Source organism: Gobius niger (genome assembly GCF_951799975.1).
Source record: "Gobius niger genome assembly, chromosome: 11".
Classification (NCBI taxonomy): Eukaryota; Metazoa; Chordata; class Actinopteri; order Gobiiformes; family Gobiidae; genus Gobius; species Gobius niger.
In genome coordinates, this window is record NC_136862.1 from 34,480,864 (window position 1) to 34,552,952 (window position 72,089).

The 72,089-nt window shown below is 45.4% G+C and overlaps 2 protein-coding genes across 5 annotated transcripts; both read right to left on the minus strand.

Annotated features, from left to right (window-relative positions):
• Positions 1 to 7,551: 7,551 nt before the first annotated feature.
• trappc14 (trafficking protein particle complex subunit 14) lies at positions 7,552 to 39,272 on the minus strand. Of its 4 annotated transcripts, XM_079566331.1 has the most exons (14): positions 39,152 to 39,272; positions 32,716 to 32,949; positions 29,954 to 30,204; positions 28,335 to 28,430; positions 25,551 to 25,680; positions 23,887 to 23,973; positions 23,693 to 23,813; positions 22,674 to 22,821; positions 21,794 to 21,876; positions 19,516 to 19,667; positions 15,744 to 15,880; positions 12,201 to 12,279; positions 11,208 to 11,322; positions 7,552 to 7,772 (listed from the first exon to the last, which is right to left on the minus strand). In XM_079566331.1, exons 2-14 carry the CDS (start codon positions 32,879 to 32,881, stop codon positions 7,616 to 7,618), a joined length of 1,722 nt encoding a protein of 573 aa, XP_079422457.1. In that variant the 5' UTR covers positions 32,882 to 32,949; positions 39,152 to 39,272; the 3' UTR covers positions 7,552 to 7,615. The 4 variants fall into 4 exon arrangements, with proteins under 4 accessions (XP_079422457.1, XP_079422460.1, XP_079422458.1 ...); XM_079566334.1 differs by lacking the exons at positions 29,954 to 30,204; positions 32,716 to 32,949; positions 39,152 to 39,272 and adding an exon at positions 29,299 to 29,324; XM_079566332.1 differs by lacking the exons at positions 29,954 to 30,204; positions 32,716 to 32,949; positions 39,152 to 39,272 and adding an exon at positions 28,696 to 28,721.
• Positions 39,273 to 47,106: 7,834 nt separating this feature from the next.
• LOC306970401 (uncharacterized protein) lies at positions 47,107 to 67,188 on the minus strand (the record flags this gene model as incomplete). The annotated part of the gene is made up of 7 exons (XM_079566375.1): positions 47,107 to 47,314; positions 48,722 to 48,770; positions 48,883 to 49,016; positions 51,259 to 51,393; positions 52,395 to 52,508; positions 57,458 to 57,589; positions 67,081 to 67,188. 7 exons carry the CDS (start codon positions 67,186 to 67,188, stop codon positions 47,162 to 47,164), a joined length of 825 nt encoding a protein of 274 aa, XP_079422501.1. The 3' UTR covers positions 47,107 to 47,161.
• Between the last annotated feature and the right edge of the window lie 4,901 nt (positions 67,189 to 72,089).

Below are 72,089 nucleotides of genomic sequence, written 5' to 3' on the forward strand. Positions count from 1 at the left end.
CTCTACAAAAGCTACTTTTTACGCAGTAACAGGAACCAAACTGCTTATTTATCCACTGTTAATGAAACGCTGTCCTGAGAGAAAGAGCTTAGAGAGATGTTCTCTGTGTGGCGCCGGTATCACAGCCTGACCATGCTGCGCCCGCCCCCCGCACCTGCACCACCTCCCTCCCGGACTCCTCTATTTTATATTGCGTATTGCCACATTTTGTATCCAATAGACTCCGCCTATTGCATAGATTTTTATTAGAGATTATAATGACATTAATAAAAAATAAATAACTTGAGCCCGACCCGACCCGAGCCCGACTCTCATGCGGGAAATCTCGGCCCGGCCCGGCCCGGCCCGAATGTCGGGTCGGGCTCGGGTCGGGCTCGGGTCGGGATCGGGCTCGGGCCTAAAATCTAACCTCTAAACTGCACAGATCTTATGCTGCGTCCACACCAAACTCGTTTTGGGCGTCAAAAACGTGCCTCAAGCGCATCGTTGGACGCTTGTGCTTACTAAAGTCAGACGCTCGTCACAAATGTCACCGAGCATCAAAACGCTCTGGCCGCGTGTCAGCTCAGAGTCTGTTCGTAGCATCTTGGAAGTAGCTGTTGCCTGAAATACACCAGCGCAGATTCAGCCACTGAAATAACCTTTCTTGTCGCCGCTTCTAATCCTGGTGTTTAGATAAAGAAGCACTGATGTGTCTTTGTAAAAGTCCCAGAGCGGCTGTAGCTCCGGTTCACAAAGAAGCTAAACGTCCGTGACTTGTGACTTGTTGACATCTGTGGGGCCGGTGTAGAATCTGCCCCGGTGGCTCAGCTACAACGTACGTCACTATGGGGAGAAAGCTCCTGATTGGTCGACGCTCGCGAATTTCGCCAAAAAGTTCAACATTTCTCAAGCGCGAAAAACCTCAAAACGCGCCGCGGAGGAGGCGCGTGACGCGCTGCGGGACATCTTGACGCCCCCCGGAGGCGCGTCCTCCATGTATTTTGAATGTAAACCTGACGCTTTGGAGGCGCCGGCCGCGTTTGGTGTGGGTGCAGCATAACTGTCGACCCATGAAAGGTTAAGGTGCTAGTTGCTAGTGTTAGTGCTTAGAGGCGACAATTTGATGGTTTCGGACGCAGCCAGAGACTGACCGGTGTGTCACAGTGGAGAGCCGCCCCACGAGAAACACGCACCACACACTTCAGTTCCATGTTTATTTGGAAGAGTCAAAGTTTGAATATGAACAGCTGTACAGTTGTTTAGATGAAAATGAAAGCAGCGTTGAGACCTACTATTATTTCAGTTTGAATAAGCTAAAATATATAATGCAAATATGACAAATCTGAATCTGAGACTTTTGAGGAAATTTATTTTCAGTTGAAAGTGATATCAGTCAAACTTGTGATTGTCGTAACATTAGTGGGCGGGGCTGTCATAGTAAAGGGGCGTGTCCGTGAGAAGGGGGAAAGTCTGTCTGAAAGACTCTCTGGAGGCGCCTTCACAGAGGAATTGAGGAAGAAAAGGGAAGGAGGAAAAGGTTTTGGAAAGAGCCCCGAAAGTGCTCAGTCACAGCCACAACTTCCTGGGGCTCAGGGGAGCTGAGAGGCGCCGAGGTCGCTTGTACACCTCAGATCGTATTGTATATGTTTTATGTAGCAGCCTTTTGCTTATAATTTTGGAACCATAAGAGATATGGAGTGGTTTTGGAATCTGCAGATGCTTTAAACAAGCTCCCTCTGAAGAACCTACTAAACATGACTGCTCCGATTAAATCAGGCCTCTGCCCCTGAACAGCGCCCCCTGCTGTCACTGTTCAACACTGACACATTTTACAGTCTAGATGCATCACACACAGGATTATGGAAAGAAACGATATTGGTTGACCTCTAGTTAACCAATCAGAAAACAGAACCGGACTAGACCCAACTAAACGGAACTAAACAGGACTAAACAAAACTAAAGTCTGGAGCTATGAGGCCCCCTGACCAATGCTGGGGCCCCTCAATCACTTTGTTCAGAAGAATTTGTCATGTTATTTTACATATGAGATGACTAACGACAGTAGGCTAAATGATTGAAAGTAGTAGGGTCTAACAAATAAAGTATTTTGTATGTGTACTTGTTGACCAGCTTTGGAGTCCCCCCTGCAATGCCTCTGAGGACGCCCAGGGGGCCCCTGATCCCACTTTTGGAACTACTGAGCAAGAGTATAATGTCGAAACAGGAGTAAAGCCTTTTTCTCGTTGCAGATTCTCATTGTTTGGAGGAAAACCACTACGTCCCGATGTTCAGAGCCAGAGAGCAAAAAGTACAGTTCCAGCAAGAGACCGGGACCAAGACCCAAAATCAGCCCCAGCCTAAACCCGACTCCGAGGAGGACATTTATGTGTGACCACTCATCTGAAAAACCTTCTTATTCAAATGCTCTGGTTTAGTCCTGGTTTAGAGTTAAAGTGAGAATGAAATTTGAAACTAACAAACTTTCCAAAGTAAACTTCCTCCTAATTGGTCCGGACGGGCCACTTCACAGGAAAGCTCGTCTCATTGGTCAAAGTGAAGAGTGTGCATCTTGATTTATGTCTCACTTTGTGAAATGTTTCTGTAACTGTGAGAAATTGTGGTCATTTTCAAAAATGAAAGACTGTCAAAGCACTTGTATACACATTATATTTTTGCATTCTTTGTTGAATAAACATTTAGAGAACTATTGCTGTTGAACCATAACATCTTTGAGTTCTGTCTCTCCCAGCCTGACCCACAGACACAGAACATATCACCAACACAAGATACAATCTCTACAGACTCTTAAAGCAGTATAATATTGTAATAATGCACACACTCTGTAAATATATGCAACATACAAACATACAAACACAACCTAAAACACTGTCCTCACTGTCCCGGGTCAGGCACGGCACTTCTCACCTCTGATATTATCGATATTTCAGTGCATGATTATCAAATCAGATTGTGTTGCTGCCGGTCACATCTGTCTGTGAGAAGCAGCTTTCAGTTGTTCATCCCAGTAATTCCCAGGGTAAATGTTAATGCTGATCACTTCCGGAACAGTAGTATGAATTGATCTGCATCACATACACTCTGAATGCTTACAAATGAACTGTACGAGTAAAACATACTGTGTGTTGATGGTACACTCAGACTGCACAGCGTCATGACCCGTGTGAGCAGATGTTCCAGGCGAGTGAAGAGCAGAGCTCCACTGGCCACAAAAAGGATGGTGCACTTTTTTCATTGAGGAGAACATTAACTAAATCAGAAATATGTTGTGAATGCCTATTGTAGCTGGAAATGGAAGACCTCCATAGGTGTGCAGAGGTTCTAATGGTACAAAAGGTCTTTGATGATCAGAAAACCCTCGTGCAATGGTGACCTCAAACCTTTGACCGGGAGTGTATGTCCAGTGCAGTGACCGTCCACACACCTTCACACTTGTCACACATTCTGTTACTGCCTCATTCACAAGTGGATTCAATTCAAAACATTTCTCATCAATCTACACACAATACCCCATCATGACAAAGTGAAAAAAGTGCTTTAGAATATTTTGCAAATTGATTGAAAATAAAACTCATCCCTGAGATGTTTCTACAAACTGCAGCCTCTGGAGGGTCCTACACCTTGATGTTCGGGAGACTCCAGAGGCACCAGCAGCTTCAAATACCTGTCTGCTGCTTTGTAGCATCTGTTCTCTTAATCTGATGTGTTTGTCTGGCAGAAACCGTCCATATTGTGCCTTTATCTGCACAAACCCGAGTGTGTCTGAATCATCCACAAATCTCTTATCAGTACGATGATTACACTTAATCTTTCATGAAATATCGAAGGTTTTCATACCTAGACCAAGGCATTCAACTATTTCACGCTTTTCATCAGCAGAAAGACCCTTTTTCTTTCCCTTATTGCTTGAAAATGATGATCTGCATAATTAAGTGGAACATCCTTTTTCAGTAGTTTTTCCCTTAACTGGGCTTAACCTGAAAACTGATCATCCCAGGTCTCTGAGATTAATGTCAGTGATTCAAAGAGCCCGAGACACGATACCATCCATGAGTTTCATTATTATTGTTGTTTTTTTTTACCTTTTTGACACAAAAATCCAATTTGCATAATAATTTGGAACGCAGTGTATAATTGTAAAACATCAAATCTGTGAACAAATAAAACCGTTGTGGATCCACTTGTACCAGCAGAGGGCGCACTATCACGGTCAGAGACACCACCAGGGTCCTGACCGAATCACCGGAGGTCCACATCTGGCCCGCAGACCGGAGTTTGAGAAGGCCATGGTAAACCATCAGAGGATTATGTTTGAAGACAGAATAAAGTGCAAAGAGCACTCGTGTTTCAGTCTGTGGTTTTATTTCAACACATTCACTTCCATTATTTACATGAACATTATTGATATTGATTTATTTTTAAACCCCTGGCATTTGTAACATCTGTCTGTAACAGAAATAAAAAAAATATATATTAAACTTTTCAACAAATAAACATGTAACATTTGTCCAGCAACAGAAGAAAAAAGAAAGGAAAGGAAAGTGAGTCTGCATTCACAATGAGACCCAGGCCGTCATGTGGACACAGCCCAAAGCAGCGTCTGATTGGTCCAAATAAAAGCAAAGGTGCAAAGTGTGGGACCTCCCATGTCATTACCCAATCGGAGTCGCCCTGTTAACCCGGCCAGACGTTTGTTCTATTCCTCAGCAGAAAGTGTTTCAACTTTTCCCCACTAATAATATGAATTTGGATGGTCTTGATCAAAATCCTTTCAGTGTGTGAAATAGAAAACAAATGTACGAGCTCTGGAAGGAGCCGTAATATACTTGAGTCTGGACATGCCCAATGTGCCCATTTTCATGGCTCTTTCCATGTGGAAACACAAGGTCATTTATCATCACCTGCAGTGCCTTGCATGAAGGGCCAGATGGGGTAAAGACGCCCCTGCACTACAGTTCAAGTAACTCATGTGCACGGTCAGTGACTGAGTGGAGCATAAAGGTGCACAAAAAAACACACGTCCAAACTTTTACGGCACAAATTTTTCCTATTTTACCCAAATTGATGCTTTTCATAAAGTACATTCAATGATTCTTCACACAGCCGCTCAAAACAGCCTTAAAGCTGCCCTCATGTCTTTTGGAATAGTAATAACACAGGTGAACCCTGTGTTAGATCTCACTGATCCCTGCAGAAGCTCAGCAGGAAGTGCCCGGTCACTGCCTGGATGGGAGACACCACGAAGCCTGGCAGATGTAGTGAGGGTTGGTTGGTTAAATTAATGAATTAATAATAATTATTATAATAATATATGCTACTTATATGTAGCATATATTATAATAATAATAATTATTATTATTATAATAAATGCTATTTATATGTAGCATATAAGTAACATTTTGATACTTATATTTATTTGCTAAACGGCATGTTTCATATAAAGGCCAGCGCACATCAGAACGCTGTGCACTGTCGTCTGGGCATCCACCTTGTACTGCTATTTAGAACCAGGTTTACAGTGCAGAGGTTTTATTTCCCACAACCCCTCACTGCACTTCCTGGTGCCTGTAACCATAAGGACAATGATTCACAATTATTTCAGCTCTTGGAACATTTCACTTAGATTGTGCTAGCACGCTAATGCTAAACTCTGACTGTGTTAGCACGCTAATGCTAAACTCTGACTGTGTTAACGTGCTAATGCTAAACTTTGACTGTGTTAACGTGCTAATGCTAAACTTTGCCTGTGTTAACGCGCTAATGCTAAACTTTGACTGTGTTAAGCTAATGCTAAACTCTGATTGTGTTAGTGCGCTAATGCTAAACACTGACTGTGTTAGCGCACTAATGCTAAACACTGACTGTGCTAGCCGCTAACTGTTGCGGCGTCCGCTGCTTCAAACGATTGAACATTGAACATTGAACATGTGGAGCTCGTCTCTGCTTCTGTGGGAAACGTTAGCTCGCTGTTTCGAAGGTGCCACATTTAGCAATGCATTGTGGGAATGCAACCATTCTGGGCCAGCAAAATGGAATAACTGAGGGCAGCTTTAAGCTAAAATAAGTCATATATTAAAACAAGTACAATCCAGCAGAATGTGAAATGACAGGTCGGAATGTAAAACTTAAGGCAAAATAAAAACTGTAAAACAATGTAAACAATGACAAAGGGTTGAGTTTAAACAGTGTTAGGGAAATGTGGTGGACTAAAATAAATACACCTTTTTAAATATGTTCCTTCGTTTGGCTGTGTTCTCTGTGGCTGCAGTGAAGGAGCGCTGGGATTTTCACATTGTCATTTTGTATTTTATATAAATTGATTTAGTTTTATGGGTGGGTTTTAAAATGAAGGCATATTACTTTGACATTCAAATATATATAAACTACATCACAATTAAAAGCATCAAGTTGAAATTGAAAAGGGTTTGGTAGATAGCACCCCCCCTCCCCACACGAGGCTGGTGAAAGTGGCGGAGTTAGGTTGAAATAACGTGTTGGACACCTGTTTCCTCTTCAGTCAGCGGACGAGCTTCCCTCTCCGCCTGCGCTCCGGTTTGTTTACTTCCTGCACCTGACTTATCATTTACCCCGGTATGAGACAAAATCAAAAAACTAAAATCCCAAAAGCGGTGTCAGTCCAGGGGAGCTGACTGTCATTGCACCATTTGTAGGTTGTTTTGATCATGTATCTGCAAATCCGCTCAAGTGTCTCTTCACCAACTGGAAATACAACCTCACACCAGTGTAAACTTCCAACATCCTGCCCACACAGCCCACCTTGGACTATTCCGAGAGTTGAGGCCTGTTCTGTGGATTGAAATGGCTTGGATCGACTGGTTTTATTGCAAAACAATTTCCTTTTAGTTAAAATACTGGAAATGACAAAGTGCTCCCTCCACTGCAGCCCGAGCTTCAGTAGTTAATACATTAACATTAAATACATTAAATATTCAAGTTTAAACTGCGCGCCTCCCAAACCAGCAGGTCAGAAGAACGAGTGTAGATACTTCAGGAGCACGAGCAGTTGACGCAGTAGCAGATTCATTTACATTCAGAACTTGTACTAGGTATTTTTTTGTTTTGTTTTTTCTTCCTGTGGATTTGTGTGAACTGGTCAACTGAACCGGGCATCCAGGTGATTTAGACAATCTAACACCCATCAATGTAAACCAAAAACAGCTGGACCTGAAGGACAGCCAACGTTCTGGTGCTTATTTTGGAGCTGGCCGTCACTAAAATGTACTTAATGCCAGTTGGAACCCAATTTAAGGGCTTAATTAGCTCAAATCTAAACACTGATAAAAACAAACAAAACAAAACTGATCAGTACCTAAAATCTGAGAAACACTGGCTTCCTTTCATTCGTGTCCAGCTGTTTTTTGTGTAGACTAATAGATAGGACTCCAATGCCTCATTCTAGCTCCTCTCTCCTTGTCCCCTCTTCGTTTCCTCTCTCCTTGCCCCCTCTTCGTTTCCTCTCTCCTTGCCCCCTCTTCGTTTCCTCTCTCCTTGCCCCCTCTTCGTTTCCTCTCTCTTTGCCCCCTCTTCGTTTCCTCTCTCCTTGTCCCCTAGCCCCTCCCTCCTGGCATCCTCTCTTCTGCCCTCTCATCGCTCACTAGGCGGCGGCGTCGAGCACCAACACCTTGCACTCCCTCTTGGCGATCTTGTCCAGGGAGAGCACAGTTCTGTCCTGGGGGGGCAGGTAGAGGGAGCGGCCGACCGGGGAGCCCACCGGGGGGGTGATGGCGCGACGCTCCATGGCACTGCCCGTCCTGTGGAAGGGAGGACCAGAGTCAGAATGAGCAAGTCCCAGTTTCATCCTGGAAAAGTGGAAATCTGCTTCTGTCTATGTCACAAATTTCCCAACGGGGACAATAAAGTATAAAAACAAACAAAAACTAATGGTGACAAAGACTTTGATAATACAGTGCCTCTCGTTAGTATTCATACACCTTGAACTTTTGCACATTTTGTCATGTTTACAACCCTAAACATAAAGATTTAGTTTGATTTTTTACTGAACGTTCACACACAAGTAACAGACGACTGTGAAGTGAAAGCAAAATGATACATGATTCTGTTATTTTTCAAAAAATAGAAAAGTGAAAAGTGGGGCGTGCATAAGTATTCATACAGCATGAATGAATACTTTGTGAACCCCCTTTTACTGCAATAACAGCAGCAAGTCTTTTGGGGTTTGACTCTACAAGATTTGCACATGTAGAGACTGACATTTTAGCCCATTCTTCTTTACAAAACAACTCAAGCTCTGTCAGATTAGAAGGAGAACGTTTGTGAACAGCAGTTTTCAGATCTTTCCACAGATTTTCAATAGGATTTAGGTCAGGACTTTGACTGGGCCATTCTAACACATTAATATGTGTTTATTGAACCATTCCATTGTAGATTTATCTTTGTGTTTAGGGTCATTGTCCTTCTGAAGGTGAATCTCCGCCCCAGCCTCAGTTCTCTTCTGACTCCAGCAGGTTTTCCTCCAAACTGTCCCTGTATTTGGCTCCATCCATCTTCAAAACTATTCTTACAATCTCCCCAGTCCCCGCTGAGGAAAAGCAGCCCCACATCATGATGCTCCCCCCCGTATATTTGACACTGGGGATGGTGCACTCAGGACCATGAGCAGTGTCAGGTTTGCTCCATACATAACGTTTTGCATTTGGGCCAAAAAGTTCAATTTTTGTCTCATCTGACCAAAGCTCCTTCTTCCACATGGAGCTGTGTCCTCCATATGACTTCTACAAACTTCAAACAGGATTTCTTATGGCCTCCTTTCAATAACGGCTTTCTTCTTCCACTCGTCCATGAAGGCCACATTTGTGTAGATACGACTTATAGTTGTCCCATGTACAGATTCCCCCAGCTCAGCGGCAGGACTTCACAGCTCCTCCAGAGTTATCTTGGGGCACTTGGTTGTATTTCTTACCAGTGTCCTCCTTGTTTGATCTAATATTTTAGATGGGCGACCGTGTCTTGGTAAGTCTGCAGTGGTGCTTTACTCTTTCCATTTCTGAATGATGGATTGAACAGTTGCTCCGGGAGATGTTTAAATCTTGGGAAATCTTTGTATAACTTAATGCTGCTTTAAACTTCTCCACAGCTTTATCCCTGACCTCTCTGGTGCTCCTGGACCTTCATGATGTTGTTCAGTGACCAACACACTCCGACCACAGCTCTGAGGGCCTAAAAGAACAGCTGTAATTATACTGAGAGTAGATCACACACAGGTGCCTCTATTTAACCGTTAGGCCAAGGTGTGAACATTCTGGAGTCATGAGGAATGTTTTAAAGGCAATTTAATGCACTCAGAAAATGCTGTATGATACTTATGCAAGCCCCACTTTTTTCTATTTTTTTAAAAAAAATAACAGAATCATGTATCATTTTGCTTTCACTTCACAGTCGTCTGTTACTTGTGTGTGAACGTTCAGTAAAAAAATCAAAATAAAATCTTTATGTTTAGGGTTGTAAACATGACAAAATGTGCAAAAGTCCAAGGTGTATCAATGCTTTCGAGAGGCACTGTATGTGTTTACGGGTGTAGAACTACTGTACCATATTTAATTCTGAATACTGGCCAATGCTGGTGTGGCCAAGTGTTTGCATGTGTGCTTAGGAAATGAAGAAGAATAACTCATCTAACATACTGCACAAGTTGTAATGATCAGATCACTTCATGCTGTGAGTTGTTGACATTAAAGAGAATATTTAGTATCGAGAACTCCAGCGATTCTTGTTTAAAGATTTTCGATTACACTTGAAGAAAATGATTTGATATTAGACGTCTTGTTTGAAAGATACGACGAGACTTTGTTCATCTCACAAATTGAGAAAATCTCTTCTCACTATCTCACGAGAGCAGCCACTATTGAGGAGGTCGTGTACGTCGCCGGGCGCGGCACTGCCGTCGACCACTGCTCCGTACAGGTCGCCCCAGCGGCATCGCAGGAGAGCTTAAAAGCAGAGGACAAATTTCCCTACGGGGACAATAAAGTAAAATAAACAAACAAAGCATTTCGACCCCAAAGGTCTTTGCCAGTATCGATATCGGAGGCCAAAAAGGCTGGATCGGTGCCTCTCCATGAACAATGGGCCTCATTCACGAATGTTCACAGCACGTTCTTACACACGAATAAGTTCGTAAAGGAACAGGCCACTGTTTTTCGTTCCTGAGATATGTTCTTACCTTAGACGAGTTGATGCGTAACTGTCTGGTGTTTGTGCGCTTAGTCCTCACACACATGCGCTTCCAAGCTGGGATTCACATACTTGAGAACACAGTTGCCAAGGATTTTCCTACTTAAGAACATGTCTTGAATCTGCCGCAGTTTCCTGACACTGCCTTTTTAAGAACAGATTTAAAGACGTTTCTTTAGAAGATGTTCATGAATGAGGCCCAATGCTGGTGAACTTACTTTGTAGGATTGGTGCTACTTCAATATGGAAGGGACAAAATGTATTGCACCCTACATATGAAAAAAGTATCTTTAATACCGAGGGAGCCAGGGCAGAGCCCAGAACCCCAGACACTTAGTACCAGACACACAGACACTTAGTACCAGACAAACAGACACTTAGTACCAGACTCACAGACACTTAGTACCAGACACACAGACACTTAGTACCAGACTCACAGACACTTAGTACCAGACACACAGCCACTTAGTACCAGAACCCCAGACACTTAGTACCAGACTCACAGACACTTAGTACCAGACACACAGACACTTAGTACCAGACACACAGACACTTAGTACCAGACAAACAGACACTTAGTACCAGATTCACAGACACTTAGTACCAGACTCACAGACACTTAGTACCAGACTCACAGACACTTAGTACCAGACACACAGACACTTAGTACCAGACTCACAGACACTTAGTACCAGACTCACAGACACTTAGTACCAGACTCACAGACACTTAGTACCAGACACACAGACACTTAGTACCAGACTCACAGACACTTAGTACCAGACTCACAGACTCACAGACACTTAGTACCAGACTCACAGACACTTAGTACCAGACACACAGACACTTAGTACCAGACACACAGACACTTAGTACCAGACACACAGACACTTAGTACCAGACTCACAGACACTTAGTACCAGACTCACAGACACTTAGTACCAGACTCACAGACACTTAGTACCAGACACACAGACACTTAGTTGTAGCAGTACCTCATGATGTGTGACCTTGAAGGTTGTTGGTGGGAGAAGGACTGGGATCGTCCCAAACTGGCCTGGTGTCGGTCTAACAGGTCCCTGACCGCGGGACTCGACGGACTATTCTTACCTGAACATGAACAAGAGACAGTATAGAAGTGAGAACGGGAGGCTACATTCAGTGATGTACCTGATGTACCTGTACTTCTATTGACGTTAGTTCAATAGGGTGTCAGATTTCTGATATCTGTGATTTAAGATTTAAGATCAGTGAATAGAATTATAAAACCCCGCCGCGTCGTCAGAACTCAGCTGTTAATGGCCCTGGCGAGGGGTCTCCTGGTGGTTCCCAGAGTCAGGACTAAACACGCTGAGACTAAAGCTAAAATCTGGAACCGTCTTTATGAGGATGTGAGGCAGGCCTCAACTCTGACAATGTTCAAATCCAGGCTGAAAACAGTTCTTTTTACCGATGCATATGACTGAAAGTATTTTATCTGCACTCTCGCCTTTTACTGTATTTGATTCATTTTATGTTGATGTTTCATTGCTTTTATCTGCTTTCTTGTAATTTTGTGAAACTGTGAAGCACTTTGAATTGCCTTGTGTATGAATTGTGCTCTACAAATAAACGTGCCTTGATTTCAGTAAATATGACCTCCTAATGCTGCAAATTCAACAAATGACCATTTTCCGTTCATTACAACCTATAAAATATATTGAAACTATGAGCTGCATAAGCATTTGGAACAGTTGATTTGAAGTTGTTTATTATTTTTTATCATTGGAGTTTTTTTCAATCACATTCAAATGATCCTCTAAGAGTTAAAGACTTGAAAATTATGCTGACTCTCATTTGAGTTGACAGTTTAGAAAATCTGAGAAAAATGTCATTTGCATAATCATTTGGAACACAGTGTATTGTTTGTCTTTTACATAAAGTTTCAATTAAATATATTTATGTTTGTGGACCATAGCGTGGCGTGTGTGTGATATCAGCATGCTTACGGGACAGCGGCCGAGCGTCAGGTGGAGGGTTGGACACGGAGGCGGTGAACTGCAGCTTCAGCTTCATGTGCTGACTCAACTGAAACAAACGGCAACAGGGTGGTTTTAGTCAAAATAAATAAATGATGGGGACCATGTACTGAGACACATTGACGTAAATTCACTAGGGCCGGGATGATCCACTTTTGTCACGATCCGATACATATCACGATACCATGATACCAGGGGCCCATCAGATGAGTATAGCGATACAGAAAGTACAGCTGAAACTCAGAACATTAGAATATTGTTCAAAATGTCATTTATTTCTGTAATTCAACTAAAATGTGAACTAGTATATGATATAGACTCATTACATGCAAAGTGACATATGTCAAGCCTTTGTTTGTTATCATTTTGATGATTATGGCTTACAGTCCATTTTCAAAATATTTAATTTTATGAGATTTTTAAATTTGGGGTTTTTACAAACTGAGCCATAATTACATTAGATCATTTCACCAAGTAATACGTTAACCATAAAAGCTTTTCAGTTGGTACCAAGTAGGTACTGTTTAATGGTACCCAGCCCGACCCAGGACAGTGCCTTTCCAAAAGCCTTCACACTGGCCGTCTCAGGGTTCTCAAGGCCCAGAAGGAGAGACTAAGACGGAGCTTGTTCCACAGAGCGGTGAAGGGCCTGTTGGAAGGCGTGCTATTGAGCATCTAATGAGGCCAGTGCATAAATCACTGGTGAGTACTTGAAATGACTTACAGATTTCTTACTGATGTTAGATGTATTTCATGTTGCTAATGTATGAGAGAGAGTGCTCTCAAAGAGAATTTCGTTTTGAATGAGCGAGACATCGACTCACTGATCCAAGAGAGAGAAGGTTGAAGGTTGTGCACTCAGAGGGGATCTCTGCGAGGACAGTTACAAGTACCTCAGAATCCCACAAGCAAATGGCAACCTCGAAGAGGTGACAAGGAAAGTGGCTACGGCCAAATACCTCCAACGAGTAAGGCAGGTCCTAAGAAGCAGCTCAATGGCAAGAACAAGTCCCGGGCAATAAACAGCTACGTCCTGCCAGTAATCAGATACCCTGCAGGAATAATAAGCTGCCAAAGGATGAGACACAGACCACAGATGTTAAGACATCTGTTAACACATTGAGGCCGCGCTGTTTTGGGGATTTAGCTGTTGAGCGCCAACAATCCAGACCATTTTTCATGATATTTGTAGCCGAACAGCTTATTCTATATTATAGCTATGGACACATGCTAAGGCTCGTTTGAAAGACAAAACTCCAAGCTCTCTATTGGTGAAAACAGCTCGGTTCCTGAGAAATCTAGGCTAAACAGAGGCTAAACTTTATCAAAATCACAGATTTTTTTGTAGATTCTGAGATAATTAGTGTTTTGTCAAACACTGCTTTCTGGTTAACTCCTCCCCTCCTCACCTCCTCCTCTATCCTCTCTGGACGGACACTAACATTATGTGAAGAGGCAAATGCCTAAATATTAGAGGTGGGCATACATTATTTTTTTATTAATCTAGATTAATCTAGATTAAAATGGCTCGCTTGAATTCTGCCGAAGCCATTCAGAATATGTGTGCTGCCCAAATAATGACTAAAAGTAAGTCTCCTGTTTCCTAAATGCATCACAAACTGCATGAGAACGTTCTACTATGATAATTGGTGATGAAAATAATTCATGTTCAAGAAGATGCACTTGTGTTTACTAACTGTTTATTCAGTTAAACATTCATTTTGAACTGTAGGTCGACATTAGAGGTCCTGATGAACTGTTTGCAGTCAGTAGCTTTGTGTTAATCAGTCCAAGCTGTTTCTCCTTCTTCCACCGGTCACTCAGGCTGACCAGCTTGTTCACATTTTCTGGTGACAAACTAGATCTCCTCTACTGCACAATATGACCTGCTAAAGAGAAAAGTCTCTCACATGGGACAGTTGTGGCAGGAGTACCCAATTATTTATTTACGGCAGATCATTATTATCCATCCATCCATTTTCTTCCACTTGTCCGTTGCCGGGTCACAATGCACCAGCCCCTTATGGCTCCTCCTGCAGGTGGTGGGTCCACGGAAGGACGGCCTCACGATTTTAACCAGGCCTGTTGGTCTCTCATAAGGGGCTTCTGAACCGCTCTTTGTCTGACTCGTCACCTAGGACCTGTTTGCCATGGGAGACCCTACCAGGGGCACGAAGCCCCCGACAACAGAGCTCCTAGGATCATTCGGGTGCTCAAACCCCTCCACCACGTTAAGGTGATGGTTCCAGGAGGGGAGATCATTATTAATATTTTTTATTTACCAGATCAGAATATAGGCCTCTGTTTGTGAGCGTGGGACACATGTGCGCGTCTCCTGATTGGTTAACAGTGTCACGTGATCACTGTCACAACAACACAGCTCATGCTGCTGCAGCTGCTGCTACTACGAGCTTCAACCTGGAGATAGTTCTGTCAAAATGGAGATAAACAACGACAACACGAAGATGTGGGACGTATTTCTTTGGATTCAATAAGAAAAGGAAACGGGCCTCAGCCGCGAGGCGGAGGAGACAGAGGAGAGCGGAGAAAGAGAAGCTAACGGAGAAAAGGAGCAGGAAAGTCCGTCTCCAAACTCCGTAAGTGCTGCGGTTAAACTCTGCTCACGGTTGAAATTTACCTGGAAAAGGCTCTCGTGAACTTTTGGTGATAAAGTTGCGCTGTTTCTTGTGGGACTGTGGCCATGAAATGAGATGTTTATGTTGCTGTTTTGAAAGAGAAGTGAACACGGAGGCGCTGGGGTGTTTTTCTGTCTATTTTCACTCTGTCATGGCCGCTGCTTCTGTGTGTCGCTTTGGAGACGCTATATTCACTCATGTTTCTCCTGTGCGTCCCAGAATTGGGCATAAAAGTCGTGTAATGTGTGCTGACCATATATTATCACGGTGAAAGTCATCATAGCTTGCAGAGTATAGACCCAGCTCCCAACCCAGCTTTGAGAATAGATTAACGGCGATATTTTTTTTATCGCCCGATAAGAGTCTTGCGTTAACGCAGCACGTTTACGCCGATATCGGCCCACCACTACTAAATATATTAATTTCAAACACCGTGTGTTTCGCTTTTTATCGCGTGTGCATTTCTCAGTTAACCTTGGATAACTTTGAACCATTTAAAAACGAAATGTTAACATCTTTCCATGGGAACGTGCTCCAGAGAGCGAGAGAGAAGTGTTGGGTTTACAGCTGTTCACTACGTAACACCACGCCCCCTCAGACTAAACAAAAAATAGAAAAGAAACGCAATAATATATATAAAATGTTCAGATGTGACTTTTCACAAGGTTTTGATTGTCATTTATTTCACTTCTGTTCATCACAGAGCTGCCAAAAGCACATATAAGGTGTATTAGAGTGGCTAATTTCACAATTTACAAAAAGAGTTTTGCATGGGAGCGAAAAACAAGTTATTCCGTTTTTGGTACTCAATGTGTTAAGATCCTCACCAAGCACGGTGCATGGTTAGGATGCATGCATCCTCGTGATGCCCGCTCACCTCGTACAGCCCCGGGCGCAGGATCTGGAAGCCCACGCTGAAGGACAGAGTGCTGCCTTTTCTGCAGTGACCCAGGTTCGAGAGCGGAGAGTGGCACACGACCGACGAGAGAGAGGGGTCATCGGAGCTACCACGGGCTGAAACGTACAAATATACAGTCAGGTCCAGAAATATTGGGACATCGACTCAATTCTTATGTTTTTGGCTGTTTAAACACCCGGCGACACCCGGCCAGCTCAGAGACATAGTCCCACCAGCGTCCGATACAGCGACCGCATGATCTGTCGATCTCACGCTCCATCCGTCCCTCACTCGTGAACAAGACCCCGAGATACTTGAACTCCTCCACTTGAGGTAAGGACTCCCCACCGACCTGTAGAGGGGAAGCACCTTTTTCCGGTGGAGAACCATGGCCTCAGATTTGGAGGTGCTGATCCTCATCCCGGCCGCTAGAGCAGCTGAAGGTCCTGGCTTGTCGAAGCCAACAGAACAACATCATCTGCAAACAGCAGAGGCTCCCAAACAGGACGCCCTCCGGCCCCTGGCTGTGCCTAGAAATTCTGTCCATAAAGGTAATGAACAGAACCGGTGACAAAGGGCAGCCCATATACAGGGAAAGGACAATCCTTAGTAGAGGGCCCTAGACGAATCTCATCCACCCCCGGAGCCCTGCCACCGAGGAGCTTTCTAATCACCTCAGTGACTTCAGCCCGGATGATGGACGAGCCCCTATCCAAGTCCCCAGCCTCTGCTTCCTCATCGGAAGACGTGATGGTGAGATTGAGGAGATCCTCGAAGTACTCTTTCCACCGCCTGACCACATCCCTAGTCGAGGTCAGCAGCTCCCAACCCGCACTGTAAACAGTGTTGGTGAAGCATTGCTTCCCCCTCCTTCTCCAGCTCAGCCGCCACGTGTTGGAGCTCACCCCGGTGAACGAGAGGGTCATGACCCTACGCCTTCCGGACAGGGACAGGTTTCTCACCGTTGTCTCGGCCTGCGGGCCCAACATCGGTGCAGAGTACCCGGCCTTCTTGGAGTCCCTGGGAGGGGTACTAGATGGTGCTCCGACTGGGGACTCCATTGTTCTACTGGGGGACTTCAACGGCCACGTGGGTAACGACAGTGAGACCTGGGAGGGAGTGATTGGGAGGAACGGCCTCCCCGATCTGAACCCGAGTGGTGTTCTGTTATTGGACTTCTGTGCTAGTCACAGTTTGTCCATAACGAACACCATGTTCGAGCACAAGGGTGTCCATAAGTGCACGTGGCACCAGGACACCCTCGGCAGGAGGTCGATGATCGACTTTGTAGTTTTGTCATCTGATCTCCGGCCGCGTGTCTCGGACACTCGGGTGGGGGCGGGCTGAGCTGGAAGACCACGGATGACAAATGCGGTGTAAAAGAATTCTTTCCCTGGTGAAGAAAACTCCTTCACAACAATAGGTCAGATCAAAAACCCTCTCCAGGAGGTGGTGTATGTGAGTCAAAGTCAACAATCAAGAGAAGACTTCACCAGAGAGAATACACACCATTAACCACAAGGTGTAAACCAGTGGTGAGCCTCAAAAACAGGAGGCTGGTTACAGTTCTGAAACAACATCCTAGGACAGATGTGACAAAGATCAACTTATACCAGAGTGATGGGAAGAGAAAAGTCTGGAGAAATAAAGGATCTGCTCATGTTTCAAAACATCCCACCTCATCAGTGAAACATGGTGGTGCAGCATCATGGCATGGGCTTGTTTGGGCCGATGGAACTGGTTCCCTTGTATTTATTGATGATGTGACTGTTGACAAAAGCAGCAGGATGAATTCTGAATGAAGTGTTTGGGGAAATACGATGTGCTCATATTCAGCCAAATGCTTGGACGCTGCTTCACAGTGCAGATGGACAATGACCCAAAGCTACTGCCAAAGCCACCAAAGAGCTTTTAAAGGCAAAGAAGTGAAATGTTATTCAGTGGCCAAGTCAATCACCTGACATGAATCCAATTGAGCAGCATTTCACTTGTTGAAGACAAAACTGAAGGGAAAATGTCCCAAGTATTTGCAGGAACTAAAGACATTTACAGTACAAGCCTGGGAGAACATCACCAGGGATGAAACCCAGAGTCTGGTCACATCTGTGCCTTCTAGACTTCAGGCTGTCATTGACTGATTTGCAAACCAAATATTAAAAATAAAAAAGTTTGAATCACAATTGACGGAAAAGTGGAAGAAAATGGATGGGTGGATGGATGGATGGATGGATGGATGGATGGATGGATGGATGGATGGATGGATGGATGGATGGATGGATGGATGGATGGATGGATGGATGGATGGATGGATGGATGGATGGATGGATGGATGGATGGATGGATGGATGGATGGATGGATGGATGGATGGTTGGTTGGTTGGATGGATGGATGGATGGATGGATGGATGGATGGATGGATGGATGGATGGATGGATGGTTGGATGGTTGGATGGATGGTTGGATGGATGGATGGATGGTTGGATGGATGGATGGATGGATGGATGGATGGATGGATGGTTGGATGGATGGATGGATGGATGGATGGTTGGATGGATGGATGGATGGATGGATGGTTGGTTGGATGGATGGATGGATGGATGGATGGTTGGATGGTTGGATGGATGGTTGGTTGGATGGATGGATGGATGGATGGTTGGATGGATGGATGGATGGATGGATGGATGGATGGATGGATCATAATTGTTGCTTTGTCCCATTTCTTTTGGTCTCTTAAAAAGTGGGAGGCTCACATAAAACTGCTTGTAATTCCTACACTGTTCATCTAATTTGGATGTTAATAGCCTCAAATTAAAGCTGAAAGTTTGATTTATTTCAAATCCGTTGTGGTGGTTTATAGAGCAAAAAACATACGAAATGAGTCGATGTCCCAATATTTATGGACCTGGCTGTATACAAAGATATGGTAAAGAGACGGGCTGAAATATTTAAATACACATTTAAACACTTCCTCTTGCACTAAAAGGAAGTGACTAGGGCTGGGTACCGTTATTTTTTTTCGATACCCGTGTTTTGATAGCGATACCTGAGTGATAGTTTGTCGATGCCTATACTAAAAATATTTGTCATCTCGAACCAGAAAACAGAACAATAATGTGTGGAAGATTAGCAAATTCACAATATCGGGCTCATATCAGACTCATCGGACATCTCCAATATAAAGAAATGTGTGAAATAATAGGAATCATTTTGGGAAAAAATTAGAAAAATTGGAGGAAATATGGAAAATATTAGTAACAAAAAATTGTATAAAAAAATAAAAAAATAAATAAAATAAAAAGGCGAAAATAATTGGAATTGTAAAATAATTGGGAAAAATGGTGGAAAACATTGGACAAAAACATTTGAAAAAAAGAGGGAAAAATAGAAAAAAAAAAAAAAAGAAGAATTCAGCAAAAATGGGGGAAAAATTGAAGTCACTTCCTTTAATGCTGTCCCTGGACCAACAGCATCAAAACCTGGATCTAAAGAAAGAAGATTTTTTTTTGGTACCTGCTTTCATGTTTTTTTAATACCAGTAGCACCTGGACTTTTTTTCCGATAATGTACTGATATTGTTTAACTGTACCCAACCATAGCCAAAGCTGCCGCTCCTGCTCCTGTCGTACACGCACTATTATCGATGTTTTTGCCTCCACAGTGCTGTAATGCACCTTTAATTACGCATTTTCAATAAACAAGAAACAAGCAAAGAAAAGATCAGTGACGGACAGTAGATTTCTGATGTTCTCACCCTCTGGGGTCCACACCAGCCTCACAGCCAGGAAGTCCTGCAGGTTGTTGAGGAGCACGTATCGGACTCTGAAATGCTCTTTGACCCTCACAGTGCGGGGGCAGGAGGCCGTCATCACAAAGCGCGGCTGGTCCAGACGAATGCTCGGCAGTCTGCAGAGGAAACGGGGATCATCAATCCCCCCATCAATTCAATGGGACTGAACATCGTATACTTAAATGCTCATTTCAGCTTTTATGTGTTTCACAAAAGAAATCAAGAATTGCAAGAAAAAAGTGTTGCGGAGGGAAAAAAAAATAAGAAAAATGAAAAAAATATAAATACGGTATGGTTGTGGTTGCACTGACACATTGCAAATAAATGTGGAGAGGGTTTTGAGTTTTGTTTGGAAACGCTTTCACTTTTTCAGTGCTCACTCATTTGTTTTAGAAATGTTTATATGAACTTACAACCCGCCTTAAAGGAATAGGCCACCGTTTTTACATACTGAGATATGTTCTTACCTAACCTTAGCCGAGTTAATATTTCCCCGTCTGGTCTTTGTCCGTGCGCTCTGTGGGACTATATTGTGAGGCGTAATGATACGAGGAGCAAAACGTCCGCGCAGTAACTCCTAAAGGTTATTGACGGAAGTGAGCGGGGAAGTCTTTAGGAGTTACTGCGCGGACGTTTTGCTCCTCGTATCATTACGCCTCACAATATAGTCCCCCTTTTTATCTGCTTATAAAATCGACATGTTACATTTCTGTGTAAATATACTTCACATGAAAACACTTCACGTAACTTTATTTAAATAGGGAACACGTGGAAGAGCTTGGTAGCTTCTATCGTGAGCTTTTTTGGAGCTATGTGACATGTGGGAGAGGCTGCGTATGTGTGAGCGCACGGACAAAGACCAGACGGGGATATATTAACTCGACTAAGGTTAGGTAAGAACATATCTCAGTATGTAAAAACGGTGGCCTATTCCTTTAACCGAGCGCATTTTCCATAGTTCAGCTGTACCCAAATCTAAAAGTGTAACGCCTCATTTGAAAGCTAAGACCTACAAAACTGATATAAATTGATCTTTTTCCTTGTGTTGTTTCCGTCACGTTGAGTTTCTTTAATTTTATTTATTTACTTCTCAGAGTTTTTTGTCACGCTTTTGACACTTCTTTTGTTGCATTTTTTGTCAGTTTTTTGTCCGTTTTTTGTAACATTTGAGTTGCTTATTTGCTCGGGCGAACGACTTCCACAGTTGGGGAATGCACGTGAACGCTCGCTCAACTGGGGAAACGACTGGGGAACTCGGGTCAAAACGAGCTTCCTGACTTCTGCACCTGACTGCGGAAATCAGCTGATTTGTTCTTTTATCGTCTGCCGTGAGCTTTTTAGTGAAACACTGCTACTTTTTTGAGTTTAGTGTGAGCTGTCGTCAACAAAATTAGGAAAAAGTTAATTTACGTGATATTATAACTCAAACTACCATTTAGCTTTTGAGACATTAACAACCCATTTAAATGATTAGCTCAGTTTTCTGGTGGAATAAACCGGTAAACATATCAATCACATACAAATAAAGTCAAGTGTAAATCGGGTCTATATGGACCATATTTTCAGCAGATTGTTCAGTAGAAGCGAAAAACTGGCAGTTGTAGCTAGCATTAGCATGTAGCATGATGCTAAAATGAAGCATCATGTTAGCATTCTCTGTTGTTTACGTAAGTGTAGGCTGAACCACTTTGCTCCTCTCCATGTCTTTGAATCTTTATTGGGTAGAAAACTATATTCATAATTCAGCATTTGTTAAAGTAAAAAAGTTTTGTAGAAATTAAAGGAAGCTTAGATTCTTCTCTTCTTTGTTTCCCCCCGAACTGCTTCAAACATGACCATATAAGGGTGTCTGCCTATATACTGTAGACCTGAGGACACACCATTCTACTGCCCTCTGCTGGTCACAGATTGGCGATGGAACAGATCTGTTTGTTTGAAGACAGGTCTGAATGATTTTAAAGTCAACATTTAGTAACTTTATTTGGTCACTGTCTCCACACCCCAAAGCCAAGCACACAGCGGTTAGAGCAACTGCATCAGTGCACTTGTGTGTGTGTTATTGGTTATAGCATTAACACCTGAGCTCAAAGTTAAATATGAACTGCCAAACTAACACACGAGTCCCATGCATTTCAGAACGTGGTTGTGGAGCTCTGAGCTACAGTGTGAACAGCTGCTAGACACAGTAAGACCTCACGGAGACACAGGGAGGTGTCTCTAAAGAGGACGCTGTAGCCTTTACCTGTAGTGGGTGTAGATGCAGTTGGTGAAGGGCATTTTGGGAGTGGACCACTGCACCACAGCAACCAGAGGCACCTCCAGACCCTGCACACAGAGAGAAAGGTCTGAACAGGGAAGGCCCAATGAGAGAAAAACAATATACTATTTAAGGTTTTACATCTTCTATTTTCTATTTAAGCAAGTACAATTTTGTTTGGAAGGTTTTAGATGTGAGAGAGGATCTAAAAAGTTCAATTGGAAAAGTCTTTGAACTTCATTCCATTTCTAGGCGGCGGATCTAAACAGTCATGTGACCTGGTGTTGTAGCTACTCAAGCTGCAGTTTAGTCACATGTAAGATGCACAAGGAGGAGGAAGCAGAGGCCGCGGTGGGACCGGGCAGAGGCGGCGGTGGGACCGGGCAGAGGCCGCGGTGGGACCGGGCAGAGGCGGCGGTGGGACCGGGCAGAGGCCGCGGTGGGACCGGGCAGAGGCGGCGGTGGGACCGGGCAGAGGCGGCGGTGGGACCGGGCAGAGGCGGCGGTGGGACCGGGCAGAGGCGGCGGTGGGACCGGGCAGAGGCGGCGGTGGGACCGGGCAGAGGCTGCGGTGGGACTGGGCAGAGGGGACCGGGCAGAGGCCGCGGTGGGACCGGGCAGAGAGGACCGGGCAGAGGCGGCGGTGGGACCGGGCAGAGGCCGCGGTGGGACCGGGCAGAGGCCGCGGTGGGACCGGGCAGAGGCCGCGGTGGGACCGGGCAGAGGCCGCGGTTGGACCGGGCAGAGAGGACCGGGCAGAGGGGACCGGGCAGAGGCCGCGGTGGGACCGGGCAGAGGCGGCGGTGGGACCGCGGCCATCAGTCTGGCTTTACTCACTAAAGCCTCTTTGAGCACGTCCTAATACCTCTGTGGAATCATCTTCCTGCATGTCGTTGAGGTGCAGCTGAAACAGGAAGTCGTGCTCCTCCAAAGCGCTGAGCAGGCTGGGTAATCTTCCTGAGGGCGTGTCCACACGGGAGAAGGAAGCCATGCCCACCTCGCCCGATTGGTGACTGAAAACAACAAGAAAAGGCGGATCAATGAGGACTTTCACAGTGCGCTGCTGATCTATGGTTCATGTGAAACAAGTTCAGTGTCTTCTTTGTCAGCACCAATAAACTATTCATTTATTTGACCTTTATTTAAAAAGTCCCACTGAGACTGAGCTCTCATTTCCAGGGGAGTCCTGGCCCCAGAGGGACGCCTATTGTACAGATTTTTTCATGATAGGGGAAACCAGAGGACAACTACGCAGACATGGAGAAACACGCACGCTCCACACAGTTTGCATCCGCCAGGGATCCAACCTGTGACCTTCTAGCTGTGTGGCTTTAGTGCTAACCTCTGCGTCACTTAGGCCTCGGTACCGTTAAACCATACCAGTTTGGTTTTGGAAACAATCAGTATCGAAAGTCACTTGGTTGTTTAAGCTCAAATGATTTTGTTCCCAATTTTTTTTTCCTAATATTTCCCTCCATTTTCCCGATTGTTTCACTATTTTTGCCTGATTTTCATCACAATTTCTTGCCCGCAATGTATTTTTTTAGCCACAAATTTTCTCCAAATTATTTCTCATATTTCACACATACCTTGACATTGGAAATCAAACACAATTGTTGAGAGCTACATAAATATAGCTTACAATGAAAGTACATTGTAGAGCTGCTAAGTACAACTAATAAACTTGAATAACATAATCAAAATCAAAATGATATGCAGCTCTCTGTGTCCTGGTTCCAGTTTTACTTAAAGAACTGTGAAGAATGTGTCATCATCAGCAATTTGCAATCTGCAAATGTATGCTGATGACACTGTGGTTATGCTTTGGTACTTGGGAAAATATCTGAATAAAATTAGAAAAGGAAATCAAAACAAAAGTTATACCAGACGTTGTCCACGAGCAGCACGGAGCCATCGGGCATCACCGGGAGGTAAGAGGCGTTCAGGTTTGGCAGGATACGAACGTCTCGGATACTCACCTCCTCCTGAGAGCACTCATTCAGGACTGCACGGGAAAAAAAACATTCAACGTCAGAAGACTTAACCGGGACTGAAGCAGAACAGGATTTCTGCAGTACCTTTCAGCACAGCCAGGTGGCGCCCGGACACCGTCATCTGTTTGCAGCGCACGGTGGGAGGAGGCAGGACGGACAGCGTCGTGCTCACTGCGTTCAGAGAAACGGGGTTAACCGGGCAACAGTCTGGACGACCACATGGGCTGCTCCAGGCTTAAATACTGGGGAGATCCTGGCGTAGACCATAGCGGCTACGGTCTGAACGCAGAATGCTAACAACAGGAAGTGCACTTGAGCCGTTGTTCCACATAGCGCGACCCGATCGCGCACGCCACGATCTACGTGCATGTATCGACTCCTCGCACACGTTTCTACCACACACACACCGGCATTTGTTGTGGGAGGCGCCCCCACAGAGGAACACGCTGTACAGATAGTCATTAAAAGTTTTGTAAGCTTCGACGAGAACAAATGTGGATAAATGCTGCCCTCTGGTGGGGTTTGAGGAATCATTCAGAGGAGCCAAGCTGCATTAAAACAGAAAAGAACCGCTAACTAACCGCTTGTAGTTTTGGTGCTTTTTTCCACATGTTTTTGCCACATATTTGAAAATTTTTGTCGCCTGTTTTGTTGCGTTTTGGTCACCATTTTGGGGCTTTTTTATATAAAAATACTTCCAAACAAGTTACACTGTTTAATTTATCTCTCAGCAAGAGGCAAAATAGGAACCAGCTGTTGCTAAACTTGCTGTGTTTTGCTAACCACCACAACAATGTCAACATCAAGTTGTCATTTTACAGAACACAACACTGATCACCAAAACAGTGCAGCACTTGGTTACAATTGGGGCGTTCTGCTGTCCCAAAATGTCATCCTCTGAGTAGCACTGTCAAAAAAACGGTGTCCAAAAAGGCTGCTTTATATAGTTACCAGCTTTATTGACGTTATTAGCGCATAATACTTGTTTTCACCGGATCAATGCGTGCTTGTTGCTAAGCAGCTCGCTAGCTCCGCATGCTAACCGCTCAGCTACGTACTTATTTATTGACATGGCTGATGTTCTCACGTTGAAAACACAGACAGATAAAGTTGTATTGGGCAGAGAGACAAAATCAGAGGCTGCCAGTGCTGATGAGATAGGGCTGCTTTTTACTGGAGTCTCTCATGGACAGCTCACAGACACCGGGGACAGCAGTTAGCCCGGCTCGGAGCCTCGAAGGCCGGGCGGGAGACTGCACAGCAGGGCAGTGTGTGGCTGGGTGTCTGCCAAAGGCAGGAGCATCAAATGTAGGGAGTCGGAACAGTCCAAGTCTGCATCATCAGAATTGTATTCCTTTTTTAGAAGAAGATGACAGCAAGCAGAGCGAACGAAACTGCTCAGGCAGACATAACCGGAAGTTGTGAAGTCGCTTCCCCGCCCATTGGATGAAATTTTGGGATAGCAGAACACCCGAATTGACAAATGTACGTGCATTTATGTTCGTGTGAGCATTTTCCCCCTTCATCTCATACTTCATACTCCATACTTTGTATTTCGTACTTCGTACTTCGTACTTCATAGCACCAGAGCCCATTGCATTTCAAACTATACAACAGTTATTTGAACATTTTTATCATCTGCATTCATGTGTTTTTGCAGATACACAAAGACCACCCTTTGGCGTTAGCACTCATAGAACCTCAGTTATGTAACCTTAGTACAATAAAAGCTCATTTCTTCTTCGTACCCTGAGCTTTGAAGGTATTGAGGTCGTGTCTGAAGGTGTGGACTGGCTCCCTCTGCTGGAGAACAGAGAGATATCCCAACTCCTGCACCTCAGCTTTGTCCATCTCCCTCTTCCACACAGTCACCATCACCTGAAGAAGCAGAGGTAGCAGTAAATACTAGATGCCCGACCCGATATTCAGTATCAGTATTGATAGCCGATCCGGGATTTTTGCAAAAAAAGTAAAAAATTCAACAACTGAACCAGAGCCAATCCATCAAAAGAGCTGTAGCTAAAATGCGATGGCTAAGCTACCTGCATAGAACAAACTAATGAAAAGATCCTTGCTACCTTTGCAGTGCTTTCACTTAGCCTTTAGAGTGGAGTCAGAACTGAATCGATCACTTAGAATTTAGTGTTTATGCATCATAACTACACTGCGTTTCAAATTACTGTATTATGCAAATTACATTTTTCTAAGATTTTCTAAATTGTCAACTCAAATGAGAGTCAGCATAATTTTCAAGTCTTTAACTGGTCGAGGATCATTTAAATGTGGTGGAAAAAATCTCCCAGTGATAACACTATTTTTTTCAAAAATGAATATAGTAAAAATCTCAAAATCCACTGTTCCAAATTATTATGCAACTCATTGTTTCAATACATTTTAAAGCTTGTAATTAACTGAAAATGGTCATTTGTTGAATTTGCAGCATTAGGAGGTCATATTTACTGAAATCAAAAGCTATTTCAATCAAAAATATCTTAAGTTACATTTTACCATAGGAGCCCTTGTGTGATAGCAGCTTCAAAATTCTTAAATCCATTAAACTTGAGAGTTTTTGGACAGTTTTAGCTTGGATTTCTTTGCAGGATGTCAGAATAGCCTCCCAGAGCTGCCGTTTGGATGAAGACTGCCTCCCACCCTCATAGAAGTTTTTTGTTGGTTTTTGTGGGTCACACGGCCTCATCAGTGAACAAGACTGTTTGAAAATGAGTCTCATGTATTTCTAAACCACTGCAGCCGTTTCTGCTTCAGCTTCAATGAACAGTTTAGGGGAGGCCGGATAGAAGGTTTATGCACAACTGCAGCCTCTGGAGGGTCCTACACCATGATGTTCGGGAGACTCATTGTGCCTTTATCTGCACAAACCCGTGTGTGTCTGTGTCATCCACAAATCTCTTAACAGTATGATGATTACGCTTCATCTTTCATGAAATATCGAAGGTTTTCATGCCTAGTCCAAGGCATTCAACTATTTCACGCTTTTCATCAGCAGAGAGATCCTTTTTCTTTCCCATATTGCTTGAAAATGACGATCTGCATAATAAAGTGGAACACCCTTTTTCAGTAGTTTTTTCCCATAACTGGGCTTAACCTGAAAACTAATCATCCCAGGTCTCTGAGATTAATGTCAGTGATTCATAGAGCCCCGAGACACAATATCATCCATGAGTTTCATTATTATTGTTTTTTTTTTTACCTTTTTGACACAAAAGTCCAATTTGCATAACAATTTGGAACGCAGTGTAGTCATGTGCTCCTAGTGCTCACGTCTTTTTTTTACAGTGCCCAAAAATAATAACTGGAAAAGCCTTCAGAAACAGCTTAAAGGGGCTTCAAAAGCTGCAATTAGACTTTTTTTTTAAAATCCATTTCAGCCTTAAAGGAACAGGCCACCGTTTTTAGATACTGAGACTCCTTCTTACTTAAGCTTAGACGAGTTGATGCGTAGCTGTCGGGTCTTTTCGACTTTACTGCACGGACGTCGAAGAGCTCCTGGTGTGATTACACCTTGCAATATAGTTCCCCTTTTTATCAGCATAGAAAATCGACATTTAATTTTGTGTAATTACACTTGGATGGTGTAATAGCTCATGTAACCAAAGAATTATGTCCTGCACCTTCGTGTTGCCGACGTTTATCTATTGAGCCAAGGTGAAGCTCGTAGCAGCAGTAACCTGCAGCAGCATTGAACTGCGTTGTTGTGACAGCGATCACATGACACTTTTCACACTGTCGACCAATCGGGAGACGCATATGTTCCTCACGACCACAGAATCCTATGTTCTCTGATCTGGTGTCAGTTTTTGAAGCCGGAGGAGAAATGAAGCCTTAGAGAGGACACTGTGTTATAAAACATCAGCTGAACAGGCGGCTGAGACGGCTGTGAAATTTTCATTGACTATTTGATTATGATTGACATTATATCTTGGAATAAATCAATCTGAGGCACTGTGTATATAAATTAATGGAATTGTACTGGAGGAGTGGGTATGTCAACTTCTACCTGGTATTGCATGAAAATGAAAAAGAAAACCCCTCCAGTTTTTTTATATGTTGTAGTTGACACATAGGGCTACATTTTTCCCATGGCGTCGGAGAGTTTGGGCGTGTCCCACAGGGTCAATTTCAAGGTCAAAATATAGGTACAAAGGTAATCCACCTAAAAAATACCAAAATACACGAACAAATGTCACATTTAGATTCCTCGTGGTCTCCCCTTTACAGACATACCTGTTTTTTGAAAATCGGACCAGTGGTTGCTGAGTTACAGCAATTTGAAAGTAGGCGACCACAGCCTTTTTCGCGAAAAAGTGAACAATTTAGAATGCAATATCTCGAAAACCGTTGGTCCGATTAGTTTAAAATTTGAAATTCTGGCTTTTCTGGCCATGGATTACATAATACCAAATTTCACAAAAATTGGAGAGGGTGGGGTTTAACTCATCGGGTGAACTGAGATGGACTGACCCTGGTACAGCAGTGGTAATAGTATATAGACACAGGAATAGGAGAAATACCTTGACTTTGAGCGTATTGACGGGGAGTTTGTCCAGGGAAACTGTAAGAGGGAAGATGACCTCATCTGAGAGGACCACAGGTTCATCCAGAGGAGACTGAAACAGAACATGATGCGTTGATAAATTTCCCGTGGTTTGGTATTTGGCCAGTTCTAGTTTAGTTATGTGGACCGACCAGTGCCCGGTGGAGTTTAAAGTCCTAGTTCTGACCTGTATGTGAGCCCACCTGTGTCCAGTGGAGTTTAAAGTCCTAGTTCTGACCTGTATGTGAGCCCGCCTGTGTCCAGTGGAGTTTCAGTCCTAGTTCTGACCTGTATGTGAGCCCGCCTGTGTCCAGTGGAGTTTCAGTCCTAGTTCTGACCTGTATGTGAGCCCGCCTGTGCCCGGTGGAGTTTCAGTCCTAGTTCTGACCTGTATGTGAGCCCGCCTGTGTCCAGTGGAGTTTCAGTCCTAGTTCTGACCTGTATGTGAGCCCGCCTGTGCCCGGTGGAGTTTAAGTCCTAGTTCTGACCTGTATGTGAGCCCGCCTGTGCCCGGTGGAGTTTAAAGTCCTAGTTCTGACCTGTATGTGAGCCCGCCTGTGTCCAGTGGAGTTTCAGTCCTAGTTCTGACCTGTATGTGAGCCCGCCTGTGCCCGGTGGAGTTTCAGTCCTAGTTCTGACCTGTATGTGAGCCCGCCTGTGTCCAGTGGAGTTTCAGTCCTAGTTCTGACCTGTATGTGAGCCCGCCTGTGTCCAGTGGAGTTTCAGTCCTAATTCTGACCTGTATGTGAGCCCGCCTGTGCCCGGTGGAGTTTAAGTCCTAGTTCTGACCTGTATGTGAGCCCGCCTGTGCCCGGTGGAGTTTAAAGTCCTAGTTCTGACCTGTATGTGAGCCCGCCTGTGCCCGGTGGAGTTTCAGTCCTAGTTCTGACCTGTATGTGAGCCCGCCTGTGCCCGGTGGAGTTTAAAGTCCTAGTTCTGACCTGTATGTGAGCCCGCCTGTGCCCAGTGGAGTTTCAGTCCTAGTTCTGACCTGTATGTGAGCCCGCCTGTGTCCAGTGGAGTTTCAGTCCTAGTTCTGACCTGTATGTGAGCCCGCCTGTGCCCGGTGGAGTTTAAAGTCCTAGTTCTGACCTGTATGTGAGCCCGCCTGTGCCCAGTGGAGTTTCAGTCCTAGTTCTGACCTGTATGTGAGCCCGCCTGTGCCCAGTGGAGTTTCAGTGTTAGTTCTGACCTGTATGTGAGCCCGCCTGTGTCCAGTGGAGTTTAAGTCCTAGTTCTGACCTGTATGTGAGCCCGCCTGTGCCCGGTGGAGTTTCAGTCCTAGTTCTGACCTGTATGTGAGCCCGCCTGTGCCCGGTGGAGTTTCAGTCCTAGTTCTGACCTGTATGTGAGCCCGCCTGTGCCCAGTGGAGTTTAAAGTCCTAGTTCTGACCTGTATGTGAGCCCGCCTGTGCCCAGTGGAGTTTAAAGTCCTAGTTCTGACCTGTATGTGAGCCCGCCTGTGCCCAGTGGAGTTTAAAGTCCTAGTTCTGACCTGTATGTGAGCCCGCCTGTGCCCGGTGGAGTTTAAAGTCCTAGTTCTGACCTGTATGTGAGCCCGCCTGTGCCCAGTGGAGTTTCAGTCCTAGTTCTGACCTGTATGTGAGCCCGCCTGTGCCCGGTGGAGTTGTGGATGAGCAGAGGTTTACAGTCCCTGAAGCTCCGGCAGCGAGAGTCCACTCTGGAGCCTAACGCGGCGATGGCTGCCTCTGCCGCTGCCATGTAGTCGTCCTCGTCATCATGGAGGCCATGGTGGTGGTGGTTACCGCGGTGGCGGGAGCTGTCACCAGGGGAAACGCTGGCCACAGCGCACAGAGACGATGCCAGGTCCCGCCAAGATCCAGACTCTAGAAGCAAAGAGAGGTTTTTGGAGTAATGTACTACATGTAAAATAGTAGGGAGGGATAACATATCGGCACAACTGATAAGCAGGATGAATATATTTTTAGATTCATTACATGGGGGTCTTTCATCAAGACAGTTCCTACATAGCGAGTGCAAGCTGAAGAAATCAATATACTACTTTGTGGCTCTGTCGAACCTGATCTAATATTTGAAAGTAAATTTCTCCCTAGGTGTAACCAGCCCTAGGTGTAACCAGCTCTAGGTGTAACCAAGCCCTAGGTGTAACCAGCCTTAGGTGTAACTGGCCCTAGGTGTAACCAGCTTAAGGTGTAACCAGCCCTAGGTGTAACCAGCCCTAGGTGTACCACGCCCTAGGTGTACCACGCCCTAGGTGTAACCAGCCCTAGGTGTAACCAGCCCTAGGTGTAACCAGCCTTAGGTGTAACCAGCCCTAGGTGTAACCAGCCTTAGGTGTAACCAGCCCTAGGTGTAACCAGCCTTAGGTGTAACCAGCCCAAGGTGTAACCAGCCCTAGGTGTAACCAGCCTTAAGTGTACCCAGCCCAAGGTGTAACCAGCCTTAAAGGAATAGGCCACCGTTTTTACATACTGAGATATGTTCTTACCTCACTTTAGCCGAGTTAATATATCCCCGTCTGGTCTTTGTCCGTGCGCTCTGCCAGGCAAACGGAGCACATACGCAGCCTCTCCTACATGTCACATAGCTCCAAAAAAGCTCACGATAGAAGCTACAAAGCTCTTCCATGTGTTCCCTATTTAAATAAAGTTATGTGAAGTGTTTTCATGCAAAGTATATTTACACAGAAATGTAGCATGTGGATTTTATAAGCAAATAAAAAGGGGGACTATATTGTGAGGCGTAATGATACGAGGAGCAAAACGTCCGCGCAGTAACTCCTAAAGACTTCCCCGCTCACTTCCGTCAATAACCTTTAGGAGTTACTGCGCGGATGTTTTACTCCTCGTATCATTACGCCTCACAATATAGTCCCCCTTTTTATCTGCTTATAAAATCCACATGTTACATTTCTGTGTAAATATACTTTGCATGAAAACACTTCACGTAACTTTATTTAAATAGGGAACACGTGGAAGAGCTTGGTAGCTTCTATCGTGAGCTTTTTTGGAGCTATGTGACATGTGGGAGAGGCTGCGTATGTGCTCCGTTTGCCTGGCAGAGCGCACGGACAAAGACCAGACGGGGAAATATTAACTCGGCTAAAGTGAGGTAAGAGCATATCTCAGTATGTAAAAACGGTGGCCTATTCCTTTAAGTGTACCCAGCCCAAGGTGTAACCAGCCCTAGGTGTACCACGCCCTAGGTGCAACCAGCCCAAGGTGTAACCAGCCCTAGGTGTACCACGCCCTAGGTGCAACCAGCCCAAGGTGTAACCAGCCCTAGGTGTAACCAGCCCTAGGTGTACCACGCCCTAGGTGTAACCAGCCTTAAGTGTAACCAGCCCAAGGTGTAACCAGTCTTAGGTGTTACCAGCCTTAGGTGTAACCAGCCTTAGCTGTTACCAGCCTTAGGTGTTACCAGCCCAAGGTGTAACCAGTCTTAGGTGTTACCAGCCTTAAGTGTAACCAGCCCAAGGTGTTACCAGCCTTAGGTGTTACCAGCCTTAGGTGTTACCAGCCTTAGGTGTAACCAGCCCTAGGTGCAACCAGCCCTAGGTGTAACCAGCCTTAAGTGTAACCAGCCCAAGGTGTAACCAGTCTTAGGTGTTACCAGCCTTAGGTGTAACCAGCCCTAGGTGCAACCAGCCCTAGGTGTTACCAGCCTTAGGTGTAACCAGCCCTAGGTGTAACCAGCCCTAGGTGCAACCAGCCCTAGGTGTAACCAGCCTTAAGTGTAACCAGCCCAAGGTGTTACCAGCCTTAGGTGTAACCAGCCCTAGGTGTAACCAGCCTTAAGTGTAACCAGCCCAAGGTGTTACCAGCCTTAGGTGTAACCAGCCCAAGGTGTTACCAGCCTTAGGTGTAACCAGCCCTAGGTGCAACCAGCCCTAGGTGTAACCAGCCTTAAGTGTAACCAACCCAAGGTGTTACCAGCCTTAGGTGTAACCAGCCCTAGGTGTAACCAGCCCAAGGTGTTACCAGCCCAAGGTGTTACCAGTCTTAGGTGTTACCAGCCTTAGGTGTTACCAGCCCAAGGTGTACCCAGCCCAAGGTGTTACCAGCCCTAGGTGTAACCAGCCCTAGGTGTAACCAGCCTTAGGTGTTACCAGCCTTAAGTGTAACCAGCCCAAGGTGTTACCAGCCCAAGGTGTTACCAGTCTTAGGTGTTACCAGCCTTAGGTGTTACCAGCCCAAGGTGTACCCAGCCCAAGGTGTACCCAGCCCTAGGTGTTACCAGCCTTAAGTGTAACCAGCCCAAGGTGTTACCAGCCCTAGGTGTACCCAGCCCTAGGTGTACCCAGCCCTAGGTGTACCCAGCCCTAGGTGTACCCAGGCCTAGGTGTACCCAGCCCTAGGTGTACCCAGCGGTCTTACGTGGCTCTCGGCAGCGCAGCACCAGCAGGAAGCGGACAGTCTCTCCCAGAAACAGGTGGCTGCGTCGGGGCAGGCTGCGGTAGCGTCCCGGATCACTGAGCTCACTGAGTGGCACTGCCGGAAAATACATCAGGTACTCGCACTGGGACTCCATCTCCTGCACCATGACTGCACAGCAGGGGGCACCACTGAGCAGGCGTCCAGGAGTAAAGCAATAGTAGCAACCAGGACTGGCTATGGAGAAGACAGAGATGTTGTGTAAGTGGACATATCCTGCATGAATGAGACTTAAAACGTTCTTCGGAGCAGTGACATTACCGTTTTAAAATGCAAACTTTGGGAATGAGGCACAGAAAATACAAGGTATAATTTATAGCTTATGAATGTAAGTTCAGAACAGTTCTGGAGACGGATTACGGGCCCTAAAAGTGTGGAGGACACATTAGTGTTTAATCTATACACAAAAACATCTGGAGAGGCAATCTGAGCACTCACAAAAAACTAAACAGTGGGATGTAGCGGTACACATACAGTATTGAACCGTTTCAGTTCACTATGTATGGTTAGGTCACTAGTGAACTATTGATTGACAGACATACAGTATGTTGGGCTGCGTCTGAATTCCTTTAAAAGGAATAGTTCACCGTTCTTACATACTGATATATGTTCGTACCTAACCTTAGTCGAGTTAATATATACTGTCTGGTCTTTGTGCCCGTGGAAGAGCGTGGCCACTTCCAACTTCACCCCGTTTGGAGCTATAGGAATGCATTGGGAGAGGCCAAATGCTAACAACATCTTTGGTCATTTTGCGTGACTGAGGGCACGCACAAAGACCAGACAGGTACACATCAACTCGTCTAAGCTCAGGTAAGAACATGTCTCAGTATGGAAAAACGGTGGCCTGTTCCTTTAAGTCGGCCCGCTGTTTACTGGTCTGTTTCCAGTGATGCATGAACCTTGAACCTGTCGTGCTGCTGTTATTATTCGCTGACCGCAGACCCGGTCATCGCTCTAATGAACCGCCATTTGTTCTGTTGTATGAATCACTGCGCAAAAGCCTGGTTTTATACTTATTAATGTATGATGAAAGACAAAGAAGTTGATACGAGAAATAATCTAATATTATGGATCTGTTTGATTGCAATGTCCCAGTCAAATAAGTACATAAATGAATGAATAAATTCAGCAAAACTGGAAGTCAAAATATTCAATAAACAAAACACACACACTTCTTCAATACATTTCACTCTCCCAGACGACAGACGTCCTTTAACAGAACCTGGGCTCCCTTCATTCACTACTTTAACAAAACAGAGTGTCACATACAAACCTAGAACTCCAAAGACACCACATACCCACTCAACAATACTATACAGCCACATACACACACATCTCACATACACACATACCCACTCAACAATACTATACAGCCACATACACACACATCTCACATACACACATACCCACTCAACAATACTAAACAGCCACATACACACACATCTCACATACACACATACCCACTCAACAATACTAAACAGCCACATACACACACATCTCACATACACACATACCCACTCAACAATACTAAACAGCCACATACACACACATCTCACATACACACATACCCACTCAACAATACTAAACAGCCACATACACACATACCCACTCAACAATACTATACAGCCACATACACACATACCCACTCAACAATACTATACAGCCACATACACACACATCTCACATACACACATACCCACTCAACAATACTATACAGCCACATACACACATACCCACTCAACAATACTATACAGCCACATACACACACATCTCACATACACACATACCCACTCAACAATACTATATAGCCACATACACACACATCTCACATACACACATACCCACTCAACAATACTATACAGCCACATACACACACATCTCACATACACACATACCCAATCAACAATACTATACAGTCACATACACACACATCTCACATACACACATACCCACTCAACAATACTATACAGCCACATACACACACATCTCACATACACACATACCCACTCAACAATACTATACAGCCACATACACACACATCTCACATACACACATACCCAATCAACAATACTATACAGTCACATACACACACATCTCACATACACACATACCCACTCAACAATACTATACAGCCACATACACACACATCTCACATACACACATACCCACTCAACAATACTATACAGCCACATACACACACATCTCACATACACACATACCCAATCAACAATACTATACAGTCACATACACACACATCTCACATACACACACACCCACTCAACAATACTATACAGCCACATACACACACATCTCACATACACACATACACACTCAACAATACTATACAGTCACATACACACACATCTCACATACACACATACACACTCAACAATACTATACAGCCACATACACACACATCTCACATACACACATACACACTCAACAATACTATACAGCCACATACACACACATCTCACATACACACATACCCACTCAACAATACTATACAGCCACATACACACACATCTCACATACACACATACACACTCAACAATACTATACAGCCACATACACACACATCTCACATACACACACACCCACTCAACAATACTATACAGCCACATACACACACATCTCACATACACACATACACACTCAACAATACTATACAGCCACATACACACACATCTCACATACACACATACCCACTCAACAATACTATACAGCCACATACACACACATCTCACATACACACATACACACTCAACAATACTATACAGTCACATACACACACATCTCACATACACACATACCCACTCAACAATACTATACAGCCACATACACACATACCCACTCAACAATACTATACAGCCACATACACACACATCTCACATACACACATACCCACTCAACAATACTATACAGCCACATACACACATACCCACTCAACAATACTATACAGCCACATACACACACATCTCACATACACACATACCCACTCAACAATACTATACAGCAGCATACACACACATCTCACATACACACATACCCACTCAAAAATACTATACAGCCACATACACACATACCCACTCAACAATACTATACAGCCACATACACACATACCCACTCAACAATACTATACAGCCACATACACACACATCTCACATACACACATACCCACTCAACAATACAATACAGCCACATACACACACATCTCACATACACACATACCCACTCAACAATACTATACAGCCACATACACACACATCTCACATACACACATAGCCACTCAACAATACTATACAGCCACATACACACACATCTCACATACACACATACCCACTCAACAATACTATACAGCCACATACACACATACCCACTCAACAATACTATACAGCCACATACACACACATCTCACATACACACATAGCCACTCAACAATACTATACAGCCACATACACACACATCTCACATACACACATACCCACTCAACAATACTAAACAGCCGCATACACACACATCTCACAATCTCACATACCCACTCAACAATACTAAACAGCCACATACACACACATCTCACATACACACTCAACAATACTATACAGCCACATACACACACATCTCACATACACACATACCCACTCAACAATACTATACAGCCACATACACACACATCTCACATACATACACACATACCCACTCAACAATACTATACAGTCACATACACACACACATCTCACATACACACTCAACAATACTATACAGTCACACACACACACACACACACACACACATCTCACATACACACTCAACAATACTATACAGCCACATACACACACATCTCACATACACACATACCCACTCAACAATACTATACAGCCACATACACACACATCTCACATACACACTCAACAATACTATACAGCCACATACACACACATCTCACATACACACTCAACAATACTATACAGCCACATACACACACATCTCACATACACACATACCCACTCAACAATACAATACAGCCACATACACACACATCTCACATACACACATACCCACTCAACAATACTATACAGCCACATACACACACATCTCACATACACACATACCCACTCAACAATACTAAACAGCCGCATACACACACATCTCACAATCTCACATACACACTCAACAATACTATACAGCCACATACACACACATCTCACATACACATACCCACTCAACAATACTATACAGCCACATACACACACATCTCACATACACACATACCCACTCAACAATACTATACAGCCACATACACACACATCTCACATACACATACACACTCAACAATACTATACAGCCACATACACACACATCTCACATACACATACACACTCAACAATACTATACAGCCACATACACACACATCTCACATACACACATACCCACTCAACAATACTATACAGCCACATACACACACATCTCACATACACACTCAACAATACTAAACAGCCACATACACACACATCTCACATACACACACACCCACTCAACAATACTATACAGCCACATACACACACATCTCACATACACACATACACACTCAACAATACTATACAGCCACATACACACACATCTCACATACACACATACCCACTCAACAATACTATACAGCCACATACACACATACCCACTCAACAATACTATACAGCCACATACACACACATCTCACATACACACATACCCACTCAACAATACTATACAGCCACATACACACATACCCACTCAACAATACTATACAGCCACATACACACACATCTCACATACACACATACCCACTCAACAATACTATACAGCCACATACACACATACCCACTCAACAATACTAAACAGCCACATACACACACATCTCACATACACACACACCCACTCAACAATACTATACAGCCACATACACACACATCTCACATACACACATACCCACTCAACAATACTATACAGCCACATACACACACATCTCACATACACACATACCCACTCAACAATACTAAACAGCCACATACACACACATCTCACATACACACACACCCACTCAACAATACTATACAGCCACATACACACACATCTCACATACACACATACCCACTCAACAATACTATACAGCCGCATACACACACATCTCACATACACACATACCCACTCAACAATACTATACAGCCACATACACACATACCCACTCAACAATACTATACAGCCACATACACACATACCCACTCAACAATACTATACAGCCATCACCCACTACTGTGAATATCTTTCATTTTAATAAACCCAGACTGACAGACAAACAAACAAATATCAGAGTAGGCCAAGCACAGATCAGGACACCTAAAACACGCTTAATCAAAATAATGCATTAATATTGATTGTAATATTATTATTAATAACAAATAAAAATGTGAAAACATATTTATTTGAAAGGAGTTGGTGCTATACTGTCCCACAGGTGCTGATGGCAGCAACAGCATCAATGATACACAACTATTAACAGTACACTTAAGATTAACGCACACGCACGCACACACGCACACACACACACGCGCACACGTAAGAACACATGTAGAACACATGAAGACAATGTAAATATTGTGCATTTGTGTTTTTGTTTTATTGTCACATGGTGTTATTTAAATAAAGGAAGGGAACAACTAAAACAGAAAAAGTATGTATTACTCACAGTGTGTAACAGAACTGCATTTTGAATTCCTTTGGTAACTACACACGGTTTCTTTTGTTATTCTAAATATTCAAACAAACCTTCAATATGGCACTTAACTGATTTTATAGAGCCGTTCATGTTGTCCCTCTTTAGCAGGCTATATTGTAAACTCAAACATTTGTCTAATTATAAAACATTTGATATCACGTTCAGTAAGTGGTGAAATGTACCTTTAACTTGTCCCTGTGACGGATTTGGATGCTACAAATATATTCGGAAAAGTACGACTGAGGTTGGACCACAACAAACATGTATTTGAGGGGCTTCTTCTTTCATTGTTTGTTCAGACCTGGGAGAATATCTCGGTGTAATTGACTTCTTCACCATAAATTCAAAAAGTGGCAGAAATGATGAAAGAAAGGGAATAAAGACCCAGTGTAAAAAATAAATGACACGAACAGAACCGTAGTCTGTCGTCCCGACTAACAACTGGACCAGATGGATCACAGCATTGTTAAAAAATAAAAAATACATACACATGTGCCATTGTCTTTACGTAAAGATGACGTTTTGAATCGTATTGAAGCGCGAACAGAGAACTGTGTGTGACCAGGTGAGGACTAAATGACGGTGCAGGAAAAAGCAGAAGGAGGAGGGACAGATGCTGCTCACCTCAGGCCCAGCTGAGACAGAGACACCCCCGGACAGGAGGAGAGACACCCCCGTGCAGGAGACACCAGGGCCCGGGTCCAGGGCAGGCCGGAGGGATGCAGGGCCCAGCAGGCAGTCCGGGGATGAGTCTGCGGTGCAGCGGGTGCAGCGGGTGCAGCAGCTGCGGAACTAGAGGCGGAGGAGGAGGACAATAACAGAGGCTCACTCTGCGGGGGCATCGGGCGGCGCAGGCGCACTATCGCCCCCCACAGGCCGGAGGGTGAAACGCAGCGGCAGCAGTGGCTCATTGGATTTCAAATATCTCCAGTTCAGCTTTACCCAAATCTAAAATGTTACAGCCTGTAGGCCAGACTAGCGCTTTGAAAACTACAAACACCTACAAAACTGATCAAACGGATTTTTCTTTTTTACATTTTTGTCACTTTTTCATCACCTTTTAGTCACTTTTTGTTACTCTGTTGTGGCTTTTTTGTCACATTTTCGTCACACATTTTTTTTACACTTTTTCCATAAATGTTTTGTCCTTCTCATTTCGCTTTTTTGCGGGATTGCTTTTGTTTCTGTTACTCTTTTGTGGCTTTTATGTTGCATGTTTGCGTTTTTGTGGCTTTTTCATCCTTGTTTTCGTCTCATTATTGTTGCTAATTTGATACTTGGAGTGTTTACATCATCACTGTTACACCACTAAATAAATACATCAGTGATGAAACCCTGCATCCGGTAGGTGGCGGTAATGAGCTATCATCATTTGCGACCCGCCGTTAATCACCAAAGAAGAAGAAGAAACCCTGTCGGTGTTGGGACAAATGTAGATGCCTTTGCTGCTTTTAGACCAGCGCGCGAGTACGCATGCACCATAGCCATCTTGGAGTCGGACAAACAGCGTGGAGCAGTGCGCGTGGAGCAGTGCGCGTGGCGTGCTGTGGTCCAGATATTCTCTCCTAAACCTCCCTGACCAGCCGGACTATGGTCACGACTAAACACTGCTGCTTCGGGGTGTGCCGCAGTGACTCGCGGTACGGCCACCGGGACTACATGAGGGGGGTTGTCTTCATCCCTTTCCCGAAGCCCCGGAGGGCTCTGGAGCAGTGTGAGCGCTGGGTGCGGGCGTGTAAGCGAGAGGGATTCACGGCGGAGAACGTGACCAAAGACACCTACATATGCTCGCTGCACTTCGTGGGGGGACGGGGGCCAACGCCGGAACATCCGGACCCCATACCAGCGACTGCAACTGTGCAGGTACAGTGGGCATTGTGCTCCACATGGCCCCCTCCCCCATTGTAAAACTGACTTTATGACTGCAGCCTGCCATTTAAAGCATCATATATCTATTTACGTGGTCTTTTCTGTTGTTCGTACATACAACAGTATGTTCTACATATATATATGTACGATATATATATATATATATCTATATAGATATAGATATAGATATAGATCTATAGATCAACACATTATCTCATAAACTGCTAGAACCGGACCTCAGGAAGAGTAGCTGTCCGTTTGGAGACGGTTAATGGGGAAACAAGTCAATAATAATAAAGGTGTGGAGATAATATTCTAAAACATTTGCACAGGTTGCATGTTGGTCAGATAAAAGGACTTTCAGCCATGAGATGAATGTGGCTGCTTCATGAGTCAGATCACTTCCATTAAACCATCAGGAAAAACAGATTCCTTTCCAAAAGTGTCTTCCATAGAACAGGACCCCTGCATCTGAGAGTATGATGTCACAATCTAGACCAGGGGTCACCAACCTTATTTCAGCTGAGGGCTACTTTAAGAGCATTAAGTTGTTCGAGGGCGACCAGTTAAAAACAAATCCTAAGGACTTAAACGTACACTGTTCACTTATAGGATATTGACCCCATATTATATTAAAATAGCTTTATTTTAAACTCATACTGAGTCACAAGAACCAAAATAACTGTAATTTTAAGAATTAGATTCAAGAAAATGAAGTGTTTTACACTTTAGAAAAAGTCCCAAGGGTTACTGGACATGCCCACGGGCACCACGTTGGTGACCCCTGTTCTAGACCTTGAACGCGACGTGTGCCAGGAGGTAACAGTCACATAATAAGATAGTTGGATTGTTTGACAGTATAAATAAACATAACCTTAAGGTTCACCATACCTTGATACATTAAAAGTACTACAATGTTATGTGCTCTGTAACAATCTGTTATACCTATGGGTTAGATACACAGTGGAATAACTTGTAGTAGTACTTTGTAAGTACATAAAGTAATAGGACACGAGACCCTAAGGGTTAGGGTTATGTATTACATTATGTACCTACAAACTACTAATACATATTATTACCCATAGGTACAAGTTATTACAGATTGTTACAGAGCACATTACATTGTACTACTTTTAGTTAGGTACAATGCATCAAGTACTGTAAAAGAAAGTGTAGCTTTTGTTTGTATTTTGTTTATTTCTGTTACCGTTTAGCCTCAAACATCACAAATTATGAACAATGCAGATGTTTTCAGCTGTTGTCAACCCATCGACCTCATTCAGAAGATGTTGAAGCCTGATTAGAAGTCATTAATGAAGTAGTTTATAATAAAAATAATGATATAAAAGTGGCTTCTGATCCAATGTTCAGTTTGTTCTGCGTATTGTGGGTCGAGTACACTAAACATCATCTAATACTTTGTTTGCTATGGACAAACTTCAGAGATGATATAAATGCCATGAATTGGCAGAAAAAGCTCTAATTACAGGTGGGTGAAGCTGTGTACGATCAGAAGTGTGCAGGAACACGCTCAGACACACTTACAGATTATGTGTTGTTTTGTAGGTGCATCACCTGCTGGGCACGTTTGCTGCCTCGCTGCCCAGAAGAATATTTCACTTATTTTTTAAAGTTGGCCTTTGTGCCTCTGTTGGTGTAAATGAGAAACCAAGCATTTTTTTCCACAAACACGCCACACACAAGCAGCTCGCCCCAATGTTATGTTTTCTAATAGTATTCCATTACTTGCGTTTAGGTGCAGAGAAAGGCCCGCAAAAGGAAAGCTCCAATCCCGACTAATCTTCACATTAACGATGACACAACCACGGCCATGAATCCCACCATAGACGCTGCGGCAGCCCTCCTGGACCTGTCCTCAGTCTCAGGTACAGTGGATATCATTTTGCTTTGTTAAAGTGGAACTGAGCATCACCCAAATCTAAAAGCGTCATAGAAAAGTGTCGTAATGGGCTCAGTTTTCATGGTCTGTTCATTGCCGTGCCCAGTTTTCAAATTGAATACTTCACTTTTTACCTAAAGTATGTGTCTCATTGTATTTCATGTTCACTGTGGGATATTTTAATATGAGGTATATTTTGAACGGAGCTTAAAGGGACTATAAGGAGTTTAAAAATGTTAAAAGTAAGTATTTTCCTCCCCTACATGTTCCAGCCATGTCCTAATGTGTAGAATGAGCCCAGACCTGTTCACCACAACTGCCTCTAAAATCCTGCACCGTCACTCAGAAAAGGGTCACTTCAGCCGAATTGCCGTCATGCACGAGCTTAAAGGATCTATATCCTGCTATTTTAGCCATTCCAAAGTGAAGTATAGGCATTTATATGAATGATTGTACCTCTACCATTATGGAGCACTCATTTTTGTGATAAATATAAGTGTTTTCTGGAGGTATTTTTCGAACCCGGAAGACACAACGCTTCGATTCAGTTAACTCCGCCCCCTCTCTCCGCACATACTTTACTGTAATATAAAAAAACAGCAATAAGTGAAGTTACTTCACGATGTAGTTATACGGAGCTGACATCTGCAACACAGCTTCATAAATGGCTAACACACATGCTAATATGCTAACACACTAGGGCTGAAACAACTAATCGATTACTAAAATAGTTGTCAACTATTTCAGTAATCGATTAATCGTTTTCTAGTGAACACAGACTAAAGTAGAGCAAAAAAACATGAAAATTATGTATTTTGGATGAAAACCTACTTTGTTTTTAAAGTGAGGGTCTGCAGTGTTTTGTACATTGTAAATTTCATAAATATCTGTCTTTGTCTCGTCCAATCAGAAAGCAGAATTAGCACAAATAGCCTTGTACAAACGTTTACTTTAAGTTTACTCCATCAACATGTCCTCAAGCGGCGTCACTTTAGCTTATGTGATAAAAAAAAATGGAAAAAATACAATTTCCATGCACCTTTCACAGCCAAGCGATTAATCGATTAATCGTAAAAATAATCGGTAGATAAATCGATTACCAAAATAATCGTTAGTTGCAGCCCTATAACACACATGCTAATATGCTAACACACAAGCTAACCCGCGTTTGGACTGACTCACCCTCTGCTCCATCGCTGTTTACATTATGGGACTCGCGTTGGTTATAAAAGTTAATCCACTTTGATTCAGGTGAAGGTTCACCAAACATCCATCAGAGACAGTCACAGAAAAACAACCAGAATAAGTTGCAACAAGCTCCATCTTCAGCTGCAGCGCAAACATGACTGATCTGTTCAGACGCTCAGGGGTGTTTGTTTTGGCCTCAGCTGACCTGGAAGCACCTCGGGCACATCCTTTTTATTTATTTGTTTTTCCTTTTTTTTTCTCTTTGTTTCTCTCTTACGACAGAAATAATGAAAAAGCTGTTTTACAAATTAAAATCAGGCTGTAAGACATTACATTACAGACGTCGAGCACTTCCGTTCCGCTGTGACGACACAACTGAGCAGGTCAGTCGTTCACCAGGAGAGGGCGGAGCCTCAGAGAGCAGGATTCAGGAGGATTACTGAGAGCTGCATGAATGAAGCCACAAACCACTCTGGGGGTGTTTTTGATAAGGAAATAGCATAACAACATGGCTAAAAGCTCTAAAAAGTCGATTTTGCATGATATAGGACCTTTAATATAGAAGGTGCAGTTACACATATGGCCTGAGGTGGCAGTAGTGAGTATAAAATGGCGAACTTTAACTGTCATTTTTGAGCACTACATTATAACATTATAATATGTAACATTATACATCTTCAATTATGTTGTTGATCACGATGGTTTCCTCCCTCAATATATCGAACTTTAGATTTTGTTATTGTTATTAAGGACAACACGGCAACAAGGGAGGGAAAAGTAGAGAAAGAAAATAAGAAAAGAAAATACTTTAAAGCGGGTGGTAGGAGGTTTTTAAAGTAACTTTCCAAGTTCTTATTTGCAGATCTTAAAGTCCAAGACATGTCGGATGAAGGCGGCATCGTGGAGGTGGACAAGTCCTGTCAGACTGATATCAAATGGAACAAAGTGTTGAAGTTGAAACTGGAAGCCATGATTCTGAAAACTCAGCTCTACAAGTGTCGAAGTGAGAATGTGGCTCCGCAGCAGAAACACATGTTCTCTGTCGATGATGTCAAAAAGCACGACAAGCAGTTCAGGTTTTACACCGGGCTGACGTGGCTTCAGTTCATGGCTCTGTGGACTTTCCTCGGCCCCTCTGGAGACGAACTGTCAAATCACAAAAGCTCAGTGAAGTCGGAGACGTCTTCAAGAGACAGACAACTGGATCCCATCAATCAGCTGTTCCTGACCTTGATCACGCTGAGAAGGGGCTTACTTCACACTGATCTGGCCTATCGCTTTGGAATTTCCGTCAGCTCGGTCTCAAAAATAGTCACTACTTGGATTCAATTTCTGTACTTTCGGTTTTCCACATTGAAGAAACCAATGTTTGCAACTCGTGATGTTGTAGCCAGAAATCTCCCTTCATGTTTTGAAAAGCTCAGAGGGATCAGAACCATCATTGACTGTGCAGAGTTCTGTGTAGAACAAGCGTCTCCAAAGAGTCATGGGACGTACAAAGTTTTGATCGGCGTCTCCCCCACCGGAGCTGTGATGTTCGTGTCTGACGCCTACGACGGGCTGATTTCTGATGTGGAGATCGTGAAGCGGAGTGGATTCCTTGATCATCTGGAAGCGGGGGATCTCGTTCTTGCTGACCGGGGTTTCCCAATAAGGAACATCCTGTCCAAAAAGGGGGTTCACCTCAACATCCCACCATTAATGAACGGGACAAAGAAGCTTACGCCAGAGGAAGACATTTCCTCTGAACAGATTGCAAGAGCCCAAGTAGGAAGGTGTATTGAGAGAATCAAAACCTTCCGATTGCTCAGTAAAGCTACACTTCAGCCAGTCTTTTCACAAATGCTTTTCGTTGCCGGCTGTTTAGTGAATTTCCAAGAACTGGAGAGGCCTCAAAGCACAGATACTCCAAATTCACCCACAGAACCTCCTATATTTAAGCATCTTGGATATTCATATTCATGAGATATTATATAAAACATTGAAATAACAGTCAATCGTGAAATATTTGTTATTGAAATGAAGTAGAAATAAAACGATCTTTGAAATGCACATTCTTATTTTATTCTATGAGTGAGAAGTCACAGTTTGGGTGAAAGAGTCTTTTCTGACTTAAAGAGCTAAGAAGAAGAAAAACATCCTCAACTTTATCAAAACACAGTCCAGTCCAGTCGTGGATGAATGAATGGCAGCATGAAATGACTCCAATGTAAATTCAGTGAAACATCCTCTGAAATGTAATAAGGAGAAGACATTTTTCATAAAGTTTTCAGATAACGCACTGTGAGTTTGAAATAGTTGCAGGATTAAGTACAACATATTCAACATATTCACCCCTGGTCCACGTGCGCGTTTAGCAGGGGGTACTTGGAATTTAAAACCGAGTGGTAATTCATTTATTCTCAAAAGAAAAATTTAGTGATGTTTATTTTCTTCAGGAAAATGTTTGAATTTGCACTAACCAATGAGCGCACTTAGTGACTCAGACACTGTACCTCCGCACAGCTTCTGTGGTCGCAGCATTCGTTTAGAGGAGTCTGTATAAAAGCACTCTCTGATCCAGCTTGGGTCAATGAATTCTCTGTGATTGACTTTCAACAAGTTGTCTTATAGTTCCAAAGCAGTGTCCCCTGTCCTGCATGTCTGAGGCGGGTCAGGAGCTGCACACCATGTGGACAATACAAATATACCTCACAAAAACAATAGGGACGCTAATTGTTGCGGCATTTTGAAACGATTATATGTTTTGTCCACTAGATGGAGCCAAATGATGACATTTACCAGAAGAAACCAGTTCTTAGTTAAAGTCCTTATTGAAGTTCATGTTTCATATGACACAGTTTAGTGATCAGTTGTTGTAGAAAAACAGCCACAAATGACAAAGTCAAAAGAAAAGTATGTCCATAGACTCTTTATAATATTATTATTATCAATCTTAAGTTGGATCTCAGTTTCAATGCGCCGATTTGTAAAGACCATAAATGTAATTTTTAAAACATTCAATGATTATTTATTTTTATCGAGCCAGTCCTTTAGCTTTGACCACCATGGTGTGTCCAGGTGCTTTATGTGTCCTTATTGCTCTGTGTTTGACCCAGCCTTTGAGGCCTCTAGGGTGACCTGTAAGGAGCAGTGGGCTCTAAATGTGACTAATGGTCAAGCTAAAGGTCAGAGGGTTAACCTGTTGTGCATGTCCCAGATGGACAGGGAAGAGGCAAGAGTACAAAGCACTCAGCTCAGCTGACTCCTGGTCAGTTCCAGTTCCAGTCCGGCTCCAGTCTAAAAAAAATAATGTTAGTTTCTCAGAGCGCTACACTGTAGTCATTATTCATTCACTCCATACTCGGTGGTGGTAGTCTACTATTGTAGCCACAGCTGCCCTTGGGGAAGGCTGTGGCTCCTTCCACCACCAACCACTCATCCGTCTACATTCAGACAGGCAGGGGGTGAAGTGTCATGTCAAAGGACACACTGACAGTCTACACCTGCAGGAGCCGGGATTCGACCTGCCAACCTCTCAGTTCATGGACGACCCACTCTGTGGCTCCTCCTCAGTGGGTTTGATCAGGGGGGTGGAGGATGTGGAGCTTCCCTGGTTGTGGGGGTCTGGTTGCTTTGGTCAGGATGAGGTCTAACTGGATTCTTGTTTGAGGTCTTGGTCTTGGACCCGATCGGGCCTATCCTGGGGTGCGTAAGTAGCTGTACAGCCCCGTCAGACCTCCCTCCAGGACCTCCTTGATAGGTTTGATCAGAGGGTTGTGGAGGATGTGGAGACCAGAGTCCAGAGGGTGACAGGCTAATCTCCGAAGACCACCGAGCTGATGGAACTCCTAAAGAAGCAGGAGAACTGGGTCAGAACCAGAGATAAAGCATGACCAGAGCAGGTCTAAAGTGGGTCTGAGCTTAAAGATTAAAGAAAGAAGGTCCTTCACAGAAGGTCTTAAACCAGGGGTGGGTCAGTCAGAGGGCCGGACCAACAATAACACAAACTTGTTCTGCTCAAGTTTAACGTTTTGTAAATTGTACTAAAATGTGTATTTTGAATAGGCTAGCTGGTGCTGGTATTTAGTGGGACTGTCATTTTCTGTAAATATTGAGCCTTATCAATCCAAGGACTCAGAACTAAGACCAACTCAGGCCTAAACCTGGCCAAAAACAGACGAGGAATAAGGTCTCATTGAAGACAGTGATCTGGCTCCTGCAGCTGTGCGGACAGAGGCTGACCGGGCAGCTGTCTGTGTCCAGACTTTATGAAGAACTCAGTAGTAAATGACAGTGATGCCCCACAGGGAAGCATGTGTGCATGGTTATTTATTCAACTTCAGTCACTCTTATGCGTGTTAGCTTCTACCATCGCACAGAAAGCACCTCGGTGTGTTTGTTTAAGGAAGCGATGCACTTTATTAGTAAGACATTATTTCATCCGCTTTGCAAACACATCCACAACAGCTGGCCCTCAGCCCCATTTGAACTTCAGCTTAAAGCAGAGGATCATTGCACATAGGATTTTGTCACTGGAGTAAAGAATGGCGTTTTGATTTCTAATCTTTCCACAGATATCTGACGCCCCCTGGATCATCTGAGATTTTGACCAACCTGGTTTCTGGACTAATACCAGCAGAAGGACCCAGTTTGGAGTTGGTTCAGTTCAATGCCCTCATTTAAAAAGCTTGCTCAGCACAATATGAGGCTGAGTAGCTGCTTCTCTGTGGAGGAACGTGAACCCCCTCCACACAAACTAAATAGCTGCCGTACGACATAGGCACTTTTCAGAAACACAAGGAGAAGAAGGCAGCGAGGTGAGGGCCGTTTGAGGAAGTCATGTTAGGTCACTTGAAATAGCTGATCTCAGCTATACTATCTTCAGAAATGACAAAGATTAGAAGGAAATAAGGATGAGCAACTAATCATGATATTTGTGCATAACATGTACAGCTTAAAGGGACTATACGGAGTTTAAAAATGTTCCAGCCATGTCCTAATGTGTAGAATGTCACTCAGAAAGGTGTTACTGCAGGTCTGAAGGGGCGTCATGCGTGTGCTGATGTGGGCAGCTTTCTGCTCCACACGGGACCAGTGAAGGAGTGATAACCTTCAGGTGTGCAGGTGTGTGTACTGGCGCAGACTCTTAGAAATCCAGACAAAAGTTTGCATGCAGAATTTTGTGTCATTTTCATACGCACTTTTAAAGCCAGCGTTTCATGCACAGTTTTGGAAATGAGGCCCCTGGTCTTTACCTGAGGAACGTCTTTGATGTCGTTGAAGTCCACGTTGAGCAGCTCCAGACTGAAACGCAGAGACAGTCCTCCTTGTACACTTCCACTTTGTTAAAAAGTAAAGATCTATTGTGTGACCTGTGAGTGGAGGTGGGCTAGTTAATGGTGGTTAGTACCACTACCTGGTGAGGTTACACAGAGCTTTAGGCAGGGTATGCAGATGATTTCCCTCCAGGATGAGGATGTGGAGCTCCGTCAGACTCTGGATGTTCTCTGCCAGGTTCTCCAGGTGGTTCCAGGCCAAGTGCAAGAACACCTGAGGGGACAGCACATCAGTGGTGATGGGGGAGTGAAGCTGTGTGAACCTTCAAAGCTGCCCTGGCAAAAGAGTGCAGCAAATATTGTATTCCAATACAATATTTGTTTGTGAAACAAGCATAACATTTGGCATATACCTATTTTTGTATTTATTGGTTTATTGGTTTATTTGGTCGGGACAGTGCATGTTGATGAACATACATGGGTCTCATGCATGTAAACAAGCCACACCGGATTGTAGCCTTGGGCTGATTTCCATCCGTCGTCCCCCATGTGCACTCTCAAACACACTCACATTCATCCTGGCCTATTGTACATGTTTGAGTGGTAGGGGAAACCGGAGTACCCAGAGGAAACCTACACAGACACGGGGAGAACATGCAAACTCCACACAGAAAGGCCCGTCCCTGGTGGGAATCGAACCCAGGACCTTCTAGCTGTGAAGCACGAGCTCTAACCACTGCACTACCGTCTTCTCCATGAACCATTTTTTGAAAAGGACTGGGTGTCCACTCAGAGTTTCAAGAGTTTTTCTCAGTTTTTATCAACTGAGACAAATGTCTGATTATTTGTTCATGCATTTGCTTTGGCTCTACAGACTTGAGTAAGTCAGTGTTTTATTGTCATTGTCCAAGCGTACAGCGGTCCTGAGCTGCTGCCACTGCTCATCAACCTGACCATCTGAAACCTCCTGGGCTTCACCTCCTGGGCTCCTGGGCTTGTCCCCGTCTCAGAGCGTGGTGTCCTGCACTGGTCAGCTCCACCTCCTCCTTCCTCCTCCTGCACAGCTCCCTCCGCAGTCTTTCACCATCTCCTCGTTTGTCCCTTGTTTTCTGACTTGACTTCTTGAGGTTCATATTTCATAGAGCAGACTATAAACAGTATCCAATAAGGTCCCCACAAACCTTTAAAATTGTGTTTCAGGATTTAGTAGCATTCTTCTAATGACTGTCTGAAACTATCAGGCTCCACATGCCTGTGCACAATTTGTTACATGTATAATTGTATACATGTATGTTTACGCACACATTTTTATTTAAGAGTGAATGTTACTGCACAGCAGGGCACACGTGTGACTTCACTGCTCTCTATTCACCCGGTCGAGTCCGAAAGCTCTGAAGCTCTGAACCTACTGCTGCAGCACAATAGCACGTTAGCCGAAGGCTCAGCTGAATTTGGTTTGTTTTTCATTGATTTACCTTATGTTTGTTTAGTTTATTAGTATTTTCTATATTTGTGTCAAGCTTTTCAAATCTTATTAATAAAAGAAAGTATTTTTAACCTTGTTGTTTTTCTGAGATAATACACCAACGTTCTGCTGACACGACCTGAGCTTTGATGTTTTAATGTTATGTGGTTCTTCTCCATTCAGAAAGGGCTGCGTTAGAAAACCAGCAACAGTGCTTCATTTGATCCCCGTTTGGGGGAACACATTCCCCCACGTTTCAGTTTTTCAGGGAAAAGGATCCGGGTAATATTTAGGAGATTTGATGTGATTTAATGGTGTTTAATGAGAGTGTTCCAGCAAATGCCTGTTCCCTGAATCCATCACTTCAGACCAAAAGTGTTCCTGAAAATACTTATACAAATTAAGTAAATCCTATAAAAAAATGCCACAACGTACACTTTACTTTCTCGCGGGGAGGGTGAAGTGTGGAGTTATTTGGATCCACCTCGTTCCTCTGTCCACTCGCCATGACAGCAGTAGCAGCGTTTCTCATTAACTCGATCATCCTACCTAAAGCTGGCAATGATTAGTGGAGCGGGGACCCCTTGTGGTACGTAATCCACAGAGGAACTGGCAGTAGATTATCATCTAGCACGATGATCACGATAGATCATTAAAAAATGTGGCAATCAATTAATTGCCACATTTTTATCGGGATTAACGGTATTATTATTATCCCTACTGTGGACTACCCAGGTCCATGAAAATTGTCATCTAGTGCAAGTTTTCCAACGGTTTAGGTTAAAGTGTGTCCTGGAGGCAAAGAACGTCTGAATCAGGCAGAAGTTTATCCAGTGAAAATGCCAAGAACCATGGAAAAGAAAGGAAGACTCAATAAGGAACGTGTCGATGAATGTGGGAGACATTTGTTCAAACGGACGACTTTGGGGAAGCACGCGTGTTTTAAGTGTATGCTCTTCAGGATGGTTTGGTGGGTCTGGTTTCTGTGGGTTTGGGTTGCCTGGGGAGAATGTGTGTGGGTATGTGTGGTGGATTATGGGTAAGGCAGTACCAGGCTCCTCAGACTGTAGACACACGTGGGCAGTTGGCTCAGCTCGTTGTTGCTGAGGTTGAGTTTTCTGAGTTTTTGGAGGTTGGACAAAGTCCAGGGCAAAGACTTCAGCTGATTCTGAGACACACTGAGGACCTGCAGCAGAAGAGGGAGTAGTGGTAATAGTAATAGTAGTAGTTCAACAGCTACAGAAGGTTCCTTGTTGGAATGTGAGATCATTAAAGAAACCAGGAAGAAGAAGTGACAGAAGAAATGAAGACCTATGATTTTGACATTATATGTACCAGTGAAACAAGAGAAGCTGGCAAAGAACATCAAAGTAGTAGTGTCAGGAGGAGAGGACACATCGCGCGGGGTAGTTTTAACTTTGATTTTGTATATGCGTTGTTTCTGCATGTTTTGTTTTCCTTACGGGATTTGAAGTGTTTTTAGTTTAACGCACCCCTGCCGAAATGGATTGATCCTCCCGCCCAGCCAATCAGACTGTTCCCCCAAACGGCGTAATCAGTGGACAGTGTTTTTAAACGAGGAAGTGGGACTGGAAGAGGGAAGAGTCACCGGTGGACGTGGGGACCGAGGGACAACTCGACGCCGCCGCCGCCGCCGCCGCCCTATCGCAGCAGGACCGTGGATCCAAGGCCAGCAACAACAGCAGCAGACAGCAGCAGACAGCATATGATACGCCCTACAAGAGCTAAGTGAAGGGACGAACCCATGATTATCGCCGTAGGCGTGTGTGTGTGACGGGTTTTGACGAGCGGTTTCACTGACGGCTACTGTGTCGCTGTTTCCAGCTGTGCTTCGCCTGGTCGCACGGAGGGGTGTCGCGGACCTGCGAGGGGATCGAACCACGGGACGTATACGGAGCTCCACGCAGCGGAGGCGCAGCGCCTACCCGATTAGTCTGCCGGGACGGCTCCAGGCTGGTGACTCATACTACGGATTGTCATTCCCCGGAAATCGTTTTAACCTTTAGAGTTTTTAACGAACATTTTATCTGAACAATTTTATCCAAACGACTTTTATGAGAATAAACTTTCTAAAACTTTCATTTGTGTTGTGTTGTGTGGCCCGGGCTCAGAACGAGTTTCAAACTGCGACAGTAGTAGTAGTAGTAGTAGTAGTAGTAGTAGTACCTCCAGCTGGGTACACAGGCCCAGTTCTTCTGGGATCTCGGTGAGTCTGTTTTTGGATAAAAACAGGACTCTAAGACGCTGCAGCTGTCCCACCTCTGACGGCAGACTGTTGATCTGAAACATGGACAAATACATGTTCAAACTCAGACATCACAATAAAGCCGTTTAAAACTGAGGTGTTGGACAGGTGAGGATTCTACGGTGGTAACGATGGTAAATGTCAAAATGCAGATTTGGTTGTTTTGTTTTTTGGCTAATATCTCCAAGTACTGGGACAATCCACATAAAACAGTCAAATGTCATTATTTATTCACTAGAACGTGAACGTATAAACAAATTGTATGTACTCGTTTCACTGGCTTCTTTACTGGTTGCACCAACTACTCTCGTTTCAACATATTAACCAGAACATTTTCGTCAACAACTTATCAGTGTTCATATTGAAATATGAATAAACCTCAAATGAGGTCACCGGAGGAGCCCAGTGGCTCTGCAGGTCAGTGAAACAGTCATGGCAGTGGGCTGTTTCTGTGAGTTTGACCAGTGACAACCCTGACAATCTGGAATGTTCTGCAAAGTGTCGTACAAACACGGTTTCCCCGTCTAAAAAACAAAAATCATTAATAGTTTTGGTGGTGTCCTCTGGAGTGTCCTGCTCAGACTGAGGGGAAGGTGTTTGTGGAGCAGCAGCTGTGAAACTGATCTGCCCTAATGTCATTACACTGATCCTCACAAATATGTCACGCCCCAAAACCCCCCTCCAACAACCCCCACCTCAATAACAGCCTGCTCCCCTGTCCTCTGGCCCAGAGCCTGCCTCCTGTCCTCTGGTCCAGAGCCTGCCTCCCTGTCCTCTGGTCCAGAGCCTGTCCCCCTGTCCTCTGGTCCAGAGCCTGTCCCCCTGCCCTCTGGTCCAGAGCCTGCCTCCAGTCCTCTGGTCCAGAGCCTGCCTCCAGTCCTCTGGTCCAGAGCCTGCCTCCTGTCCTCTGGCCCAGAGCCTGCCTCCAGTCCTCTGGTCCAGAGCCTGCCTCCAGTCCTCTGGTCCAGAGTCTGCCCTCCTGTCCTCTGGTCCAGAGCCTGCCTCCTGTCCTCTGGCCCAGAGCCTGCCTCCTGTCCTCTGGCCCAGAGCCTGACTCCTGTCCTCTGGCCCAGAGCCTGCCTCCCAGTCCTCTGGTCCAGAGCCTGCCCTCCTGTCCTCTGGCCCAGAGCCTGCCCCCCTGTCCTCTGGCCCAGAGCCTGACTCCTGTCCTCTGGTCCAGAGCCTGCCTCCTGTCCTCTGGCCCAGAGCCTGCCCCCCTGTCCTCTGGCCCAGAGCCTGACTCCTGTCCTCTGGTCCAGAGCCTGCCCTCCTGCCCTCTGGTCCAGAGCCTGCCTCCTGTCCTCTGGCCCAGAGCCTGCCCCCCTGTCCTCTGGCCCAGAGCCTGCCTCCTGCCCTCTGGTCCAGAGCCTGCCTCCTGTCCTCTGGCCCAGAGCCTGCCCCCCTGTCCTCTGGCCCAGAGCCTGCCTCCTGTCCTCTGGCCCAGAGCCTGCCCTCCTGTCCTCTGGTCCAGAGCCTGCCTCCTGTCCTCTGGTCCAGAGCCTGCCTCCAGTCCTCTGGCCCAGAGCCTGCCTCCCAGTCCTCTGGCCCAGAGCCTGCCTCCTGTCCTCTGGCCCAGAGCCTGACTCCTGTCCTCTGGCCCAGAGCCTGACTCCTGTCCTCTGGCCCAGAGCCTGACTCCTGTCCTCTGGCCCAGAGAGAGCAACTGGTGCAGCGGAGAGGTGGAGAGTACCTGTTCGAGTCTGGGATGGAGAGTACCTGGTTATACTGAGAGTACCAAGTTATGAGGAGATTACTTGGTTTTGAGGAGATTACCTGGTTATGGGGAGAGTACCTTGTTATACTGAGAGTACCTAGTTATGTAGAGACTACCTGGTTTTGAGGAGAGTACCTAGTTATGTGGAGAGTACCTAGTTATGGGACTAAAAAAGACAGGACTAAAAAAACAGATCAGGCTGTATAACAAATCCTTGGGGGGAGGGGTTAAATGGGAGTGAAATGTTTTTTATAGTACCTCTATATTTTTATACTTCTAAATTATTATTTTATTTATTCTCTGCACTGTTATTTTAAATGTGATGTTTGTATGTGTGACTTGATTGTGCAGCTGATAAACTGAATTTCCTTAGGGATTAATAAAGTATATCGTATCGTATATATATCGTATAAACCAAAGCATTAGCTGTTAAAATAAGCTTTTGTAAAAAGGTGGGTTTTAAGTCCTTTTTTAAATGCGTCTGTGGGGCCCTGAGGTGGTCTGGGAGGGCGGGGCCCTGAGGTGGTCTGGGAGGGCGGGGCCCTGAGGTGGTCTGGGAGGGTGTTCCACAGGCAGGGAGCAGCGGCTTCAAAGGCCCTGTCACCCATAGTTTTGAGCCGTGTCCTGGGCATGACCAGACGGTGCTGTTGGCCTGACCGGGTCCTGGTTGAGGTGTGTGGTGTGAGCACTTTGGTGAGGTAAGTGACCGGGTCCTGGTTGAGGGGTGTGGTGTGAGCAGTCGGTGAGGTAAGTGACCGGGTCCTGGTTGAGGTGTGTGGTGTGAGCAGTCGGTGAGGTCAGTGACCGGGTCCTGGTTGAAGTGTGTGGTGTGAGCAGTCGGTGAGGTCAGTGACCGGGTCCTGGTTGAGGGGTGTGGTGTGAGCAGTCGGTGAGGTCAGTGACCGGGTCCTGGTTGAGGTGTGTGGTGTGAGCAGTCGGTGAGGTCAGTGACCGGGTCCTGGTTGAAGTGTGTGGTGTGAGCAGTCGGTGAGGTCAGTGGGGGCCACACCGTGCAGACAGTGATGGGTGTGCAAGAGGACCTTGTATTGTATGCGGGACTGAATGGGGAGCCAGTGCAGTGTACGGAGGATGGGGGTGATGTGCTCGTGTTTTCGCACCCTCATCAGGATCCTGGCAGCGCTGTTTTGAACATACTGGAGCTTTTGGAGGCTCCTGCCAGGGATCCCGATGAGGAGAGCATTACAGTCGTCCAGCCTGGAGGAGACAAAAGCATGAATGAGCTTCTCTGCAGCAGGAAGGGAGAGGGTGGGGCGCAGTTTGGAAATATTACGGAGGTGAAAGAAGGCAGTTTTGCAGATGGAGGTGACATGATTGTCAAAAGAAAGGTGGGGGTCAAATTTAACCCCTAGGTTAGTGACAGAGGGAGAGAGGGGAATGGTGTGTCCAAAGAATGAAACAGTGGTGATTGGAGAGGAGCAGAGTTGATGAGAGGTTCCAGTTTGAATGGCTTCTGTTTTAGAGCCGTTGAGCTGCAGGAAGTTTTGACTCATCCACGCCTCTATCTCCTCCAGGCAGGAGCTGAGGCGGGCAGCCGTGGCCACGACCCAGGGGAAGCATGTAAATGGTGAAGAGGGTTGGACCGAGTACGAACCCCTGGGGGACCCCACAGGTGACAGTGTGGGGTCTGGATTTTGCGTCCCCCAGAGCTACATACTCGGTTCTGTCAGTGAGGTAGGAGTGAAACCATTGAAGGGCGGTACCAGAAAGACCAGTGTAGTGTTGGAGCCGGTGCAGGAGGATGTGGTGGTCTACAGTGTCAAACGCAGCAGAGAGGTCGAGAAGAATGAGGAGGGATGTGGAACCGGAGTCAGAAGCCATCAGCAGGTCGCTGGTGACTCTGATGAGCTGTTTCTGTGCTGTGGGAGGTAGCCGGCTGCATATATGGTTTGACCCCAAAAAAATTGCTACAAAAGGTTTTTCAATGGTTTTCTGTAGTATCAGGTGTGCTTATTAACATACTAAAAGTCTACCAAAATCTGACCACTGGAAAGGTCTAATTTTCAAGATGGCGTCCAGAGGGTGGCGAGATCCTTAAAATGCCATTTACTCCTTTATTATTCATCCTAGACAAGTCATTTTGGTGTCTGACCCCATGTTGTGGGTGTCTAGGAATCCAATGGGCTTGTTCAAATTGTAGTGACATGACCACATAATTATGATATACAAATCGTGGACAAAGATTGTCATGTTGTCATGGCAACGGCACACATTTTTGGTGTGTTAAAATGTACAATTTTTTTGGGGTTAGGTGTTTTTTTTTAATATATGCAGCCGCCTAAGGGACGGAAACCAGATTGAAATTTCTCATATAACCTGTTAGTTTGGAGATGATTATGGAGCTGGGTGGAAACAACTTTTTCGAGGAGCTTGGAAATGAATGGGAGATTTGAAATTGGTCTGTAATTTGACAGGGGTATAGGGTCCAAGGTGGGTTTTTTGAGGAGGGGTTTGATGAGAGCAGTTTTGAGGGAGGTGAGAACATGGCCTGTTTCTACGGACAGGTTTATTATTTTGGTTATGAGGGGACTGATGGAGTTGTTGTGAGTTTTAAGCAGAGGAGATGGGAGGGGGTCAAGGCGGCAGGTGGATGGTTTGGATTTACGGATGATGTTCTCGACCTCCTGCTGCGTTGTGAGGTAGAATTGTGATAGAGGTTGTGCGATGGGTGTTTCGGGCAGGTCTAGTGAGGTGCTATTGAGAAGTGTGAATGAGGAACGGATATTGTTGATTTTTGAAGGGAAAAAATCAAGAAACTGGTTGCAATTGGTATCTGTGTGAGTGTAGAATGATGAGAGCGGCGAACAGCCAGCACCAGCGTCCTCTCCGCTCCTCCGTCCCTCGTCCCGGATCTGTTCACAATATACACACTGTTCCTTACTTATAACACCAGACTAACCATATAAATGTCTGTCCAAACCTAGTTATGTGGAGAGTACCTGGTTATGGGGAGAGTATATAGTTATGTGGAGAGTGCATCGCTATGGGGAGAGTACCTAGTTTCCCAAACCTGCTGGGTCATGTCGGGTCTAGCCTATGATACGGAGGTCAGGAGGGAGAGAGCTCCAGAGCTGGGGAGCATGGCAACCAGATCAATGGATATAGTTAACCTTGTTGGGTGGAGAGTACCTGGTTGAGTGTTGGGTTTGAGAGTTCCTGGTTGGGTCTGAGAGTTCCTGGTTGGGTCTGAGAGTACCTGGTTGGGTGCTTGGGTCTGAGAGTACCTGGTTGGGTGTTTGGGTCGGAGAGTACCTGGTTGCCCCACAGGTTGAGCACCCGGATGTTGGTGAGGACACAGATCTCTGCAGGGACCGACCGCAGACAGTTCAGAGACAAATTCAGCTTCTGTAGATCAGACTGAGACCAGACCTCGACCGGGAAGTCCTGCGAAGAGAGGAGGAGGTTACCATGACGACCACGTTTCCATAACGACCACCAGCCTCACCCCAAAACAACTTGTTTTATATTATATTATATATATATATATATATATATATATATATATATATATATATATATATATATATATATATATATATATATATATATATATATATATATATATATAATATATATAATATATATAATATAATATAATATAATTATAATATAATATAATATAATATAATATTATATATATATATATATATATATATATATATATATATATATATATATATATATATATATATAAATATATAAAGCGGCTGGCTAGCTCAAGTGGTAAGTCACCCGACTTGCACACAGTAGACCCCGGTTCGAATCCCCGTTGGGGAAATGGGCGGGGCCAGTGTGGGTCCTTAGGCAAGACCCTTCACGCTACTGCCTACCTCATACAATGATGAGAGACAATGAAATGAATGACATGCGGCTCAGACGTCGCCCGGCCAAACAAGGTCTGCGTCAGGTGCTGGGGAACCAGAGCACCTCGATGTAAAATGGGCTGCTGGAACAAGGTGGAAATGGGCGAGATGCGAGAACAGGGCTCTGATGGAATGCTACTACTCCAGTAACCCTAGTCAGAGGGGCTACATGCAGAGGATGTGGGAGAAATGGTTACTTCGAAACCCACAGTCCAAACTCACAGCAAAACAACTAGTAGCTCAGTGTTCCAACATCCACAAACGGCAACTGCTATCACAACTTGAGATTGACGAGGTACAACAACGGGGAGCCAGGACACCAGGTCAGAGGGGAGTTAACACCAGCCCCCCCAATGGAGATTGGGAACGAAGCCCCAATAAGCGCAATCACGCTGAACGAGGCAGCGACTGACCTGAAAAATAAGATCATGGCAAAAATGTCCAGCAGGCAACCCCAAAGCCAATTACAGAGGCTAAGAGAAGTACTGTCAGAAAGTCTCCTAGAGCAATTCCTACATCAACCATCACTGAAACCAATGAGCTGATATACTCCACAGCAGCAGTGATCCTAGAGACGCTTGGCTATCGGAAGAGCAACCATGAGGTGAAATACCCACCATGGAAAAGAAGGCTGGAGGAAAACTCAGGCTGGAAACTGAGCAGTACTGGAAATGCATATGGGAGAAGGAGGCAGCACACAACAGTGATGCACAGTGGCTGGTGGCTCTGAGAGAGGACCACAGCAACCTCCCTGAACAGAATCCAGTTACCATCACAGTGGCAGACGTCCAAGAAGAGCCTCAGGTATGAAAAATTGGACAGCACCAGGCCCTGACATGATACTGGCTTAAGAAACTCACGGCTCTCCATGAGCGCTTGGCAGCGCAAATGAACCAGCTGCTGAGGGATGGGAATCACCCTGAATGGTTAACCGAAGGGCGCACAATCCTGATCCTGAAGGATCCCTCAAAGGGTACAGTCCCATCCAACTATCGGCCAATAACCTGCCTCTCCACAACGTGGAAGCTCATGTCCGGCACCATAGCGGCTAAGATAAGTAAGCACATGGATCAATACATGAGCACAGCTCAGAAGGGAATCGGTAAAGATACCAGAGGTGCCAAACTGGTAGACAGTTTGGCACCTCTCCTCCTGGTAGACAGAACAGTCGCTCGAGACTGCAGAACCCGACACACTAACCTGAGCACTGCCTGGATTGATTACAAGAAAGCCTACAACTCAATGCCACATACTTGGATCATTGAATGCCTGGAGCTCTACAACATCAACAGGACTCTAAGAGCCTTCATTGCAAACTCGATGAGGTTGTGGAAAACCACCCTTGAAGCCAATGGCAAGTCACTTGCACAAGTCTCCATCAAATGTGGCATATTCCAAGGAGACGCCCTGTCCCCACTGCTGTTCTGCATAGGTCTGAACCCCCTCAGCCAAATAATCAACAAGACTGGCTATGGATACCGACTCAGGAACGGGGCCACCATCAGTCACCTCCTCTACATGGATGACATCAAGCTGTATGCTAAGAATGAGCGAGACATCGACTCACTGATCCAGACCACCCGGATATACAGTGCAGACATTGGGATGTCATTCGGACTAGAGAAGTGTGGTCGGATGGTGACTAAGAGAGGGAAGGTAGTCCACACAGAAGGGGTCTCACTCCCAGAAGGAACAATAGCAGACATTGAGGACAGTTACAAGTATCTCGGAATCCCACAAGCAAATGGCAACCTCGAAGAGGTGACAAGGAAAGCGGCTACGGCCAAATACCTCCAACGAGTAAGGCACGTCCTAAGAAGCAGCTCAATGGCAAGAACAAGTCCCGGGCAATAAACAGCTATGCCCTGAAAGTAATCAGATACCCTGCAGGAATAATAAGCTGGCCAAAGGATGAGATACAGACCACAGATGTTAAGACGCGAAAGCTCCTAACCATGCACGGAGGGTTCCAACCCAAATCCAGCACCCTGAGACTGTACGCTAGCCGTAAGGAAGGAGGCCGAGGACTAGTGAGTGTGAGAGCCACTATCCAGGATGAAACATCCAAGATCCATAAGTACATCAAGGACAAGGCTCCGACAGATGACGTGCTCAGTGAATGTCTCAGACAATGGGGAACAGAAGATGAGGTGCTGGAGGTCCCGTCATGGGAGGACAAGCCCCTACACGGCATGTACCACCCAAACATAACTGAAGTGGCGGATATACAGAAATCCTACCAATGGCTAGACAGAGCCGGACTAAAGGACAGCACAGAGGCTCATCATGGCTGCACATGAGCAGGCCTTGAACACCAGAGCAATAGAGGCCCAGATCTACCACACCAGACAAGACCCCAGGTGTAGACTGTGCAAAGAGGCCAATGAGACAATCCAGCTTTACATAACTGCAGGTGTAAGAACATAACTGCAGGGTGTAAGAACATAACTGCAGGGTGTAAGATGCTGCTGGGAAAGCTTACATGGAGCGCCATAACCAAGTGGCTGGTATAGTGTACAGGAACATCTGTGCAGAGTATGGGCTGGAAACCCCAAGGTCAAAGTGGGAAACACCTCCAAAGGTGGTGGAGAATGACCGAGCCAAGATCCTGTGGGACTTCCAGATACAGACGGACAAAATGGTAATGGCGAACCAACCGGACATTGTGGTGGTGGACAAAGAGCAGAGGAAAGCGTGGTGGTCGACATAGCAATACCAAGCGACTTCAACATCAGGAAAAAGGAACATGAGAAACTAGAGAAATACCAGGGGCTCAGAGAAGAGCTGGAGAAAACCTGGAGGGTGAAGGCATCAGTGGTGCCCGTGGTCGTTGGGGCACTCGGGGCAGTGACCCCCAAACTGGAGGAGTGGCTCCAGCAGATCCCAGGAAATACCTCAGACATCTCGGTCCAGAAAAGTGCAGTTCTAGGAACAGCAAAGATACTGCGCAGAACCCTCAAGCTCCCAGGCCTCTGGTAGAGGACCCGAGCAGGAGGAAAAAGAGACCGCCCGCGGAGGGTGAGGAAGAGTTTTTTTTTTTATACTGTACTACACAGGCCTGACTACTGAACACTGGACATGAAGAACATCTTCTGCACTGCAGGTCACAGAGGAGCCCAGGCCGGGTGGACAGATGTTTGTAGAGCTAGACTAGAAAAACATGTGGCTCCAGTGTGGCACCTGTGAACCTGGGGGATCCTGGCCCAGACCTGGGGGATCCTGGCCCAGACCCGGGGGATCCTGGCCCAGACCCGGGGGATCCTGGCCCAGACCTGGGGGATCCTGGCCCAGACCTGGGTCACTATGGAAGGAAAACGTCATGGGCTCTTCAGGAACACTTCCATAAAGTAACTGTGTTCCTTCAGAGACATGAGACCTGGTCTTCAAGATCAGATCATCAAATGAGAAACATACAGAAAGTCCTTAATGACAGCCATAAATCCACAAATGAAAAGGTACAACATGAACAACTTTTTGACTTGTGTCTGTATTTGTTCACAAGGATTTGGCTGATGAGGTAGCCTGGTAACACCAGACTGCTGTGAGCGCTCCAAACACGTGGACCTGCACAGCAGCCTGGGGACCACGGCCCAGATGTTCACATGGATTTGGAACCAATCACAGAACGAGAGACGGCGAGACGATGACCAGCTATTCGATATACGGAAGCTTGTAGTTTATTTACGGATTGCAAATTTTCCATCAAGCTTTAGACCTTGTTCTCTTTCCAGTTTAGCTGGAAAGTTTACAGCAGGTACGTCATGGATACGAGGATACGATTGGCTGTGGCCTCGTGCAGACGCATGAGAGACATTCAGAACAATAAACGGCTCTGGACGATGGTGAAGCACACCTCTCTACCAGAACATGGACTGGTCCCCGCGTTAGCCAGGCTACTGATTAGGACCATTTCTTTTTGACATATTTTCTACTTTAGGCTGTCTTCTCACTAATGTCTCCTGAATGTTCTCAGGGCTGCCAACTTTTCACCAAACTCTGGAGTGAGACGTTGGTCAGTCCTGAGCTGGGGGGCCTTTTCATGGCGATACTGTCTCGTAATCGTATTAAATTACAAGCCAAACACAAGTCTAGGATTTACATGACTGAGCACATCAGGAGCTGCATATGGATCAGAGGGGGTTTGGCACCACCCCACATGACCATCAGGATCTATTGAAAGTGTGGGAGGGCACTCTGAAGGGGGGGTTTGTGGGTCCTCCCCCAATAATGTTTTTTTTTAATTCAGATATGATTAACTGCAATCTGGTGCATTTTAGATCATCAATAATAATTTTAGCTGGTCTATTTACTGCTGTTAAAGAATTATATTTCTGGGCCCCTTTCAAATTGGGGCCTCTCAGCAAATGCCCAGGCCCCCCTTCATCGCTACAGCCCTGCCAAAAGGTAGGTGTCAGTCACATGCAGCTCAGAAAACACATTGAGAACATCCCCCGCTCTGAAGTCAGTGATAAGTTTAACTCGTGTTTCCTGTTATCATAATGTATTTATTTTATATTAGTCCATTAAAAAAACAATATATATTTAAACTTGGCATCAGTTTTAAAAACATTTATGTTAGGCATTGTTTGGCTTCTATTTCAGTGTTTTTTGTCATATCTCTGTTTCTCTGCGTCAGTCATTCCAATTATTACCAACAAAAAGCTCCCTGTATTTTGCCGTATGTTAGAGGATGCTTGATGATTAAACTTTGAATATGATTAATAACTAGGCCTATCTCTCCCTCGCGCAAGAGGGGAAAAAAAAAAGTTGAGTGAAAGAGGTCTCGCTTCAGCGCGATCTCCTCTGTAACTGTTTTTGATTTCATTAGGCCTTTTATTTCTCAAGCTCGTTCCTTATGCTGCTCACTTTGAGCTCCTCGTGGAGCTGCAGCCGAGCTGTGGTGGAGGGAGGTGACCGGGGGGGAGGAGGAGGCGGTGAGCGGTGATGTCGCCTCAGAGGCGGCCGAGAGTGGAGTGAGCTGAGTGAACAGGTGGAGGATGTGAGTGTCGGGGCTCCTGTAGCCGCCTCGTCACTCCCATGGCCCGGGAGAGCTGGCGCTGTTTCCCCAGAGCCGCGCTATGAAACCCTTTCCCCGCAGGCCGCGCTCACGTCCCTCTGCCACTCCTTTCTCCGTCCGCCCCACTCCAGCAGTGGCTTTTCTATTGCAAAATAAGCATGCACATCTAATAGAAAAAGGAGCGTGCGTGTTGGCAGCCCTGTGTTCTGGATGTGTCTTTAAACGTATTTGAACTAAGTGTATTTGTTACAGACTTGTCCAAGTTTCAACATTCTACATTGTTCTTGACAAATGTCAACTTGATTTAATAAGCATATTTAAAAGCAGCTACATCTGTACAACAAACATTACAGGAAACACAAACATAGAAGAATAATCCATGAGACCTGCTCAGCTGGTGATGAAGGCCACAGTAAAAGGTGGGTTTTCAATAATAACTTCAAAACATGAACAGACGGGGCCATTTTAACAGTGGCGGCTGGTCCATTATGGGCGGTGGGCGCCGCCCCTCCTATCAAATTTGCAACAAAAAAAAAATGAACGAAAGAGAAACGTCACTACGTATCATTAATTCAACCAATCAGAGACGCGCAAAAATAAATCTCCGATGGGCGTGGCCTCAGCGCCATCGGAGATTTAACAGGTGAAAGACGAGGAAGCGTCTCCTGTAAACAAACGCGAGGAGCAGCTCTGAGCTCTCGGACTAATGGACTTCAGACTTTCCTCAGTCAGAAGTCACGTCTAAACGGACTTTGCTGGAGGTAGCATGACGATGCTAACTAGCTCGTCTGCTTTAGTTACTGCTTATTTATCTCACACTTTGGGAAAACCCTCGCTGACTTGGACAGACAGTTCTGTCCCAGGACGTGGACATTTGATGGACTGCGAGGAGCGTAGACAGAAGATGAGGGAAACAGAGGTGGAGCTCCAGGTGCCACAGGAGGAGCTCCGGGTGCTACAGGAGGAGCTCCGGGTGCTACAGGAGGAGCTCCGGGTGCTACAGGAGGAGCTGCAGGAGGAGCTCCGGGTGCTACAGGAGGAGCTACAGGAGGAGCTACAGGAGGAGCTACAGGTGGAGCTCCAGGTGCCACAGGAGGAGCTCCAGGTGCTACAGGAGGAGCTCCAGGTGCTACAGGAGGAGCTCCGGGTGCTACAGGAGGAGCTCCAGGTGCTACAGGAGGAGCTCCAGGTGCTACAGGAGGAGCTCCAGGTGCTACAGGAGGAGGAGCTCCGGGTGCTACAGGAGGAGCTCCGGGTGCTACAGGAGGAACTCCGGGTGCTACAGGAGGAGCTCCAGGTGCTACAGGAGGAACTCCGGGTGCTACAGGAGGAGCTACAGGAGGAACTCCGGGTGCTACAGGAGGAGCTACAGGAGGAGCTCCGGGTGCTACAGGAGGAGCTCCAGGTGCTACAGGAGGAGCTACAGGAGGAGCTACAGGAGGAGCTCCAGGTGCTACAGGAGGAGCTCCAGGTGCTACAGGAGGAGCTCCAGGAGGAGCTACAGGAGGAGCTCCAGGTGCTACAGGAGGAGCTACAGGAGGAGCTACAGGAGGAGCTCCAGGTGCTACAGGAGGAGCTCCAGGTGCTACAGGAGGAGCTCCAGGTGCTACAGGAGGAGCTCCAGGTGCTACAGGAGGAGCTCCAGGAGGAGCTACAGGAGGAGCTCCGGGTGCTACAGGAGGAGCTCCAGGTGCTACAGGAGGAGCTCCAGGTGCTACAGGAGGAACTCCGGGTGCTACAGGAGGAACTCCGGGTGCTACAGGAGGAGCTACAGGAGGAACTCCGGGTGCTACAGGAGGAGCTACAGGAGGAGCTCCGGGTGCTACAGGAGGAGCTCCAGGTGCTACAGGAGGAGCTCCAGGAGGAGCTACAGGAGGAGCTCCGGGTGCTACAGGAGGAGCTACAGGAGGAACTCCGGGTGCTACAGGAGGAGCTCCAGGTGCTACAGGAGGAGCTCCAGGTGCTACAGGAGGAACTCCGGGTGCTACAGGAGGAGCTACAGGAGGAACTCCGGGTGCTACAGGAGGAGCTACAGGAGGAGCTACAGGAGGAGCTCCGGGTGCTACAGGAGGAGCTCCGGGTGCTACAGGAGGAGCTCCAGGTGCTACAGGAGGAGCTCCAGGTGCTACAGGAGGAGCTCCAGGAGGAGCTACAGGAGGAGCTCCGGGTGCTACAGGAGGAGCTCCAGGTGCTACAGGAGGAGCTCCAGGTGCTACAGGAGGAGCTCCGGGTGCTACAGGAGGAGCTCCGGGTGCTACAGGAGGAGCTCCAGGTGCTACAGGAGGAGCTCCAGGTGCTACAGGAGGAGCTCCAGGTGCTACAGGAGGAGCTCCAGGAGGAGCTACAGGAGGAGCTCCGGGTGCTACAGGAGGAGCTCCAGGTGCTACAGGAGGAGCTCCGGGTGCTACAGGAGGAGCTCCGGGTGCTACAGGAGGAGCTCCGGGTGCTACAGGAGGAGCTCCGGGTGCTACAGGAGGAGCTCCGGGTGCTACAGGAGGAGCTCCAGGTGCTACAGGAGGAGCTCCAGGTGCTACAGGAGGAGCTCCAGGTGCTACAGGAGGAGGAGCTCCGGGTGCTACAGGAGGAGCTCCGGGTGCTACAGGAGGAGCTCCGGGTGCTACAGGAGGAGGAGCTCCGGGTGCTACAGGAGGAGCTCCAGGTGCTACAGGAGGAGCTCCAGATGCTACAGGAGGAGGAGCTCCAGGTGCTACAGGAGGAGCTCCAGGTGCTACAGGAGGAGGACTCTCGTCTAACGTAAGCTGCACATTTTTTCTGAGCGGATCATTTGTCTGACGGTTTATACAGGTTTAAACCTGTGGCTCTGAGGCTCATAATGAAACCACAGCAGGTCTGGGACTAAAACTGTCCATGAAATCAAAGAGGAAACACCTCCTGCCTTTGTTCTGGTTCTGTTGGTACAAACACAAATATCTAGAGTGACGATCTTTACACTTTGATTTTCCAAAAGCATAAATGTTTTAGTTGAATAAAACTAAATAAGTTTTGAATATATTCTACATAAAATAATAATATTAAATTCCCCAAAGACAACTTTCTTTTTAAAGTTAAAAACAATGTTTATAATTATCTTCTAAAATAGAATTGAAGGTAGGTAGAGGCACCAGCCCCCCCTGGTTTTCACATCACCAGCCCCCCCTGCATTTGAACATTCAACATAAAGCAGTTCCAGAGTCTGGGAGCCGCTGCGGCAGAGGCCCGGTCCCCTCTGGTTTTCAGGGTCATCTGGATCACAGGACGATCAAAGCTCTGAAAGGTCGGGTGGAGCCATTTGAATCCTGAAGCTGACACAGGAGTTCTGTGCTCTTGTTTCCTCGTGCCCATGAGCAAACACGCCGCTGCAGGTGAAGGTTTGATGGAGTTACAATAATGTGCCAGGCTCCGGGTGGGCATGAGGCAAACAGGGCTGACTTTACTGAGCCAACGCAAGACAACATCTTTACACTGTTGATATGGTGAGACTTTGTGAAAGTAAAGCAGCTAAAACAACACAACATGTTGATGATCCCAAATGAACAAATATATGATATTCATGTTGCTGTGATTGTGTCATATTCATGTGTGAATTTCTTTTTATACAGAATCCAATAAACTTTTAAAAAGTGGCATTTTGCAACGATCAAAGTTGTAAGCATTGGCCAAATCAAATATTTTCACATTTATTGTAGGCTACTTTTTGTGCATTTTTATATGGAAAAACCTCTTTTAAGAGTTAAATTTGACCCCAGAAGGAAATTGAAAATGGAAAAATAATAATATTAAAATAATGGAAAACGTTTTTATGGGAGTTTAACTTTTACCCCAGGGGTGTTTATTCTGACTCACAACAAGGGGTTAATGTTCAACACCACAATAAAGAGTACTTCTACTGCAGCTTTTGACTAGATATGCTGGACCTATATACACCACAATAATGTAATAATAAACACCTCTACTTTATTCCAGAGTGGGGAAACTTGCTGTGTGTTGGGTCTCACCTTGAGTCCTCGTCGGGTCAGGTTGAGGACCAGACAGCGCTGAGGACTGGAAGCTGGGTCCTCCTTGGACTCCAAGTCAGACTCCTTCTTACACAGACCAGAGCCCATCCTAGTCCTGGTTTAGACCTGGTTTAGATCTGATTTAGCCCTCTTGTAGTCCTGGTTTAGTCCTGGTTTAGATCTGGTTTAGATCTGGTTTAGCCCTCTTGCAGTCCTGGTTTAGATCTGGTTTAGCCCTCTTGTAGTCCTGGTTTAGATCTGGTTTAGCCCTCTTTTAGTCTTGGTTTGGATCTGGTTTAGCCCTCTTGTAGTCTTGGTTTAGATCTGGTTTAGCCCTCTTTTAGTCCTGGTTTAGATCTGGTTTAGCCCTCTTGTAGTCCTGGTTTAGATCTTGTTTAGCCCTCTTGTAGTCCTGGTTTAGCCCTCTTGTAGTCCTGGTTTAGCCCTCTTGTAGTCCTGGTTTAGATCTGGTTTAGCCCTCTTGTAGTCCTGGTTTAGATCTGGTTTAGCCCTCTTGTAGTCCTGGTTTAGATCTGGTTTAGCCCTCTTGTAGTCCTGGTTTAGATCTGGTTTAGCCCTCTTGTAGTCCTGGTTTAGATCTTGTTTAGCCCTCTTGTAGTCCTGGTTTAGCCCTCTTGTAGTCCTGGTTTAGCCCTCTTGTAGTCCTGGTTTAGATCTGGTTTAGCCCTCTTGTAGTCCTGGTTTAGATCTGGTTTAGCCCTCTTGTAGTCCTGGTTTAGATCTGGTTTAGCCCTCTTGTAGTCCTGGTTTAGATCTGGTTTAGATCTGATTTAGCCCTCTTGTAGTCCTGGTTTAGATCTGGTTTAGATCTGGTTTAGCCCTCTTGCAGTCCTGGTTTAGATCTGGTTTAGCCCTCTTGTAGTCCTGGTTTAGATCTGGTTTAAAGTCAGCTCTGGGTCCGGACTCCAGCCCAGGTCTAATCCCAGTTCTGTCCAGCTGCTGTGGTCCGTTACTCGGACTCAGATCCGATGACAAAACTGACCAATCAGAGCGCAGGGATAGAGATCCAATTAGATGCTGTCACAGCACGACCTCTGACCTCAATAGTGTCAGTGAAGTGAACACAGAGTGAAAAACATGGACGCAGCATCGTAATGAGGTGCTGAAGCCGTTGAGGAAATGGGGGCGGGCTCCAGAAATGCCTGCACTCTTTTGGATTCAAACTGTTTGGCCTCTTTCAGTCATAACTGGACACACATTCTGAACTCTTAACACCACCGACATCGTACGATTTGATTATTCACTTGAAAACTCCGTCTTCAGAGCTCAGAGCGTTCCAGCACAAGTCGTAAGAAAACAAAACAGCTAATGCACAACAGTTAGCACATAAGATGCTAACATTATATGTACATTTCTCCAAACCAGATATAAACATGCTACATGACGTGTGCCTGGAACAAAGAGTCGGCATCAACTTGATTTCTACAGCAGAACCAAGGGGGGGGTCCGCCCCTTTACACCTGTCTCCAGTACGTGCTAGTGGCAGGCCGTGATATTGCAGCCAGCAGCCCAAAAAGCCCTTTTTGTCATAGACACTCATGTAAAAGGGCATCTGGAGTTTCAGACTGAGGCAAATATATTTCTTTAAAATCACTATTTTTAGGACATGGACTTTTTTTCTTCGAAAAAAAATTGTAAAGCATCAAAAATACATGTTTAAAAGTTTTCTAATGACGTGACGTCACCCGGGCCGTAGACGTGCACGAGCGTGTGCGTGACGACTCATGAACGAGCAGATTCTCCCTCGTGTGATTTAGCGGCTGAAGTCTGAGCAAAACAAATGAACTTGACTAAAAACAAGGATAAACGACAACTAACAAACATCTCAAGTAAGTTTATGTTTCTCTAAGTCTTTAGCCAAAAACACATGCTATATGATGAATATAGCATGTGTTTATAGCATTGGATTATGGTTAATAAGAAACAACTAGTCTACATGTTATTAAACTCATTTCTGAAAATTAAATAATGGCACTAATAACCTGTAACTGTTTTATTAATTTAAAAAATACTAGCAGCATTTAATGTACTTATGTACTTACACCATTATATGTGTAAGTAGAATGAAACACAAAAAAATGCATGATTTCTGCATCTGTCCTGGATCCAGTACAGTACAGTACAGTACAGTACAGTACAGTACAGTACAGTACAGTACAGTACAGTACAGTACAGTACAGTACAGATACATGCTATATAAAAAAACAATATCTCACATTTTACCAATGAAAATGTAATATAAACACTTTTGCAGTGCTCATTCTTTGTATTTCAGCCAAACCATTCTAGTTATGATGTTATACTAGCAAATACAGTGAAGTAACAACTCGATTTTTATCAATTCTATCACAATATCAAGACTTCCAGCACTTACGAAACTTCCCAGAAAAGTGACCGAGCGGAAGTTCATGAGCGCGGCTACGTACGTCCGAAGGGCCGCTAAGCGCCCGGTTGTTCAAAGAGCGGCTAAACTAGCTTTTTAAGCCCCGCACTGACAAACTAACCCCCAAAGTCATCGTAGCAGCTTATTCGCCTGAAATGGCCTTAAAAAACATTTTGTATTTAAAGAACGATGATATTAAGAGATTTGACTTTTTGCGTAATGGCGTCCGCTCCGCTCTGAGGCTTCGTCGGCCGCCGTGCGCTCACGCTGACTTCACCCACTTGGGCCGTGGGAGCAGAGATACAGGTGACGCGTCATACGGGCACTTTGGGCCGTTATGGCGGACGAAACTGGAGTCATGCGCCACTGAGCACCTCTATGTAAAGAGATAGGAGCTGGGACAGCATGCCTCTTCCATGTATATATTTCTATGAGCAGAACATACACAAGCTAACAGGAAGCGGAGTGAGCCAATCAGTGAAGGGCAGTCAGCAGCTTATTAGCGGTTTTGCAGACACACTGACTGTTGATATGTAGCTAACATAACATCATGCTGACCAAAAGTAACGGTCACTTCACTGGTGCTATGGTTTTGTTAAAGTTCTATCATTAGCTGCACATCTCTAGGGGGCGCCATTACTGTCTTCATCTCCAAGTGTATATGTTGTATATAACATAGGTTGCGTTCATGTTCTAGAATGTGATGATGTCATTCTCTCAGATGGAAGGCAGGGCCCAATACAATACTATGGGACAGTTTTTGTTAGGGAGTTCAGCTTCCTGATGGCCTTGTGTATGAAACTGCTCTTCAGTCGACTGGAACTGACCCGTAATTTCCGCAGTGTCCTCCCTGAAGGCATTACCTTGAATTGACTGTGATGGGTGCGAGGGGTCCCTGGTGATTCTGATGGCTTTGCAAGTGAGACGGGTGTAGTACATCTCCTTAATAGAGGGCAGAGGAGCTCTGCAGATCTTCTCCGCTGCTCTCACGATGCGCTGGAGGTTCCTTCAGCAGGAGGCAGTGCTGGCACCGTGCCACACAGTGATGGAGCTGGTCAGGATGCTCTCTATAGTCCCTCTGTAGAAGAACCTCACAGTGATGGTGCTGGTCAGGATGCTCTCTATAGTCCCTCTGTAGAAGAACCACACAGTGATGGAGCTGGTCAGGATGCTCTCTATAGTCCCTCTGTAGAAGAACCACACAGTGATGGAGCTGGTCAGGATGCTCTCTATAGTCCCTCTGTAGAAGAACCTCACAGTGATGGTGCTGGTCAGGATGCTCTCTATAGTCCCTCTGTAGAAGAACCACACAGTGATGGAGCTGGTCAGAATGCTCTCTATAGTCCCTCTGTAGAAGAACCTCACAGTGATGGAGCTGGTCAGAATGCTCTCTATAGTCCCTCTGTAGAAGAACCTCACAGTGATGGAGCTGGTCAGAATGCTCTCTATAGTCCCTCTGTAGAAGTTGCACATAACGGACTCTGACTCTTCTCAGCTTGTGGAGAAAGTATAGAAACGCTGATTACTTTTCTTGACCAGTGACGTAGTGTACATGGTCCAGGAGAGCTTCTCTGTGATGTGCACACCCAGGAACTTAGTGCTGGTCACCCTCTCCACTGCAGCACCGTTGATTGTTAGAGGATCGTGCTGGACCTGCGCTCTTTAAAAGTCCACAACAATCTCTTTTGTCTTCTCCACATTTAGAGAGAGATTGTTCTGTGAGCACCACATGGTCAGACTGCTCACTCACTCCTGTAGTTTGACTCGCCTCTGTTGCTGATGAAGCCCACCACTGTTGTGTCGTCTGCAAACTTGATGAAGAGGTTTGAGTCGTACTTTGGAGTGCAGTCATGGGTCAGCAGAGTGAACAGGAGCGGGCTCAGCACACAGCCTTGGGGAGCCCCCGTGTTCAGTGTGATGGTTCTGGAGGACATACAGCCTGTGGTCTCCCCATCAGAAAGTGATGTGTTGATCCCCGGGTGGAGCAGTTTGTGTATTCGCTGCTGTGGGATTATAGTGTTGAATGCTGAGCTAAAGTCTAAAAACACATGCTAACGTAGGAGTCCTTTGTTTCCAGGTGAGTGAGGGCTGTGTGAAGCACAGTGGAGATGACATCTTCAGTTGAGCCATTGGAACGATGAGCAAACTGGTCTGGGTCCAGGGTGGGAGGAGAACAGCACGTTGGGACCACAGCCTGCTGCAGAGAAAAATGTCTGTGAAGTCTTCAGTGAGTTCATCATAATTGGATTTTACTTTACCGCATTGGCTGTTTGAGACAGTTTTTGTTTCATGTAGATTCTTCCATTAACGAAAAATATATACATTTGCAGTTCGACAGCTACTACTGTTTTGGCCATGGAATTATCAGTTGCCTGCCGCCTCAGGTTTATACTATAGGCTCTTTAGAATGTCATGTGAACACTGCCTATTTCCAAAAGCCGGTACAGTGCCTATAAGTTGGGAACTCCTGACCTGTCATCAACTGACAATTAACATGGACAAAAGATCTTTGTGTGCTTTCTCTCTTGCAGCTTGGACCAACGTGTCCTATTTATCAGTAAACATGCCATGCTCCAGTGTGCTCTGACGCAGCACATGTACACGC

What these genes read in the sequence shown, in the direction of transcription:
- trappc14 (XM_079566331.1), bottom strand. Translation starts at nt 32,881, where the DNA reads ATGGTGCAGGAGATGGAGTCCCAGTGCGAGTACCTGATGTATTTTCCG. An exon ending in CCACCTGGCTGTGCTGAAAG is followed by an intron (nt 23,814 to 23,886) that starts GTACTGCAGAAA and finishes TTTCCCGTGCAG; the next exon opens with TCCTGAATGAGTGCTCTCAG. An exon ending in TGCATCTACACCCACTACAG is followed by an intron (nt 19,668 to 21,793) that starts GTAAAGGCTACA and finishes TTTCCTCTGCAG; the next exon opens with ACTGCCGAGCATTCGTCTGG.